The sequence below is a fragment of the Lontra canadensis genome, unplaced genomic scaffold, assembly GCF_010015895.1.
Source record: "Lontra canadensis isolate GAN:19392208 unplaced genomic scaffold, GSC_riverotter_1.0 scaffold1, whole genome shotgun sequence".
NCBI lineage: Eukaryota > Metazoa > Chordata > Mammalia > Carnivora > Mustelidae > Lontra > Lontra canadensis.
The window spans coordinates 2805406-2877494 of NW_022630995.1; the positions used below are offsets into that span (position 1 = coordinate 2805406).

At 42.0% G+C, this 72089-nt stretch overlaps 1 protein-coding gene across 3 annotated transcripts; it reads right to left on the bottom strand.

Annotated features, from left to right (window-relative positions):
• Window positions 1-27175: 27175 nt before the first annotated feature.
• On the bottom strand, window positions 27176-47201 carry FGF5 (fibroblast growth factor 5). Of its 3 annotated transcripts, none has more exons than XM_032861323.1 (3): window positions 46762-47201; window positions 38905-39008; window positions 27176-27523 (listed from the first exon to the last, which is right to left on the bottom strand). In XM_032861323.1, the coding sequence occupies exons 1-3, from the start codon at window positions 47120-47122 to the stop codon at window positions 27176-27178; spliced, it is 813 nt and encodes a 270-aa protein (XP_032717214.1). In that variant the 5' UTR covers window positions 47123-47201. The 3 variants fall into 3 exon arrangements, with proteins under 3 accessions (XP_032717214.1, XP_032717298.1, XP_032717341.1); XM_032861407.1 differs by lacking the exon at window positions 46762-47201 and adding an exon at window positions 45931-45992; XM_032861450.1 differs by lacking the exon at window positions 38905-39008 and having other exon boundaries at window positions 27401-27523.
• Window positions 47202-72089: the final 24888 nt, after the last annotated feature.

Here is a 72089-nt window from a genome sequence, read left to right on the forward strand (position 1 = left end):
GATAGGGATTGCATTGAATTTATAGATCAGTTTGTGGATTATTGCCATCTTAACAACAATTTTTCCAATTCATGAACATAAGATACCTTTCTGTTTACCTTAGATCATTAGTTTCTTTTTTAAATATTTTTCAGTTTTCAGAGTATTACTTTTGCACATATTTTGTTGAATTTATTCCTTATCATTTTATTCTTTTCGATACTATTTTGAATGAAATTGGTTTAAGAATTTTTTTTAAATGATTTTATTTACCCATATATAGAGAGAGCACGTACAGAGGGAGGGGCAGAGTGAGAGGGAGACAGAGAATTCCAAGCAGACGCCATGCTGAGCAGGGAGCCCATTGCAGGGCTCAATCCCCTGACATCCAGATCATGACCTGAGCTGAAATCAAGAGCTGTACGCCCAACCAACAAAGCCACCCAGGCACCCTGAAATTGTTTTCTTGATTTTATTTCTGAATTTATCATTGCAAAGTTATAGTAGAATATAAGCTCTCATATATACCCACAATATATTGATTTTTATATCTTTTTTTTAAGATTTTATTTATTTGACAGAGACACAATGAGAGAGGGAACACAAGCACGAGGAGTGGGAGAGAGAGAAGCAGGCTTCCCACTGAGCAGAGCCCAATGTGGGGCTCAATCCCGGGACCCTGGGATCAGGGCCCGAGCCAAAGGCAGACCCTTAACGACTGAGCCACCCAGGCGCCCCTGATTTTTATATCTTGATCTTGTTGCCATAACCTGGCTGAATTTGTTCATTAGTTCTGATAGTTTCTTAGTATTTTTACTTAGTATTTTTACTTATCTTCGTATTTTCTATATACAAAATCATGTCATCTCAAATAGAAATCATTTTACTTTTTGGGACTACTTTTTAAAAAATAATTTACAATACTTTAGCATTAAATGAAACAGCTGAATGTATTATGTCCAGGTGTATGTAAGAACTTACACAATTATCCAGATTTTTCATTTTTGTCAAAATCCACTTTTCACTAATGGATGATTATCTCTAATAAAACATTCCTTTTCTTCTCTTTTTGTTTTCTGTTCTTCAATATAAATTGCTTGAAAAGTTGTTTCTTCTGACCACTTCTTCACAGTAACACTACTGCCTTTCTGCAAAATCGAAATGTGATACCATTTATTTTGAAAGGATTATGTTGCTTAATCACAGGGTCAGAAGTCTTTGATTCAATAAAACAGGACAAATTTCTTTACAAAATGATTTTACACAGAAATCAAAAGTACAAAAGAGTGATGTCATATCACTGTGCAGTAAATTTGCACTAATATAAGTCAGGCAATAGAACATCTGTCCACAAAAGACCAATTAAATTTTTAATGTACGTACCCCCCATATTTCAAAATGTAAATACCTATCACTTTTCCCTTTACATGGGAAACTGCTCCCACAATCACTTTGCAACACATTGAGTAAAAAAAAAAAAAAAAAAAAAAAAAAAAAAAACACATCTGGCACAAGACCGATAACAAAGCAATAAAGATTAGTGAAAAATGAAATAAGGGATCCCGTGGACACGGAGACTTTCAACCTCTCTGTCTTTCTACAAATTCCATCTCTCACTCACGTGTGCCTGTCTTCACTAGGAGACACTCACTAAAGGAACTCAGCTGAAGGTTAGCCTGTGTTACCACAAAGGGGACTGAGTTCAGGGCAACCCACTGACCCCAGGATGTTGCCTCCAGAACCAAGGAATATTGCAGGGAGAACAACCATGAAGTTGCCCTAAGGAAATATCTCTTCTGAGGAGTTTTCTCTGGAAGTTGGGAGAGAGGATGCACTTAGGGCAAGTTTAAAATCCCTCATCAGGAAGAAGTTGATGAATCTGTGACATGTCAGCACTGTGGGGACATTGTTTGTCTTCTGTGCTTGTATAAAGGAAATACATACAATTGCAGGGAAAGTCGAAGCAAATAGTCTTCTCGTCTGGCTGGCTGTATTTCATATTTTTGACAATTACCCACTCACATATTTTTTTAAGACCGAGGTTTAACTGTTATAAAAACAGTTATTGGATGTATATGAAAATTTGGCAGAGCTGATAGCCTGCGTTATCATTAACTCATAATAAAGCATTCCACAGGAATGCTTACTTACAAGTGACTTGTCCAAACATGCCCCTATAAACTGCATTGAAATGCGGTTGATTTTAATCTCCATGAAGCACTGACGCACCCTTACCAGTACAGAGGTAGGAAAATCAATCTGGAATTGACTCCAGAGCCTTAGCTATTATCCAGAATGATCTGAGTTTTAATCTTAATTAGACTTTTAGATCAACGATTTTGTGACTATGGAATACTGGGCAAATCACAAAGTCTCTCTTAAGCCTGTTTTAATTTGTAATCTAAAAAGCAATAAAAAGTACTTAGTATGAAGTATTTTAAAGGATGAGATGATAAAATGCACATAGAAAAATTTAGCACAATGCTTGGCATATGGTTCTCAAAGAGACTTTGAATCTTTGGGGGGCAGGGGAGGGGCAGAGACAGACTCCCAAGCAGACTCCGTGCCCACCAGAGAGTCCTACAAGGAGCTTGATCTCATGACCCTGAGGTCAAGATCCTAACTGAAATCAAAAGTTGGACGCCCAACCTGCTGAGCCACCCAGGTGCCACGACTTTGAATCTTATTCCTGCTCTTAGCCTAACTATCTGAAAATCTCAATAATTTATATGTCTTATACTCATATTTAATCATAATTAAGAGCTGATAAGAATATACTACAGTTTCCTCATTTATAACATATGCATTGATTCTAATAGTAACATTAATGAAACACTTCAGATTTAAAAGATAAATATGTAATATAGATTATATTTTATATATACAATGTATGTCATATAGAAAGCATATATAAAACATATATTTCACATATGTGCTATATATTATATATACTATATAATATAGCATATGTATTTGATGCATATACCTTTTATGCATATATACATAAATGGAATTTCCCACTTTTATATATTAACTTTTAGTTTATTATCTCCTTTACTTCCAGGAGGACAGTATTACTGGGATAGAGGACCAGCAGGTAACCAACCACAGCCTACATTGAACCATATGCCCACATTAATTCAAAAGTCACTATTCTATCTAGTGTGTGTGTGTCTTTTTCAGAGGTAGTCGGCACACACTAGGTGAGATATGACAAGCCCAGTATATCACCTGGAGCTCTTAGCATAGTACCTAGAAAGTCATAGGAGGTCAAAAGACCAGATAAAAGATAGGGGAAGATGACAAAGTAAATTAAAAACCTGACTAATACAAGGAAAATGTCCCACTGGATATGCTGTAAATCAGTATAAAGTATTTTACTTTATTTTGGTACACATTATTGATAATTATATACTGATACAATAGTAATTTATGCAATTTATAAAGATCTAAAGTTAGGGATGTGAGATCAGATAAGTTTATTAATAGGATTGATTTCAAAGGGTATGGAGACTCTGGCTGGGGTGTTCAAGTATTTCTCACCCTATCTCTATACTTCTAAACACCTATTGATTCATCCATCTTTTTTTAGCTTGACATTTCTCCCACTTTAATTTGTTCATATCCAGATATGATAGAAAACAAGAGAACAGAGGATGATTGTCAGTGAGCATAAAATGGAATTTGAGGAGTCCCTTAGGTATCTAAATTCCCAAGGCTCATAGCAACCACACAAATTGTATCATAAAGGAACTCTACCTGTCAAACTCTTAATATGTATTTGAAATACTTCACAACTCATAGTTGGAGAACTCATCCTAGTATATACCCTTTGCATCTGTCTTGCTGAATTAGAGCAGTCACCTTATTAGTATTCAATAAGATTCATAAAGATTTCCGTTTGTTTCTTTTCAAAAAAAAAAAAAAAAAAAAAGGACCGTAACTTTCTTTGCTTGTGGATAAACCAAATAGCCTAGTTCATCTGCTTAGGATCTTTTTTGTTACAGTTTTTTGTCACAGATTGTCTCCTACATAAGTGGTCTTCCTTTAACAGCATGAAATATCAATAGATTTATATATGATAGATTATACATAACATACAATACATTATATATAATAGATTATGTAATACTTACATATAACATATACATATTATATAATATATAACATACATTACAAATATATATGAAATGGAGATCAAAAAGGAGATAAATTATAATTTTACAGGTGTTAAATAATATTTACCAGTACTTCAAATAATTTTGCTCTCCCTGATACTAATATTTTAACTGAGAGCAATAGGCTTTTTTTTTTAAGATTTTATTTATTTATTTGACAGAGAGAAATCACAAGTAGACAGAGAGGCAGGCAGAGAGAGAGAGGGGGGAAGCAGGCTCCCTGCTGAGCAGAGAGCCCGATGCGGGGCTCGGTCCCAGGATGCGGGGCTCGATTGCAGGACGCTGGGATCATGACCTGGGCCAAAAGCAGAGGCTTTAAGCCACTGAGCCACCCAGGCGCCCCAATAGGCTTTTTTTTAACTTAGTTTAACCCTTGGTGGTACAACAACTCAAGGCTATGGCTTTAAGTTCAGTGTGTTTCAGTATAGGATTTTATTTTTGTTTGTCGTTGTTTTTTTTTTTAAAGATTTCATTTATTTATTTGACAGAGAGAGAGGTCACAAGCAGGCAGAGTGGCAGGCAGAGAGAGAGGGGGAAGCAGGCTCCCTGCTGAACAGAGAGCCCGATGCGGGGCTCGATCCCAGAACCCTGGGATCGTGACCTGAGCTGAAGGCAGAGACTTAACCCACTGAGCCACCCAGGCGCCCCACCAGTATAGGATTTTAAATAGCTGTTATAACTGAAAAATATTCTTCACAAGCTGCGTAGACCCAAATGAGAGAGACGCAATGTAGGCTCTGCTTACTGAATCACAATATCATTTTTCAATCCCATCTGCCAATTATATAAGATTTTTTTGAAATCCAGCATTGTATCTTCATGCTCCTTGAGAACAATCAGTTACTCCTTCATGCTAGTGAGAACATACTGTGCGTCTTTAACTAGAGGAGGTCTTGTTTCATCCACTCCAATACTTCCTACTTCGTGTCTAGTCCTGACCCACCTGACTACCTCCAAGGCCATGTGTCAGTGAAAGAGAAGGGAGAAGGGGTGGGTTTTCTATTGAGGTTGCAAAGGTGTGTGTGTGGGGGTGGGGTATGTATATGTGCGCACATGTGGCATATGAATTGTACTGACACATATAGTATCAAGGTTGTTTAAAGCTGTGTCTCGACAAAAATAAAAGTTTACAGGAAACTCTCCAATGAGCTCTTCTGATGTAATAAGTCTTAGAGATATGTTAGAGTAAGAGGGAAAGAGGAAAGGTAGGAGGGAAGAGAGAGACAGGAAAAGAGAGGTCTTGTATCTACAGTGGAAGGACTATTTACAACATTGAAATGTAAAAAGGATAGAATACAAGAACAATAAAGGTAGAGGCCATATCTATCTCTTTCCTAAGTACTCCATTTAGAATCTGATCCTTGTATGGTCTCCAAACCCAGCAGCTGAAACCAACCGTGATGAATGGACCGCGATAATTGTGTGATATGCTTCCTATGGTACCGCTCAGCATTGCGTACGGTCTGGAGCATCATTTATGGGAAGAAAGGAATGTGCCCTTCTCAGCTTATACGTTGGCTCCATAATAAAAAAGAATCATAAAATCAAATGTAAGCACATCTAACAGTAGTCAAAAATAAATAAATAAATAAAAATTAAAAAGGCAGCCAGACAAGCTTCTAACTTTCTATGGCCAATTCCATTTCTTTCATCAAAACTTGATTTTAAAGGTAAGTTAATAGATGGCACCGGGTGTCATTGTGATTTTTTTCAGTTGAAAGAGGTAAAGTGGACATTCTCAGTTCATAGTGTAAGCATAATTCAGGCAATTTCTGCATTTCTCTTAGAGCATCCATCTTATTTATCGAAAAGGGAAAGGTTAACTTTAATAAATGAGAAAGTCAAGGGAAAAGGACTCAAGGATGGAGATCTATGGTCCATTGGATTATGTCTTCTCTTAATACTATATAAATGTACAGATGTCTATTTTTCATTTAACAAAAGAGACTACGAGTAAAGCTTTTACTTTAGAGTTGGAAGGAAGCTTGTTGGGTGGAGCAGATAAACAAGTGGCGAGCATTTAAGTTACCGACCTAGCTGCGGACCTTGTCATGGCAAGCCAGGCGCTCCAACGTGGATTTTCTCACTGGGACACCAAACTTTTTTCCATGACCTTCAGCACCTTCCTGCCACACAGAGGACACTTACAAAGGGGCAATGGGCTCGGTGGCAAGGCTGTACACCACTCCCTGTGTGTGGCCCAGCAAACTTATAAAGTCAAGTCTGCCAGCAGTTCCCGCTAAGAACGATGGCAGTGGCCTTGTGACACGTACAGTGTGTCTTAACGGTGACGGGTCAGATTACTTAGCTAAAGGGCAGCTCTTAACACCCAGTCCTTAATTACATTGCACTTTAAGAAAATATCATGAACTTTCCCTTGTGGTATTTTCAGTTGTGCAGTGTTCCAAACTTCGGGTCTCTACAACAATGGTTGTGAACCCAGGCCACCAAGGTAGAGTCATCTAAGGAACCATTAAATATAAGGGACCCTGGGTCCTCCCTCAGGACAATGAAAGAATGGGTGGGAGGTAAAGCAGAGTCGGGGGGCAGGTTGTTTGTTGTTTTAGGGGTTTGGGGGTTTTGTTGTTTTTTCTGTAGCATAAATCTCCTTGGAATGGCATTTTTAAGTGCCCCAGTAATCCCAGCATGGCCAGGGTTGAGAATTACCTGGACTTCTGCCCTCCTGTTGCTTTTCATCGTCCTCAGGAATGAGTATAGGGGCTGTGACAGACCGGTCGCAGCTAAAATCTCACGTCAATGTACCGTCCACCATTTTTGTTCCTTTCTTGAAAAAACGTGTTCCAGGCCAGGGTTGTCAAACTTTCTGGTTTACCAGAATCCCCTGGAACACTTGTTAATCACGCATTTCCCAGGGTTTCTGATTCAGGAGGTCTGGGGTGGGACCGGGGAGTAGGCATTCTGTCAAGACCTCGGGTGGTGCTGGTGGTGCTGGTCCAGGGATCTCACTGAGAACCACCCCTCTGAGCAGCTGGTGAAAACCCACCAGTTTCCTTCCTCCGTACGGATCTTTCTCTACCAAAGGCAGGATTCTCTGACAACTAGCTCTCCCAAGTCCGAACCTGCTTCCCTTCTGATGTGTGCTTAGCCCAACCTCCAGCAAACGTGTTTGCCTCTCACCAGCTATAGTAAGCTTCTAGCAGCTTGTATCTGCTGGACTGTGGCATTTGCTTTCAGTTTGTAAAGAGCAGCCCTCTTTTCCTCGAAACATCCCCAAAACATTTGAACGGAGTCGTTTTCTAATGAAAGTATGTTCTTCCCACAAATGATGCGCAACTGTGGTTACACTACGAAGTCTTTTGTGCGTGCCGCGCAGGCACCAGAGGACACAAGGATCTTAAATTTACCTTTTTTACACAGTACAAATAAAGGGGTAAACCCTCCCTGCAAGACTTTCTTCCCTCTGCACGAATTCAGAAACCTGCTGCCGTACATAGAAACTGGTGCCCAAGGCTGGGGGACAGTAGGGCAGACTTAAATCGGGAAAACGGGGGATCATTTACAAGTCAGAATGAAAAGGAAGACGTTCCGTGAATAACCATTAAGGGCCTGAGCATTACGCATTTGTAATTCACAAAACCGTCCAGTGATTCCTTTGCAGACTAACATTTTGAGAACCACTGACCTAAGGAAATAAATATTTGAAGGCTGGTATTGGGGAAGAAAGAAAGCATTTTGGGGGTCTTAACAGATCTGGGGGAGGTCTCCCCGGAAGAGAAACACTTGATGAGGGAAAAGAGGTTACCGGGAACTTGGAGCCCATAACCCTTCGGGGCGGGAGCAATGTACAGAGGAGAGCCAGGTTGTCACCTGCCTCAGGCAAGCCGTCCAGGTGCCTTATTGTCCTCTTTTGGGTTGTTCGGGCAGAATCTGCTAGGGGACCCCTTTTGCAGCGGAAGAAATGGGATGTTTTAGGCATAAGTCTTACTGGTGACTCCTGGGATGCCTGCTTACCTCTGGGATTCCACCATTCTGAATGCTTCCAGGACTGCCTCGCAAGTGACCAATGTGTAAATGACTTTGGAGCCAGAGTTAAGAATAAATCAGGTTTGTGGAAGAGGTGGGTGTGACGGAGCAGGGGATGGAGGGAGGTGCTGCCTGAGTCAGACAGATTCCGACTTCGTTCTGATAGTCACTTCCTAGCTGGTGATCTCAGGCAAATTACTTAATCTAACTCAGGTTTTGTCCTTATCTGTAAAAGGGGATAATCATACCTACCTCAGAGAATTGTTGCGAGGATTAAAAGAGATAATGACCTGCTTGGCACCCAGTAGGAACTCAATTGTCCAAAGGCAGCTGGCAGACCCAGCTCTCCCTGAGGCATAATGGAAGCAGTCCTACCTTTTCTCTTAAGTAGAAGCTTTTCTCCATGGGTTTTTGCTTTTCATTATTGGCTTTGTCTTGGGTGAATAGAAAGGACCAGAGAGAAAGAGCTGTCCTCCCAGAGAGTAGGTGGGAACTGGTTAGTATCAGCGTGTGCTCTCATCCTGCTCCCCAACCTTTCCAGTCTCTCCCCTCCAGCTCCTGTGTGGGTGGGGGAAGGGGTGGGGATGCTGCCCCAGGGGTGTTTAGAGACTCCTCAGCACTCAGCCAGCTCCACCTGGAGTCTTAATTACTCATTTACCTAGCATAACTCAGCAAATCTGTGTTTAAGTGCAACTGTCCTCTACAGGGCTTAATTTCTCTGTTTCCCATTTGACCTCCGCAAGGTGAAATGGATGATTCGGGAGAGAGGAGTTTGGTCTCATTTTTTTTTTTCTTCAATCCCGTTTTGGATTTGTGAATTTTAAAAGTAAATACTTATAATGCATGGATGAATTCTGCATGCCAGCTACCTGTCAAGTGTAGCAAGAACTCAGCCAGCTCCTGCATTAGGTTTTGGGTTAAAGCCACCCTAAATGATTTATTACTTTTAAATTATTTACGTGGCATTATTCCTTTCTTGTAAAATGCAGAAGTGCTGTCAGGAACAGCACAGCAGCAAGGTTATGAATGGTACTACAAGTAAATCAAGGTAATTAGAGGCTTCAAGTTGCAAATACTGACAAGTTCTCCACCAGCCACCACTTCACTGATGATAATAAAATTTGCATGATTTCCTGACATTATACTCACCACATATTTTCACTGCACGCTCACCGTAATTACTTAGGGCATGATCTCACACTCATGGCAAGCAGAACTCTCACTGAACGCAGCTGGGACTCTTACAGATGCTTCGCAATGAAGCGGACGGAATTAAGGGAAGAGCTCCCTACATAGCTTTAGGGATCTGTGATGTATCAGCTGAATTGTGACACTACGACAAAGGAAGATACTCTCAGCTACTCTTAAGTTAAAGTCAGGTCAAATCATAGTGAGACTCAACTAGCTCAAAGGCAGGATTTTGTTTTTTGTGACTACTGATTTCTACAATTGATTTCTACAATTGGTTTTCTGTTTCTTTGCTGTAATAAAAAGAAGTCAAAGGTTATTTTAATCCCTGATGAAAATCCTGAATGGACACCTACACATTACTCTCGCTGTAATGATGGAAAGAAAACTGTGTTATTCATCAAGGGTCAGTAAGGGATTTGATACACTGAGGATCCCATGTGTGCCTTAAAAAGTATAGGGTGATTAAAGCAGGTCAATTCAGTATCTCAAATCCGTATTTAACCTCTCATTTTGCCAAGTTATTCCTTGGTGCATCTTTCATAAATGCCAGCGAACGAATTCATACACTCTGCCTGCCTCGGCTCAGAGAAGCAAATGTACATCTGACCATTCCCTCTTCTCTAAACTCTGTAGCACCCCCATAGCTGTCTCAATAGAGAAGGGAACAATTAGGTTTTGAACTATGTCGTACATAACAGAGTCTCAAGGACGAAAATACTGGGTAAACGAAAGCTGGCAATATGGGAAAGAAACAAACCCGATCTCGTTCCGAGGAGACTGACTGATATTGTCCCTGGGTGTCAATTTCATCTGCCCTCCAAGGGGCCAATTCCTCATCCATGTGAAATGGTTGTGGGGCCTGCAGAGGTCAAAGAAGTAGGCCTGTAAAAAGTAATGGTCAATTATGAAAGTAGAGATAAAATTAATTATCCAGAAGTGTCCTATCCTATTGCATAGAATTTTTCAGTCCACATAGAATAGAAAGCCCTACTATGGAAAGTTAGTGTCTGAGTTAAAAGAAAACTAGGAAATAGACAGAAAAGGAACTTTATTTTCTCAATTTTAGTAGCACTGTCTCAGACCTGAAAAGGAGAATTTTAGGAATGAACCGGCTCTCCCTGCACCATGGAAAGTAGCTAACGGCGTAACAATAAAAGCAGGCTTAGTTGAGATGATCAGATCTTAGACTTTGGAAGTTACGGATCCAAATCACAGTACTCTGAAACCCAAACGTATCTACCCGTAAATCCTTAAAGTGGTGAAAGTCGTGATGGATTCCTGTATCTTCGCCTGGATTGGGTCAAATTTACAACCATAGTTACTGATGTCCCCTCCCGTAGGACAGTTACCATGCAGGTATCTCCTTTCTTCGCACGACTGTGTTAGAGAGGGGGTCACTTTTGTAATGGTAAGCTATATGAACTTGCAGTAACATATATGCAATCTTTAGAAACGTAGAATAAAAGTCCATTGTAAATACTTTTGTTAATTACCCTAAAAGATTACATCAAACTCTGCGGTAGGTTTACTCATCTTTAATTATATCCATTTTTAGACCAGTAGTAACTTACGAGATTTCTGGAATGTGTTTAGTAATCCACTGAGCAGACTGACTCAGAGTCACAGAAGAAAGATATTCAGTACGTCCAATTGGCGTGACCGTTGACTTCTACCCTTTGTTACCCAGACTTTCACATGAATAGGGAGTGCATCAGAACACAGTGCAGTTAGTACAATGGCAAACATGACGCTATTATGGAGATGTGACATATTTTATGTTGAATCACATGAGTGGTCATAACTTTTGCTAAAAATATGCATGTCCTTTTTCTTAAAGTGCCCTTTCCTTTGCCCCCTGCTGTGTTTTGAAGACAAAACAGACCATCTTTTGTAGAATTCAGCCGTTTGCTCACTTGGTTGTTGTCGTTGATAACAATAGTGTTCTCATTTCTTCAGCTCAAGACATGTGGACAATGAATCCTACCAGCTCTCCCGGAGACAAGATCTTGACCTTTCTGAGTGCGTGGCTCAGCACAGGCATACTGAGGCACATCTCAAGGTCAGGTCCTGGGAGGGCTGTTACCACGGTTTTCCACTTCCGGGAGATTTTGAACAAATGACATAAATTCTAATTTACAGTGTAGCAGCTGCTCAACTGACGTGTTTACGTCTAGTAAGTTTTATGAACTTTGTAAAAGCTTAGATCTGGACAGTGCCTTAGAAGCAACTTAACACAACCTGCTGTATCTTACTGTGTGCATTTATTTATTTACCTTGGTTTTTGTCATGTTTGTGTATGTAGCTGTTAGGTTTTTTTCTCCCTTTCTTTTCAGTTGGAAAGAATTCACTCTCAGAAGGAATAAAGGAGTCTTGAAAGAGAAACGAGCTTATATACCAGTCACTGATGGGAGCTACACTAGGATGTGTGATCTCTTCTGACAGAGTCATATTGAAAACAAGATTTAAATCTAGTGGGAGTTTAAAGGTTTTGCTTATCTGTACACTGGAAAAATCTCATCGGCTCCATTTACTCCAGAATGGAATAATGTTAAAAGAATATTTGACAGCTGGCCTAGAGCAGCAAAGTAAAGAAATGTGTGTTAATTTTTGCATTCACTCAATTAACTGTACTGATTAAAGCAGCTGGGTCTTACTGGCATCCTCTCTTCCCCTCAGTAGTGTGCAACTGTTAGATTGTTGATTCCTGGGTACACCGTTTCAAAAGTTATCAGAAACTACGTGTTCTTAGAAAAGACTTTTCCTTATTCTCTTTACCCAGTGGGGTAGCTTGTTTCGGTAGAAGAACAGAGCCCTCCATGAGACCAGTCACATCTGAACCGAGAGCGGCTCCGAAAGCAGCCAACTTGGAAAGTGGGCTGAGGGGAAGCCGCAGAAGACCAGCGACGACGGTTAGTGTTATCTGTAAAACCGACTGCGAAGGGATGTCCAGATGACCGGTAAAACATTATTTCTGAGAGTGTCTGTGCGAGGGTTTCTGGACGAGAGCAGCATTTGAGTCGGTAGACTGAGGAGAGCAGCGAGCATCCATCACACAATCCACTGAGGGCCCGAACCGAGCAAGGGACAGTGCAGATTCCATCTTTCGGAGCTGGGGCATCCGCCTCTACAGGTGGCAGATTATGGGACTTCCCAGCCTTCATAACTACATGAGCCAATTCCTATCATAAATCTCTTAGATAGAGATATAAATCTGTAGCTATCGATATAAATACCCTGTGGTTCTGTTTCTCTGGAGAACCCTGACTAGTAGACCCGCTCACTTTGCTGAGGAACTTGACAAATCAGCAAGTTAAGCTCCACGAACATGTCCAAGCCCTTCCAGTTAATTCATGGCAAGGCTGATGTGAGGACACAGACTCCTGCTGGCCGGTCTCTGTTCTTCCATTACAGTGCAGGGCACTCAGATGCCTGTCTGCAGCTCAGGTCATGATCCCGGGGTCCAGGGATGGAGCCGCACATGGGGCTCCTTGCTCAGTGGGGAACCTGCTTCTCCCTCTCCCTCTGCCTGCCACTCCCCCTGTTTGAGCTCTCTCTGTCAAATAAATAAATAAAATCTTTAAAATAAATAAAATAAAAAGATCATTGTCATTTTTACGTATCAGCGCACAGTACCTGTTTGAAAAATAGTATCTAACCATAAAGTGCATGGCTTCTTAAAACAAGAATAAAGTGGTTTTTAGATATTAATCTACTTTATTTTTATTTGCAAGGGACCTGTACGATTTGAAACAGATATTATTTAATAATGAGTGTTTATCTGACCGACAAAATAAGATAATGCATGGAGGTCAGGCTATTGTTACTTCAGTGTATTGAGTCCAGTAATAAGGGTAGACACCACTGAAAATTTCAATCCTTACTATGTTGTTGGTGGTAGGCATTGCACCTAAATTATCTAAGTCATATCCTTATTTCTTTTTGCCAAGGCAATTGTCAACACAAAAAGACAACTTCCTTTGAGCATGATCAGATTAAAGATGGTTGCCAGGACTAAAACTAAGGATTAATATCAAAGCTTCAGGACAGAAGCGTGCCTGGCACAGCAAATGAGAACACATTGTGACTTACACAAAGTGCTTCAATCTTTTGCTTCATCTGTGAGAGAAACTTTTCTAACTCTAATTTTCTGTGAGGATAAGAGAGTCATTTCTGATGTAACCCAACATACATAATTCTAGAAATCACAGCAGTATGCAGAATTGTGCCGTCAGAAGCATAGGACCCATGAGAAACTCGGACTAGGAGCACAACACTCCAAGCTTCATGAGGAACACATGAAAGGGGTTAGAAACCTAACAGAAATGACAGCGCAGTTCCCACACGGTACGTGGTTAAGAAACATGAATGCTATAATAAATGCAGCATTTTACCTTTAAAAAGGTCTTATATTTTTGCTTGCACTTAAGCGCCCACTGTATTCCGTATAACAGAGAAAGAGAAGAAAGAAATGAGACAAAACTTTGATCCTAAAAGAGATGAAGAGAAAAGAACAGAGAACAGAGGGCAAGGGCAGATGAAGGCAGAAGAAGCAGGAGGACGTTGAAGGGAGGGAGGGTGGGTGCTGGCTGTGGGAAGAGTTATGGCTTGTGAGTTATCGTCAAGTGGTTCGTGTTCTCGGGCTCGGGCTGCCATCATCGGTGGCTAAAACAACAGAAATTTGGTTTCTCACAGATCTAGAAGCTGGACATACTAGATGGAGGCTCTGGCAGATTTGGTTTCTGGAAAACTGTCTTCCTGGCTTACCTGTTGTCAGAAACTGACCTCTGCCCCTGGGAGCCCACCTGTGCAGCTGGGAGGCCGAGTTCCTGGGTCAAGGAGGAAGCTAGTTTCTTGCTTTGCTAGGCCAAGGAGGCTGCAGCAGGCTAAAGCCTTCCAAAAAACCTGCAAGCCCGCCCCAGGGCAGGGGCTGGGGGGTTTATAGGGAAGTACAGGATCCAGCCAGTTCCGACAGGAATGGCGTAGGTGCTGCCAGCCTCCTTAGTCATTTTCTGCGCAGCAGGGGTTCCTGAAACAAAAGGCTGGGAAGGGAGGAAGGGAGGTTTGCGGAAGAGAGGAGAAAGTTTACTTAGTTTAAAATCAAACCCGGGGGAGGCATCAGTGCCGCCATGTTGATTTTGTTCAACCTGATGCTTGTAAGCAGTCTCCTACAGACCAGTGCCTTCTCACGTTGTCCTCACATGGCCGTTTCGTCTGTGAATGCGTGAGGAGAGAGAGTGAGCTCTGGCGGCTCTGCCTCTTCTTCTGAGGAAGACCAGTCCTATCAGATTAGGGCCCCACTCTTAGGACCTCATTTAACCTTAATTATCTCCTTGAAGGCTCTGTCTCCAAATGCAGCCACACTGGGAGTTAGGGCTTTGACATACGAATTTGGGAGGGAGACACAATTCAGTCCTTGGAAGAGGGTTAACTGGAGTCCGGTGGAAAGTTCTAAAGCCAGATGAGGACTGGTGTGGCTCGCTGATTTGGGGATGTATGTGTTGTGTACTCCGGTGCAGCCCGGCTCACCTGAAAGGCCTAGTATTTTTCACAGATGAAGTCGTATGGGAGCAAACCCAAAATTCACATCATCCTCGGTTATTCTCTTTTATAGGAATCAAGTTGGAACCAATTCGTGCTTTTCAAAACAAGCAGTAGAGCAAAACTGACTGTTTTCATTCATTCAGTCAGGCTTGAGGGCCTGCTATGGGCCAGGCACACTGCCTGATACCAAAGAAACTACAGTGAATAAGTCAAATAAAGTGGTTTCCCTGAGGTGCCTACCTTCGACAGGGGGAACATTTCAATACTGTGAGCTATAAGAAAAAAATATATTATATATAGAATAAGATTCATAAGAAGTATTTATATTTATATAAATTTATACATTTATAACAAAGGTTTATAAGAGATAAGATATGTATCTTGGGCATGGTTCCTGGCTCACAGCCCCCGCCCCCCCAAACCCTGGGATTTTCCTGAGCAATGAGAGCGATGGGAGCATCTTTTGTTATAACATTTGATCTGTTGTGCTCAGTTTTCTGAAATCACTCTGGAGCCATAAAGGTGAAAGGAATGTCTTGTTGTTCACAACAGTTTATATTAATGAGGTGACTTTCAGAAAGCACCTACAGATGGGACCTGGTTATGAGAAGAACCAACCATGTCTAGAGGGTGGGAACTTTCGGTTCCACACCATGATTTCCAAGGAGGGGAAAGGGACTAGAGGTTCAAACAATCCCCAATGGCCAAGGAGTTAACTAATAATGCCTGTGTAATGACGCCTCCATAAAAAACCCAGAATGAAGAGGTTTGGTTGGCTTCCATTTTGGTGAACCAGAACGCTTCCTCAAGCGTTCTGCTGGGCCTCAAAAACCATAAGGACAGAAGTTCCATTGTTTGGGACCTCACCTATGTATCTCTTCATCTGGTGGTTGATTCATAGCCTTTAAAATCCTTTGCAAGAAATCAATTATCTAGTGATTTAACTGGTTTCTATGTCTAACAAATTAAGCCAACCCGAGGGAAGGAGGCATAGGAACCTTGGATTTTTGGTCAGAGGGCCAGGTAACAAACTGGGCTCATGATTAGCATCAGAAGTGGAGGGCGTCTTGTGGGACTGAGCTCTTACTTGTGGGATCTGATGCTATCTCTCGGTAGACAGTATCAAAATGGAGTTGAGTTGTAGGATAGCCTCGCTAGTGTCAGAGAATTGCTTGTTGGTGGGAAAAACTCCACCCCTACACACAAACATGGTGGAATTGTTGATTCTAGAAATTTCACATGTAGTATATATCTGAAAATCAGATATATTTGAAAGTCGTCAAACCTGATGAGGACAGGCGCAGCTCACAGACCTCATGAAGCACGTGTTGTGTGTGTTGTGTGTGTTGTGTGTGTTGTGTATGTTGTGTTGTGTATTCCTTCGCAGGTAGCACAGCTGAAATGCCTCGTATTTCTGACAGAGGAAATTGCATCTAAGCAAGCCCAAAATTCACATCATGCTCACATTGTCCCCTCATATATGAACCAAGTGAGAACCAATTAATATTTTCAAAACAAATGCTGTTACAGATGTGGCTGTATTCATTCCTTTGGTCAGTAAGTGTGAGTATTCAAGGAGCTTGCGTTCTACTGTAGTGAGGCAGGCTACTCACATCCCCCTGCGGAAACCGGCGAACACAGAGCTAGGCGAGGTCGTTAAGGAGTGTGAAAAATGAGTTAAAGAAAATAAGACGGGGACAGGACAGCATAACATGGGGAAGAGACTTTACACAGTCGTAGGGAAGGCATCTCTGAGGAGAGAGAGAGGGGTCCGTGAAGAACTGCAGGGAAGGTGGTTCTAGTCCATTGTGTTAGAACAGAGCCTGAGGTAGATGGAGAGCAGGAGATGTGAGAGGAGAGAGAAGGAGGGACTAGATCCAGTCTTGTGGGCTGGGAAGCTAATGGAGGGTGGGTTCGAAGCCAGAAAATGGCATGATTTCCGTTTTAAAAATTTCACTCTGACTTCTCTGTAAACTCCACACCGGTGGGAAGAAGGGATACCGGTGAGGAGGATATGGCAGGGGACCGGGGTAGAGACGAGGGTAGCTTGGACTAGAGTATAGAACAGAAACAGCAAGAAGGGGTGAGATTCAGCATTTATTCTGAAGGTTGAGGCCAAGGAGCTACTGGTGGACTGGATGTGGTTTATGAGGAGAAGAGAAGGCACAAGAACGATTCCTAGGTTTTGGCTCAAGGCACTGATTAATAAATCATCATGCTCTTTATTAACCTGTGGCAGCCAGGAAGCTTAACCGGTTTGGGAGCGAGAGCGGAGCTCTGGACGTGCTGGGTTTGAGATTCCCGTCAGGTGTGCAGGTAGCGTGGGGGGCAGGCAGTGATCGTGACCGGGAGCTCTGGGAGAGGCTGGGGCTGGGGTTGAAATTTGGGAGTCATTAGCTGACAGACGGCACTTGGAGCACAGGTGCGGTCGCAGCGGGAGTGAGTTTAGAGAGAGAGGAGAGAAAAGAGCCCGAGCAGCACTGGAATCCCGCACGGTGTAGAGGCCAGGCAGCAGCAGCAGGATTGGCCACGGAAGGAGCAGCCGCTGAGCTGCCAGAGAGGCCAGGAGCCTGGGGCACTTTGGAAAAATGTGTAGAAAATATGTTCCACGAAGGAGGGCGTGATCAACTTTTAAAGAGACTTCCAGAAGTGTGGGTGATGAGTCACAAACTGATCACATTCCCCGTCTGATTTTACTCAGTACATCCCTGTGCTTTGGCATCACACACACAAACACACAGACCCAGAGCCACTGTCCTGTGGGGTAGGGCAGAGTCAGAGCCTCAAGGTCACCCTCGGGATAAATAACCCCAGGGGTCCGCATGGCTACTGAAACTTCTCAGTTTGTCACTGCTTGTAAGTATAAAGCTCTTCCGTACCCATGAGAATGTTGAGAAATGTCGCCCCAAATATGAAAGGTCTTCCTAGATTCTCGTCTTGTTCCCTCTTAGTTTTCCCTTTGGTTCAGGGTTCTCCTGGTTGCTTACGGACTATAAACCTCTTCCTAGTGAACGCATTTCCTAAAAAACAATCTGTGGTTGAGAGTGGCACACGGGCAAGTTACTGGGGAGCGCCCGGGAGAGTTCCACCCGTACATGGGGCCGCCTGACTTGACAAACAAACATAGAGGATGTGCATCAAATAGTCAAATATGCTAATACCAAAACATGTGCACTCTTCACTGGGAATTCAGCGTTAACTGAGTGCACTGTGTTTTTTCGGCATCCTTACCTCGAAGGAAGTAAAGAAAGCAGGGTAGAAGGAGAAGGTGGTCCTCTGTACGGTGACAACAGAGGCCTCAGAGGATCCTAGTGCTTTGAAGCTAGCATGGCCCTATATTAATGACAAATTGTAGCAAGGGGGCCAGGCCACTGTATTGGCATCAGCCAGTCATTGGCCTCAGGGTGCCTCTGGGAGTGGGAGTAACCCGGGATAAGGCAGGGTGTTCCCCAAGGTGCAGGGACACAGCCCTGAGCCGCTGCATCTCCAATAGCTGGGAATGAGTGTCCCAAGAACGAAGGGGAAATTTGCACAGAGCACCACAATATCCAAGGTTTAACACCTGGGAAGCCGTTCACTTCTTTTTAGATGATTTCCTTCCATATCTAATTAGATAAGGCAGTTAAATAGACCCGCCAACTAAGAATGCTGAACTAAACCGTGCTGCTCCAACGTAAGGGGGTAGTAGTAATTATCGTAGTCAGGTTACTACTACTAACACGATTACCTTCCGAGCCCAGCCCCTCCAAAACAGGAGGAAAGGGGCTTATTTGTTTAATTGCCCATCTTTCCATCTAGACTTTCAGCAGCTCAGCTGCTGCTTCTTTTTTTTCTTTTTTAAGTCGGCCCCACGCCCAACGTGGAGCTTGAACTCACCACCCTGAGATTATGAGTCACGTGCTCTATCAACGGAGCCAGCCAGGCATGCCTGGACTTTACGCTTCTTGAAGAAAGAAACCATGCCTTCTTTATCTCTGATTACACAATGCTCAGTACTATATTAGGCATACAGTAGGTACTCAACCAATGTCTGTAAAAAACAAACAAGCAAGCCATCCGAATTATAATGATAAGACCCAGACGCACCCTCCATTAGGTGAGCCGTGATGTTCATTCTCCCTTCATTTTCTTTAGTGACAGAAAACTGGCTCTACTTTCTCTGGCCTTTGAGTCTCTGTATCAGTTAGAAACTTGACCAAACCCTGAATCATTCAGTTCATTAAATACTTGGTGCTTTACTGTTCTGAGGCTCCGCTCATGATGTGTTTTACAGAGTTAAGGAGACACGGATCCCTTCCCACTTGGGTCCCTGGCTTTTGGGAATTTTGAGTGTCCTTCCCAAACAGGAGATGACCTTGTAGTTGCCTCAACCGTAAAAGCCTGGTGAGAAGTACCAGAGGCCTTTCTTTCTCCCTTAACCTGCAACCTCACCTCTCATGAATGCTTCCTTCCATTAACCCTTGAGTGAGTCACGATGATGCTTGATGATAATCCTCTGGTGGACATGCTTCTCCTCCCAGAATGAGTGTTGACATGAAGAAGTCTCCAGATCCCCTACAGCCAGACCAGTGATCCCAAATTTTAACCACACTGGATCCTGCCTCAACATCCTGCCTCTGGCTCAACACCCACCTTTACGCCCACAGCGTGAAGCTGTGGCCACAGAGGCTGACGCTTGCAGGGTGGTCCTCTGAGCACACCCTCGGGGCAAGAGACATGAAATATTTATTGACTGCAGGCCAATGTTACAGGCACGCTTTCCGAAAGCACGGCGAGGGTGCCTCTGTAACGCAGAAGGTAGACAGAGCAACATTGGCCCACCCCCCTCATTTGTCCTGGGGGCGGTTCGTTTGCACTAATCCTAGCAGCCCCAAAAGCAGCAGCTGTTCTCAAAGGGAGTCTGATATAGTCCTTTGTTTAAGGAGAACAGTGGGAGGTAGTGTTTTATTTATTTATTTTTTTAAGTGTTAAATTGTTAATAGTCTTCCAGCTTCCTGCAAACAGGTAGAAAGACAGCTGAAAAGTTAGGGGGAGACTCGGGACCACATTCGCACTTTCATTTTTTAATCCACAGACAAAATTGTTTCTATCCTGTGTACATCTTTTGTCCTGGAGAAGAAATCAGAATTTCACAAGCGCAAGTCAGTTTTCACCATTTTTGAGCAATCCTGGGATGAGATGATCACTGAGCTTCCAAGCCCAGCTATCAGGCTAGGCTTGGTTACAATTGATGGGATTTGACGTCTTCCTAGAACAGCCTACATACAGTCCATTTTCTTATGTTCTATCAGACTCTTAATTATCTCATAATGAACATAGAATTATCTTGCATCTTGTCAATAACCAGTGGAAATCATGCTATAAATTCTCAAAGGGAGAGCCAAAGAAACTGGTAAAATACTTCTGAAGTACATAATGTAACCTATGGCTTAAGATTTTGAGTCAGTTGTGGTACGTAGTATCCTAACATATTGAATTCCTTTAACAGGAATAAGAGTCATCCTTAACTCACGGAGAACTGGGTGTAACACACAAAATATATGATCCATTGCCCTGATAATACAAGCAAGAAAGTAAGCAACCCCCCCCAATATGCAGACAAGTTCTTTATTTTAGTTTTACCCCCAGAATCCAGAACAATGCTAGTGTACTGTAAGGAGTTAAATGAACATTGAATGCTTTTTATTAGAAATGTATTAGAGATTTGTGCCATAAATTATTAGCAACTAAGAAATCATTATTGCTTTAGTTCGAGGAGGCTCCTTTGGACTGAGTCTGCTAGACAGAGTTGATTTTGCATCATTAAACATTAAACTCCCTTGACTGGTAGAGAGAGCTTGTGGTTTGAGCTCTGGGCCAGCAAGCTGGGACGTGTGTCTCTTTCTCATTTGCGCTCTTGCTCTCCAGATGGGGAAGGCTGAGGATCTCAGACGACATGATTTCTAAGGTGGAAACGGACTCTCTCGTAGCTGACCCAATTTTACGATCCAGCGATACAACTAACGTGGCAACGCCAATGGGCATGACTTTCCTTCCTAATCGTAATTGACAAGAACGGCAGGTCTCAGAGGGGATCAGCGCGGTCACTGAGATGACTGCTGTTCTGCTTTTCTGCCATTAGTTCAACAGAAAACACATTTTCACCTCTTTGTAGAGCATCCTTCATGCACAGAAAAGCACAGGCTGAGAACATACAACTTCTTTGCAGCTTTTTGTTCCTAAAATTTAAACTTACTCTCTCCCATGTTCCATTAGGATGTGACTGTTAGGAAGGCCTTTGTGTACCTTCTGGTCCATTTAATAGGCTAGTCTGCAGTTTTGCTTACTCTCAGGGGCCCGTTGCTGAGGAGGATGTAGGACAACCAGCGAACTTTAAAAAATGTGAACATATCACCTGTGTTGAAGTATGGAAACAGGTTATAAAGACACATCCTACAAAGAGAGCCCTATGGTAAAATGAATCACTGCTGGGAAAGCAGAGACATAATTGCACTCCAGAGAGTAAAAGACATTGTGTGGCCTCCTCAGCAGAAATTCAGCACCCTTTTGGAAAATCTGATAAATTTCCCAGTTTCCCACAGAGAAAACGACAGAGAATTTAATGAGAAACACATTGGAACCAGACCTGTCACTGATTGATTACGTATTCACTAATCTCTCTGTAGGGTACAGAGAAAGTTGGTCTTCTCTGAGAGAGTTTATCTGAGTTAAAGGAAGGAACAAATTACCAGAAAGAAATGTCTTCACTCTCCCACTGATACCTGCTGACATCCCACTGGACTGCTTGTTTGAATTCCAAATAGTGAGAGCATCAGGGTTTGTGTAGTAAGCTATTGTTTTGATGACCAATTACATTGAAGTTTCATACAGTGGGTGATTTATTGGTACTTAAATGCAGCTTTCAAGTGCCTGATATTTTTAGTTTGGACTCGGGATTTGTGTTTGAGAAGTCCAAGTATAGTGAGGGGTAGCATGTGTTCTTATTCTTGCAGGATTCTGTGCCACTTCGTATGTGGCATGAACTTCTGTCATCATTACCTTCATTAAATCCATTCTATAAGCATTTTTGAACACTTAACATACGCCAGGAAGCTATAGGTAAATACAATTACATACCAAGTTCTGGAGTAAGTAGAATATCCCATAGGCTTCACAGAGTCTTTAAGTCAGAGGGACATGCCATTCAAAATTGCTATCAGCTAAGAGCATTTCTTAAGTTCTTTTGATTAGCCGGAACTTGGATTGGGCAATGTACAAGGACAGATGTATTCCCTCCAGTATTCAAACTCTGAGTGTCCACTGAAGTTAGCATTCACGAAGAGTGCACTGAACAAGTATGGAGCAAATAAAGGAATATTTCACTAGTTGGATGCCTTGTGCAAAGCAGGATCTCAGAAAACACAGAATAATCGGGAAATAAGGCCATGATGAGGGAACGCATGTCATGAGCTGTACGGATTTGCAGGAGTGGTGTCAAGATCAGATTACTCATATTTGTGACTTTCTAGAAGGCTTCATGGGGAAAGTGGGATTTCATTCAAAACAGATATGTTCAAGAATTACATGTTTAATAAGGTCTTAGAACTACTGATTATCAACAATGATACTACTCTTACCATTCCCTCTGGATTAATTCAAATTTGCAAAGTCCTTTGTAAAATGCTAAGCCCAGAGTTGATGCCATTTTGTAAATCTCTGGATCCAATCTCACACTTGGTTGTTTTTTTTTTTTGTTTTGTTTTGTTTTTCTTTTTCTTTTTTAATCCCAGACAAGGCCTTTAAAAAATATCTCTGTATGGGGCACCTGGGTGGCTCAGTCAGTTGAGCATCTCCTTATGGTTCAGGTCATGTTCCCAGGGTCTTGGGACCAGGCCCCACATTGGGTTCCCTGTTCAGCGGGGAGCCTGCTTCTTCCTCTCCCTCTGTCTCTCCCACATCCACTCATGCTCCTTCTTTCTCTCTCTCTCAAACAAAATCTTAAAAGATACAAATATCTATGTTGATCACTTCATTGAACATCTTTTTCATGTGATTACCCACTATAATCTGGACACTGATTTTTAGTTTTATCTGAAAAGGAACCATGTCCTTTTTTTGGTACCTCAACGTTTTAAGACTCAACAATCCATGACAAAGCTGAAAAATATGTTAAAGACCATATGGTGGACAATGAAATGAGGCAGAATGACTTGCAAATATATGGCAGAGTCAGAAAAACAATAATTTAATAAAATAAAAAGTATGCAAGAGCTCTTGATTTCTAATCACTATTTTTATTACATAAAATTGCTTAAAAACTGATGGATGATTTGTAGCTAAGTTGTCTCGTGGTGTATCTGAATGTTGTTTGTGATTCTCAGATGTAAAAGTGCCAACACCAGTTCAGCTCAGGCTGGTTTTTCCTCCCCCTCTCTCCTGAGACTTTCCAACACGCAAAGTGAGATGGAGGGGCTAACTCTTTTCTTTGACTAATAAATTATATGACAATCTTATCTCAAAAAGTAGCTCACAATTGGACTTATTGCTAAAAGACAAAAACTGATGAGTCCTGTTCTTTTATTTAAAGTTTCCTTCTCTCAAAACTTTTTATTTTAAAGATTTTTTAAAATTTATTTGACAGAGAGAGCTCAAGCAGGGGGAGTGGTAGGCAGAGGGAGAGGGAGAAGCAGGTTCCCCGTTGATCGAGGAGCCCCATGTGGGGCTCCATCCCAGGACCCTGGGATCATGACCTGAGCTGAAGGCAGACACTTAACTGACTGAACCACCCAGATGTCCCAAACCAATGATCTTTTTTAAAAGTTTTGAGAAAGGGTGCCTGGGTGGTTCAGTTAGGTAAGTGCCTGCCTTCAGCTCAGGTCATGATCCCGGGGTCCAGGGATGGAGCCCCACATGGGGCTCCTCGATCAACGGGGAGCCTGCTTCTCCCTCTCCCTCTGCCTACCACTCCCCCTGCTTGAGCTCTCTCTGTCGATTCAATAAATAAGATCTTTAAAATAAATAAAATAAAAAGATCATTGGCTTAAAAATAGATTTCACATGATCAAAATTGAGATGTAGCAATGAAAAAATCTTAAAGGACATGTAGAATTCCTTTGACAAATTATTTTTGGTTGTTTCTCAGTGCAGCCATGCCTGCAATACTCTTTTAATTAAAAAATTAACTGTACAATTATTTTCTACAACTGTAAAAATGGTGCCAGGATTCAAGGTTTTGGTTTGTGTAATATTTTCATTTTGTTGTTGAAAATGTGGGAAGTCCTAGCTTAGTTCCTCTGTCCTTTGGAAGGGTAAAAAATGTTAATGTAAGAAAATTATTTAGTTTTCTATTTCAAGATCAATTTTATAGAAAATTCATCTACCAGATATATGGTGTTTTATTTTCAGGGATAAGAGGAAAAAGCATCTAAAACAATATAATTATTATATTCAGAAATAAATTTTGGCATTATCCTTTATTGTCATCACATGACTTTGAACTGCTGGCCCACTATAACTCAGTAAAAGAATGCAGATAATTTATATACACCCACACTCTCAAATTAGTTTCTTTAGAAGGAAGTGACAGTATCATTTGTGAAATAAAAATCAGTGTTATTACATCTTATTGGAAACCTATACTTAACTTCTATAGATGTTCCAAATAAAGACTTTCTTAAATTAAACATAATATAACTAATAATACTGAATTGTCAATCAGAAGGTATTTGCCATCTCTCTTCTAGGCAAATTAGGTTCTAAATTTTAGCGCCAAATGCATAGAATTTTTTAGATAAATATAACCGTGATTAAACAACTTCATTTGATGTTAGATGGGCCAAGTTACTTGAAAATTATCAAAACAACGTAAGCAAAGACCCCTCCCATCAAAAGTTATAGGTATTAGTAAGGAGTTCTATTTATGCATGTTTTCTGTACATGAGTTCATTTAATTAATTAATTTGGGTAACTTTAAGCTTCAGCGAGCATTAATTAAATGTAATTGTGTATGGCCAGAAAACTGAAGATAAGTGTAATTTAAATTTTTTTCAAATTTTAGCTTGCCTTTAAATTTTGAAATTAATGAGTCCTGACTTGCATAATATATATTTAGTAACTATCCTATTTTAATTTTCATATACTGATCAAATCAAGCTATTATTTTATGGCTAACATAAACTACCAGCAGCATTAGCCTAATATAATATATGTGTCAATTCAGCATGTTGTTAATCATCATTAATATCATCTCTTCCTTGCCCGTTTAGGAATACGTGTCTACAGTTCTGTTTTACAACTTTAATTCTTCATGTGTACTAAGAACTTAATACACAGTGCACAATTCTTAACAATGTATTAGAATAAACCAAAGAGTTATTTTCAGTTTTCTACTGGGCATATAAGGTGATATGACAGTTGGATAAGAGTTAGACATATTTTGTCTCCAAAGTCTTGTTTCATTTAATTCAAGAGAATTAAAATGTATAAATTAAAGAAAATTTTTGTAGTATTTCATTTTGTATTTTTTAAAATCATGTATTGGATGCAAACAATATTTAGTCAGATTATTGGATTTATAATAAAACACAATACTAGAGTACAGGCATGATATTTTTGTCAATGGGTGATTTCATCTATTAATATGTGTATACTTTGTTTCCATTAAAAAAAAAAGCAAACTGCTTAAGTAGTAGTAAGTTCAATTGTGATAAATTTCAACTTTGCATTTGTGCACCAAAATAAACCATACCTTAAAAAAATTCGCCAGCATCCTTTAAAAGAAAAGAAGCATGTTTAACTATCAGACACAGGTTTTCTGTGAACTCTTTTGCTCTTCCTATGAAAGACATACTTCTAAGCTTTAGCTGTACGTTTTTTATTGGCACATTTCTGAGTATAAACACATTTTATAGACCTCCATAGAAATGATTGCCCAAAAAAACATATAAATTATGTAAATTCTCTTAAGTTAAATTTTCTGTGATTCATGCCCAGCATTCAGTGTCCGGGTTGAGAGTCAAGTGCCATTGTCAATTACCAAGTTCCCAGCCCTGAATTTCCCACAGGGCATGGCCAGTTTTCTAAAAATCTACATCAGAAAGTATCTATTGTAGAGGGCCATCTATTCACTGGAATGGTTACCTTCAAGAGAGCAAACTCAAAGGGCGTTAGGCTGAGTAATAAGAATATTTTTGACAGCGGCACTCGACATGCATGACTGTTACACGATTCATCTCCTTCTGGTCTCCATGTTCTTCTGCTAAGTGGGCTGCTCCCTGTGGCTCTGTACAGTGGGGATAGCAGAGGGTCATACAAGAGGTATTTTAAAGCGCTCTGGTATCATAGTGTGTGCTTGACGGACAGAATAAAATGTATTCCTCCAGCTGTTCAAGAATGAGGGCAGGAGGGGTAGATAGGGAAATGAAGGCAGAATGAGATCCTAGTAAATCCTGCAAACGTAGTGTACCCGGGCCTTGAATTCTCTTCCTTATCTCCAACTTATAACTCCATCCAAAAATCCTTATATTTTCTCCTTAGTCCCAGCCCACGATAGCCCAGCCACCTACAGGGCAGGATTCCACATACTGCCACAAATTTACACACACGCACACACACATGCGCACACACACACAGATCTAAGCTGAATCTTTGGTACCGTTGAAGAGAATTGAAGCATTTTAAGACGAAGAACTAAACTTACATTATCTGAGGTATGGTAAAAAAAAGAAAATAACAATAATAACAAAAATTAAAAGTGCAATGAATAAGAAAAATGAAAAAAATCCACGTTACAAATGGGCTATAAACACATTTATATTCATAAACTGCATTCAAATGGTTATGTCATATTAATTAAAATAAAAAAGTAAGAAAATATGCTCAATGCAGAGGTACTTTTTAAAAAAAAAACCAAAAAAACAAAAACAAAAGTTAATAAAAATATTTCATCTGCATCAAAATATTCTTTGGAAACCAAAAATAAAAATGTATCATGTGTGTTCTTTCAGGTTGATCTGTAAAAGCCGGAAGAGTACGTAGTCCGCGCTGTTGAACTTCCAGAACATACTGGGTGCCAGTAAGCACAGAGCAGAAGGCTTTCCCGTCTTGGGCGCTGAAGCCGTGTGCTCCCCACTTTGCACGAAGAATTCCGGTTCAGCTCCTCTCAGAAAACATCTTTGTTTCGGTGGCACTGAAACCCGTGACCTGACTTCGAGACGGTGCAGGAGAGCTGGAGCTGGACCCAATATTCTTCTTTCTCAGAGTCGTCAGCACAGCCCTGGAAGCTCCCGAGGGAAGGCCTGGTTTTTCCAAGGCCAAGAAGAAGGTTACCCGAAGCGGAACTTGAGTCTGTATTTCACGGTGTTGGGACTCTTCCGAGGGGCAGACACGGGCACCTTCGGCTTGACAGGACTGGGTGGCTTTTTCTTCTCAGGAATGGTGACCGTGAAAGAAAGTTCTGGCTGCTCTAGCTGCTTGAACCTGGGCAGGAAGTGAGTGGAGACGTGCTGGGGTTTGACCCGCGGGCTGCAGCCCCGCTTAGCCTTCCCTCTCTTGTTGAGGGCCACGTACCACTCCCGGCCCGCAGGCTCAGTTCTGTGTATCGCCGAAGCGTAGGTGTTATAGCTGTTTTCTTGAAATCGCTCCCTGAACTTGCAGTCATCTGTAAATCTGGCCTAGGGAGAGAAAAGAAGAAACTGAAGCAGTAATACTATTTTCAGCACGCAAGAAAACGAGGCCTTACACTGTGAAGAAAACCGAGAATTCCGGATGGAAGGCCTCCTCCTCCATCCATTCTCGTAAAGGCCCATCGCTTCTTTTAAAAGGTTGCTTTAAACTACTACTTTTCGTTTCTACCTCCCTACTTGATTCATTTTTGGAATGCTGCTTTCAGTTTACTATGTTCTTAGCGCAATAATATCAATGCATATAAAAAGGCTAACAGGAACTCTTAGTATATTGAAACTCTGTTACGGTTTTTAAACTACTTTGAGATTGGCAGTGAAAGAATTAGCTTCTAAAATTTTAAGTTATTTTTCCCCCTCTTAAGCCATTAAGAAAATAAATAGAACTGAATTACTAAGGAACAATTGCCTGGTAAAACATGAATTCATGTTCAGAGAAATGGGGTCATATTATTCCTTTGAAACAAGGATACATTTTTCAGTGTTGTCAGTGTGATTCATGGTGCTGAGAGAGGGGTAGCATATGGCCCTATTAATATTGCATGTGTTCGAGTTCTTCAGGAAAAAATATATCTTCACACAGTGACTCAGGAGAGAATATTCGATGCCAAGAAGAAAAAGTTACTTTTGGAGTCATTAGCAATACTTCATCCAGATCTCTCTCTCCCTCTCCAGACACAGACACACTGACACACACACACACACACAATGTCTGCCCTTGAAATGTTCCCAGAATAGCGGAAAAAGCAGACAAGTAAGTGTCCATCACGGTGAGGCTTGATAGCGGACTTATGATCACAGTCTGCAGAGGGTACAATGACAGCACAGAGGAAGGGATCCAGGAGGCTGGAGGTGGCCGGGCAGAGGGCCGAGAAGTCTTCTAGAAAAGATGACATTTGAGCTGAGTCTTCAAGCACAACAAGATATTAGTAACGCAGGTGACATGAGAAAGGGTTCTCAGAGGTGAAACAGTGTGTCCACAGGTCAGCAAGACACTACTATAGGTAGCAACTTCCACAGGTAGTAGCAAGTAATGGAGGTAGTAATCCCACAGGATGTGTGGTAGAAGAAGAGGAGGTCAGGCTGACACAGTTGGCCAGGGAGAGCTCTGAAGATGCATCGTTTGCCATGCTTGTCCTGCTGATGGTTTTCTCTTTACTGTGTACTTAGTGAAATAATACCAATATTTATAAAAACGACAGGAGGGGCGCCTGGGTGGCTCAGTGGGTTAAAGCCTCTGCCTTCGGCTCAGGTCATGATCCCAGGGACGTGGGATCGAGCCCCGCATCGGGCTCTCTGCTCAGCAGGGAGCCTGCTTCCTCCTCTCTCTCTCTCTGCCTGCCTCTCTGCCTACTTGTGATCTCTGTCTGTCAAATAAATAAATAAAATCTTTAAAAAGTAAAAAAAAAAAAATAAAAATGACAGGAACTCTTAATATATTTAAATTCTGTTACTGTTTTTAAATTACTTTGAAATTTTCACGTAAACAATTCACTGTTAGCAGAAGATTCTGTTGAGGAATTAAAGGAAAATGTATGGGGCAAAAGCATGAACACAGAGACAGATATGCAATCAAATGTCAATCTTGCCCATCGAGGGCAAGCTTTAGGCTCCTTATCCACAATCCTTATCCATAGGGCTATTGGGAGCACCAAAATATTTTTCTAGGGAAAAGATGGGTGGCTTTCCTCAAATGCGAAAGAGGCTAAAAGTCCCAAAGAATAAGGATTCCTATCCTAGACCAGACCACCAGGTTTCACAGTGGCGGGGAGCCCCATTATCTAGAGTTCCTGGGTTTGTGAGCACCAAATATGCTGATGTCTGTAGAGAAAAACACAAAATATATATGAGATATCCTTTTCATACCAGACCAAGAAGTACTACACTGGAATTAAGAGTTCTTTTTTTTTTTTTTCTTGCTTTTTCTAATAATGCCATGCTTTTCTCTCAGCATCTGAAAGTCAGAACACGGCAAGGCAATCTACGTAGATCCACTCTTGGTGGTCACATGAATTTGTTGGCTTGTGCAAAGCACTGATGATACTGGAAGACAAGCGATTTCAGGGTGCTTCCGACAGCTCCCAGCAGCATGCCGACGTTCTGTACGACACTTTGCCCAAGTTATTTACATTCAAGCATAGTTCAGTCAATAAGGCTCTTTATTGGAAGGCCAGGAACTTACAGCCGCGGGACGCGGGTGTTTTCAAGAACCACCACCTATGGCGTTCCTCGAATCCTGACGTCCCTACCAGCCTATGTCTAGGTCAAGGGCACAGTGCTGATGTCTCTGTACAACAGGACGCACTTACTGTTCCTATTTTTTATTAAAAAGACTTTCTTACAAGTCAATGTAGATTTTTTTTAATAGCTTGGCTTTTAAAAGGGCGTAAATGCTGTCGCATTTCATTTGATAATCCTAAAGTCTTATTTTAAAATAAAAGCTATAGCCATCTGTAATGTTTTCTGCTGCATAGAAGGACACACATTTTAGAAAGGCATATGGGGCTTCATCAAAGAGAGTAGCGGGTATATTTACCCTGCCTCATATTTTTTTTTTCAAATGTGCTTGAAAACATTTTTAAAAATTTATACATTATACCTTGACCTGACTTTACTCATGTTTGACAAAAATCCATTTTCCTGAAAAAGGATAGCAGTGATTGCTTTGTTCAATGTTGACTTTTTTTTTAAAGTGTACTGCAGTATTTAACCTTTCCTTTGCCGACACACACACACACACACACACACACACACACACACACCCGCGCTGAATTTAACTTACAGCAATCCCGTCTTAGAGCCTTCATATGGGTGGAAGCCCCCCAGTTCCACCCGCTCAAATTATTCTGTCTAAAACCTTCTTCTTTCCCTCCTTAGGATTCATGTTCTTCAGCTCTTAAGAGGAAAGAAGCCTCTTTGGGCTCTAGATTTTCCAAGGGTCACTGACTGTCACCGGGGGCAGAGGTGCCCTGAATCCGAGGACCCACACACTACGGGATACCCCACTACCTTTCCGGCCCCCACATGAGAGTAGGAGTGAAGGCACTCAGACTGTTTTGGCTTTCTCAATGGACTTCTAAATTCGTGTTTTGTCTGAAAAAGTCTTCCAGCTGCGATGGAACAGAACCATCTGAAACAAACCCTTCTGTGAATTTTTTCATCAGGAGATCTAGTTTCTTCTTGAGGAGCACGACTCCTGGCCTTGTTCAGAAACGACGGTGGCCCTAACCCTAACTTCTGTCCCTCATGTCATGCACGAACCGTTTATATGGCAGAGACTCAGTAAGCAATACGGGTCTTAGCTACAGGTGTTCAAATATACATATGCGTTTACCGTCACACAGTTTCGGATGGTCAGTTTTCCAGGCGGTTTTTAATTTTTTAAATCTCCTTTGAATTATAAGAAGTCCTTTGGCAAAACACATATTTTTTTCAATAATAGAACTACATTATTTTCCTAGATAAAGTGAAGCTGCCAGAAAGACTTTTTCTATAGCGCGGGTGTGAAGTGGAGAGGTGAATGAGATTTCAGGTAAGCTACTGAACTCAGGAGCCCCATGGCCGCAATGAGCTAGCACCAGCGGCCATCGCAAAACCGAACACTAAAATGGTCCTAAAGAACCCATATCTATGAAAAAATTCATTTTTACGGGTCTACTCAACAGATGCTTCCCGGCTATGTATCACATGTCAGGCACTCTGCTAGTTGCCACTTTTCCAATGAAAAACAAAACAGACACAGTCCTGTCCACACTCTTTGTTGAATTAAATGATGCGTTTTTCTCCTTAATTTCTCCCTGATCTTGCAAGTGTAAAAACACGTTACATTCAACAGATCATAATTGTAAAATTAAAATGAAATGTTCGGCTAATTTTTATGTAACTTGGTACAGTCCTAATGCAATTTAATATAGTCCTAATGGACAAAACAAATGAAACTTGAACAAATGAAGCTATTTTTTGCTTGTATAGCCTAATTCTTCAGAGGAAGAGAAAGAGTGCCATTAAGGAAAACAAGAAATTTTGGATTAGAAGGACTCTGTGCCTTGTTTCTACTCATCTCTTCCCACAGCGAGAACATACAATGGATGTTTAGAAGAAAGGTCAAATTCAGTTCAAAGAAAGTAAAACTTTGATTAACTGGATATTTTAGAAAAGACTAATTCCGCTTAATTGAAATCTGAGGGTCAAATAAGCCAAACAGAAAATTCTTTCTGAAACATTATTTTTTAAAAGCTTTCTAAAACCTCTTAACATAGTTTCATTCCTTCGTAAATACCCTGGTGTGTGATGATGGAGGATGTCGCCGGGAACGAGCTGCTGTTCTCACTTCATGCAGCAGAAACACGTATGTAGCATGCAGAAAGGGACGGAGAAGAGTGAATCTGGACCTACACCAGTATAGTCCTTGCAGTTTGTGGGGTATTTAATCAATTTTAGTTCTTTTTTTTTAAAGATTTTATTTATTTATTTGACAGACAGAGATCACAAGTAGGCAGAGAGGCAGGCGGCGGGGGTTGGGGGGGAAGCAGGCTACCTGCTGAGCAGAGAGCCCGATGCGGGGTTCGATCCCAGGACTCTGAGACCATGACCTGAGCCGAAAGCAGAGGCTTAACCCACTGAGCCACACAGGCGCCCTTCAATTTTAGTTCTTTATTTTGCTTTGTTTTCTTTGATTTGCCTCCCTCTTTTGAAAAACCTTGTGAAGGAATAATTAACCAAATACAAATAATTACAATGTTATTGTGGGCTACAGCCAATTTATATTATTAAATAATTAAAACATTATTATAGACTGTAATAAAAACAATTATAAACCAAATTGTACTTTAAGCAAAGTTCCCTTACTGCTTGCATCCCTGCGTCTGGTTCCCCTGTCTCCTGTCAGTGCTTCTTGGGTCCCACCCCTGTTCCCACTGATGGGGCTACCCCGGCCAGGTGCCCTTAGCCTAGGCTGTCTTGTGTGGTTGTGCTGAATGTTCCCTGACCAAAGGCGCCCCACCTTTGGTGGTGATTAAAGGCTAAAAGGCAGACCCTGTTCCAACTACTTCCAGAGTACCCCAGCACAGGGCGGCATTCCCCCATAGGGCCGTCTTTTACTCTTGACTACAAAGGTTTCCCAGAGGTCAGTTGCAGCCACACTATGCTATCTCCAGGGCATAGCCTGCTTCCTGCTTTGCACTGACCATCTGTCCATTCTATATCTCTGTTCTTCATCCTGAGTGACCAAGGGAATATATAAGTTGGATTTAATAATAAACCAATGTGGGGCGCCTGGGTGGCTCAGTCGTTAAGCATATGCCTTTGGCTCAGGTCATGATCTCAGGGTCCTAGGATCGAGCCCCACATCGGGCTCTCTGCTTAACAGGGAGCCTGCTTCCCCCCACCACCACCTGCCTCTCTGCCTACTTGTGATCTCTCTGTCAAATAAATAAATAAAAACTAAAACAAAAATAATAATAAACCAGCCTGACATAATGTAATGAAGAAAAACGACCACCGGATTTCTCCCCCTCCAAATTTTACGAATTGAACTAAAATTATTCCGGGAGCCAGTTCAAAATGCAGATTCCCCAGGCCCTATCTGCAGAGGTCGTTTTTAGTAAGTCTAAGGTGAGACCCTGGAATTACGTCATTAACCAGCATCCCGTGTGACCTGATGCAGGGGAGGTAAGAATTTTCTCTCTGATGCTCTTAATAACTCAAAAAGCTGGCCTACTGAGGGCTCCTATGTGCCGGGGAATTTATGTCTCCTGTTTCTCCCTCACAATCATCCCAAGACAAGCAGGATGCTATTATCTAATTCTCTGGTCAGAGAAGGAAAGAAAACAATTCTGTAAAGCCCCATGTTTACCAAGCGCGGAGGTAGGCACCTGTGACTTCAAGCTCCCATCTCCCAACGCCTCAGTGCCAGCTCCTTCACACCACACAAACCCAAGGGCATCTCCTAGACTTCCGTCTAGTCCTACCTGTCTGGAAGTTGCTCCGTGTTAAAATACTGATGAGAAACAATGCCATTCTCCACACCATTGGTGAAACAGAGCACCGTCTCCAGCTTTCGGCTGAAATGGAACTCTGGAGCTGTAAGTCCACTCATCACACCCAGATTTCCTCAATAAAACAGGCTCTCTAGCTAGTTTCACGTAGTGTGAATTTGAGGGAAAACTGGCATTTACTGCAAAGGCCCAGCCCTGAGCCCGTTTTTGAGCCTGAACTAATGGACATTTGGTTTTACTATGTAAGATGAAAGTCCTTAGAGGGCAAGGGGAGTTTCTAGTCAAATGCCTTTGGAGAGCTCAAGGTCTGGACTGGGAGAGTGTAGTGCTTAATGTGTCATTTTTTTTTATGATGATGGTAACTATTGCTCAAGCCTCCATTCCCCCTTTCAGTAAACACGCAGAGCTCTTGGGGCTGCTGACTCCTCCTCACACTGCCCCCAGCGCAGGAAGTCCACTCCAGACTCCCATCCCGGGCCAGCCAGCTGGCACTCTCCGCAACCAGGAAAGGAAGACGTTCTAGTCCTTGCTCAGGGCTGATCAAGCACACATTCCATGCCTGTTTCGTAAACTCTGCAATTAGCTTTCCTTCCAAACATGATCCCCTAAAACCCTGAGAAACAAAAATAATTCTACCACATGCTTCTCTCTGGACCTTTAAAATAAGCTAAAATGTTTTTTCTCCAATAGACAACATGCTATCTTGCATATTTTATGAAAAGGCTGAAAAAAAAACCATGATAACCATCTCTTCCAGGATTTCCGTTTTCTTTAGGGAAAAAACAAGATGCAACAGGGCTCTAAAAGAATTATGAGATTATGATCATAAGAAATCCTTGTCTCGTAAGAGCTTGAGCCTGAGAATTTTGCTTTTGAATTAGGTTCTTTGAAAAAAAGGAAAACTCTGGAGATAAGGGGCTCCTGTGGACACAAAAAATCTGGACCTAAAGGAAAAAAGTGTCCGTGATAAATAGGATTGAGGCTGATCTAAATATCTGAAGGGTCACAGCTGCCTGACCCCGAAATCAGGAAGTCTTCTCCTGAGAAAGGAGACAGGATCATCACACAGCTGTCTCAGAGCAAATTAAGGAGGATCTTTCTTAAATTAAATGGTGAACACTGGGCACCTGAGTGGCTCTGTCGGTTAAGTGTCTGCCTTTGGCTCAGGTCATGATCCCAGGGTCCTGGGATGGAGCCTGCTTGGGCGTCCCTGCTCAACACAGAGTCTGCTTCTCCCTCTAACTCTCCCCCCTTCCCCTGCTAGTGTACCCGCATTCTCTCTCACTCTTAAATTTTAAAAAGTCTTTAAAAAATAAATGCTGAATTTATTTCCTCCCACCCCCAGGCGCTATTCTAGATCTTTCATATGTATTATCTCATTTAAACTGCTCAACTATCACAATAGATGGTTACTTTAGTTTTCCTCTGCTTACAGCTGATAAAACCAAGGAAGAAAAAGATTAGGTAAAAGACTAGGTTTAATTTAACTAGAATGACACAATCTGTGTCGGTAACCCCTGCACTCAAGGTTTCTCACTCCTACATCTGGACCCACCTCAGACAAACCCAGAAGGGCTCTCCGTGGGGATTTCAACAGAGATAAGGAAGCTGAGGAGAGAGCAGGAACAGAGTGAGGAAGGAACAGGAACAGAAAGCAGGCAGAGAGAGACAGCAAGAGAAGCGAGCTCATTTCCACAAGTACCTCAGCCTGGAATGAGTTGAGGAGGGGAGTGGAGTCCCAGCGAAGGCTCTGTCTGACTAACCCTCATGGCTCTTGGGAGGCAGACATCGGCTCCCACCGCAATGATTCCCAGCACACCTTGACAAGGGGAAGACCAGACGCCTTCATCCTTGCACAGAACGCTGAGAACACCTGCACGGTGGTAGGAAGCGGGCTGCACTCGTGCTTGGAATATTCTAGTGAAATTTTGTTTGAACTTCAGTCATCTCCGTGTGCACGTCTTTGTGCACTCGTTCACCTGCATACTTGGTGCCAAGAGAAAATTTCTCTTACTGAATTAAACTTAGCACAAGAAGAACATGAGCACAAATGTTGCCGAGGGGTGACCCATTCCGGGCTCTCTTTCCTGTCTGCCATCTTTGTGTCGCTGATACGGAAGCATTTTCCAAATGAAACACTTCAACGAACAAAGCAGAGCTCACTCCTGCTTTGAAAATTCATCTTGAGAGGCGTCCCCTATGCAACACATCATCATACTGAGTGACCAGCAGGTGTGAAATTCTGTGGTAAGTTCTGCGGGGACCACATCCCCTCTGCTTCTCTAGACTTTAGTCGAGTACTAGAGACACAGAAATAGATGGGGGAAAAGAATCCAAACAGAATTGGGGAAGGGGGTGCAAAGCACAAGCAAAATATTGTAAGGATGCACCACGATATTTATTCTTTGTCATGTAATATGAAAATATTATTATACCTATAAAACAATATGGGGAAAACAATGAAATTGTTTCCAAATAAAACTCAGCATCTTCTTTCAACTAGCTTTTACCTACAAAGCATTATAGCATTTATAGAGAAACAGAGTTCTAGAAGGATGGTTCTGGTTCAACCACTTGTTAACTTGGGAAAAGATTTAACATCTCTAAGACTGCTTCCTCCCCAAATCATGTAATGAGGTAATGTGAATGAAAGAGTTTTTAAAGAACTGTGCAAATACATTGTCTGTGCCTGCAACTCATTCTTAATATTCTAATTGTTACTGTAAAAAATAAGTTGAAAATCTACAATTATTCATGAATATTTCTCAATACAATACGGGAATTACTTTCTCCAGAATTATATGAATGTTTTACATTTTTGGTTCATATTTACTTTATAGATAAAACCCTGAAAGTACCCTATTAATTTTAAATTTTTTCCAGTTTTGTTGAGATATAATTGACATAACATTATGTAAGTTTAAGGTGTGCAACATGACTTTCATATATATGCGTATATACATAGCAAAATGATTATAAAGTTCTCTTTAAATGTCTCTGGGCAGTTATTAATTTAAAGCAGCTCACAAATTACACATTTAATCTTAAAATGTAAAGGTTTTTAGCTTTTTCTGTGATAATGCAATTTTGTGCAAATCAAAACTAAATCAAATAATTATATATAAAGTTACAAGAACAATTTTTCAATGTGTTTAACTAGAAGAAAACAAGAAAGAAACCATCTGGGCATAAAACTGGTAATTGCTAGGATTAATACTATTTCTGAATTCAACTTCCTTAAAAATAAATCACTTTATAATTTAATTAGGTTTCCATCTAAAGAAAAAGCGCTAATAAAAGCTCAGATAAGAGAAAGTGGGCTTGGACAATTGATTTAAAAAAGAATCCACATAATCGTAGGGCTTAGTTTTTCATCTACAGCTCCCCTCAAAGTCATCAGAATGACTTTTATATCAAAGAGCTTCCATGAGTGACAGGAGCAAGACTTGCTTTGTACTGTTTAAAAGTCACTATTCCATGAAATAACTTCAGCCTGCCAAGATGAGGAAGAATAACAGATGCTGTTTTTGCGTTATCTGCATTATTCCAGCCAGCCGTCCTCAGACATTTGGGTCATATTTCTGGAAATTTGGTACTTGCATTTGACAGGGGAATCATGTAACCTCACCTTTTGGCGTGACCTTTCTAACTGGCACAGAGGAGTTCTGTGGCAATTATCCTTAAGCTGGCCCAAGTTTAGCTATTTTTTGCATGTACTAGAGCATAAATCGAATAATTTAAAAGTTAAGATGCTCACCCAAAACAAACCAGTATGAGAAAGTTTCTTTACACGCCCTGCACTTTATTAAGATGTTTAGATTCTGAAAGTGTTCCAATTATTTACAACCTTAAAGTAGCCTGGGGAAAAAGTTCCTGTGTTCAGATGTGTCTGATCACTGTTTTCAATATTCTGCATGTGGATTTTTAAAAATCAAATTTTTTTCATAAAATGGCATGCCCTGCTTGTGCACACTGATGCAGAACTTTGCCCCTGTAAATAAATAATCAAAGTGCGATTACTTTGTGAAAACTGTATTAAAGCTTTCTCACCTCACAAGATGAAGTAGGTAAATCTTTTTATAATTCTTATAATCAGTGATTAAAGAAGTTAGCAAGGGTTTTTGTTTATCTCAATCAACAGGTTTCAGTATCTATTATATTTAGATTACTGTATACAATTAGTATTTACTGAGCACTTACAATGTACCAAATGCTGTTTAAGTTTTAAATGTATTATCTCATTTAATCTTCAAATAAGTATAGAGATAGCTTGAATTCTGCTACCCCCTTGTATTAAGTCACCTTTAGAAAAAGGAAAATTGAAATTTTTACACATTGAAACAAATGAAACTCTCAATGAATTTTTTAAAGATCTGTAAGTAAAAATGAAAAATCGTAAGTTTCAATTGAATACACTCTTAGTTAAAAGTTTCTACATACTTCAAAAACCAGAAAAGCAATATTTCTCCAATTCATTTCGTAAAAATTAGAGAGAATAAGAAGTAAAGGACTAACATTAAATAATAATTGCTTTATAAAAATGATATAATGTGACAAATCTTAGTACACTACAGAAAAAGCATAAATCACTTTTAAGTGCTGTACATAGGGACGAAAACAAGTAAATCAAATCTGTGAGTAGAAAAACCAAGCTAGACATAGTTATTATCTTTACAATGTTTTAATGCTTCCCAAGTAGTGAGTATTTTCAGAAAACATAGAAATCTATAACTTATAAATTGATTACAAAATATATAAGTAGCCTGAAAAACTTTTTCAGTGCAAAATTAGTCTTCATAATTTTAACTATTATTTTTGATGCAACAAAATTATAAAATGAGAGTCCTCAAATGGATAAATTGAATTTCTCTAAGCATGATCAAAATCTTCTCATTATTGATTCCTCTCCACACTTAATGATGTGAAAATATGTTATATTACTTAGACCTAATTTCTGACATCATGAATAGCTTATAAAATTGAATAAGAGTCTGATCTAGTAAATGTGCACACACAATCACCACAAATATGTACATTTTAGTTGTTATATAATATTATCACTTCCATAATATTTCCCTTCAGTTGGACAAATTTTAAGAAATAAATAGTAGCAATCACTTTGAGAGTGCTATTTTCAAATACATTCATCCTTAAAAACTTTTTGTGGACTCTATATTATCTTTTCAAGTGACTAAAATATAAAAATGATTACTTATAAGAACATCTTGGTTAAATGTACATATAATTTAAAAAAAACAAAACATTATGTCCTCTGAGCAAATTGTTCCTCTACCAATGTGGGAAATCACTTTGTTCCATTCTACAAATGTAGAAACTCCGTAACACCTTTAACAAGTATAAAGTGGTTCTACTTACACTTGCGTGGAGTTTTCCTTTTTTTGACATCGCTAAAAATTTGTTGCTGAAAACTCCTCGTATTCCTACAATCCCCTGAGACACAGCAAATATTTCCAAAATACCTAGGATGACAGAAATCCCAAAATAAAACACAGACTCCTCTATATATCATTGTGTAGAATTAAATTTCTACATAGATTCTTTTCATTCTTTATAGCTGTGATTTAAAAAAAAAAAACAGTATTTAACATCCATATCTTTCATGACATTCATTATGTTCAAAAAAAAGTCTAGCATGCAAGTGTTCTCTTAAAATAGCAAATTTTAATATTCAAAAACTTAGTTCTGGTTCATTAATAATTTTTTTTTCCTTACAAATAGGTCACTTTTAGTAAACAGTGTTTACCAACAGAATCTTCTCAATCTTAGTCTTAAATTTTTTCAAACTAATTCTCATCCATTGTTTTCTATCAGAGAAAATACACTGCTTTTAATATTAAATCTCATAAAGTCTGGCCCAAGACTGATATAAACACTGAAAGCCAGAGACAAATTCTACTTATTTACATGAAATAAATCCCTCTCCTCAAATTATAATAACTATACAAATCAATATATACCATATTCAATCATTCAGTGAATAGTTTGTTTAAAGACCACACATAAAAAGATGTTGAAAGCATTATAAATAATTTAGGATTATTGGCTCAAGGAATGTTAAAGCATTATGGTTTGGGACATCCTGCATTTTAAACGGTTTTTCTGGCAAAAAATTTAATGAGGTATTTTATTACATTACTGTTTATATTTAGTATTTCATAGTTAGCATTATCAAGTCCATGTTCCTCTGTCTCCTATAATAATTTGAAAGTCCACATCAACTGTGTCAAGAGAATCACATAGAACAGTTCACACAGTATTTTAAGATAAAATTCATAGTCTGTATATAATTAGAATTCCTGCCTGTTTATCATAAACTCATATATAGTTTATATGAACATGAGAAAAGCATAGTGCTTTTTTGTTAACTGCCCACCTCAAATTGCCAAAAAATTGGTAGGGGAGGACAAAATCTTATAGTTCACTAGAGCTAAGAAGAGACCTAGCCTAGGAAGAAAGAAAGGAAAGAAGAAAGGATGGGAGAAGGGAAGAAAATCTCAACCTTTTAACCTAAATTATTCTGAATATACATACTAAGTAAGATATCTCAATAATATTCTGCTGAATAGAGAAATTCACCGGAAATTTTGAAAAACAGTAACCTCCACCTGCAGTATTTGAAATACATATAAAATTATTCAATTTACCAAAAAGGCAATATTGTGGATACACATATAAATGACATACAGAAATACATATATATGAATACCTTCATTAGGCACTTTTTGCACAATGTGAGTTAGTACCTATAATTGTAGCAAATATTGCTGCTTATTTATTCAACTTGATTTCTTAAAAACACTTGATCAGAAAGTTCATGGGGGGAAAGGGGTAGCCAAAGAACTATTGTCTTTGTTATAAGCATATTTAGTCCAGAGTAAACAAAACACTTCTAGGAAACTGCCACTACCCCTTTATTAGTGGATATTTCTTGAAAACAAAACAAAAACAAAAAACCAAAAAACTACTTGAAAGGGACTACTTTCACTTTTAAGAAGAAATTCCTAAAGAAACTGTCATCTCATTATTTTCTTCAAAACATTTTCAAGATGCTCTCTTCAATAGGTTTGCTGTACAAATTATTTGACTGATGCACACTCAAGGATTTAGAAGCATTACCATTTTATCACATAGTGACGAAGCACACAGAATGCTTTGTAAGGTTAGATACAAGATATGATGTAATACATTGTGATGATGTTATTAGTAAAGCTTTAATAGAACATGATACAAAGTTATATTTCTATCACACTTACAGAATATTAAAAACAGCTTAAGGATTTTAGATATTTGGAAGATGGGGGAAATGTTGTGAATGTTGCTTAAATGTGTTAAAAAATGAGACACCGAAACATGAGAAATTGGCTACGTGTGGAGCAAGAGAAACAAAAGGGCCAATATGGATTGGTAAAAAGGAGAGTTAGTTGGATGTTTCCCCCAATTTACTTATGGTTCTACATTGTTAGTGTTTTTATTCATTCTTTGGAAAATTACTTGGTTTTGTAAATACAAACCTGTGTTTTAATGAAAAAAAATACATGGTAGCGTAAGTGATAGAATTCTTATTGAATGTATCGTTTACAGGCTAACATTTCAGAGGTCAAGACAAAGCCTCCGGAAGTATTTGTTTAAAGCTTCGCCTATGTAAACTATAGCTTCTGACAAGTAATGTATTCTATTTTGAGAAAAACCCACTTTGAGTCACTTGTTTCCTGATACACTCTATGTACATTCTGTGTGTATATGCTATGTAAAATTTACATCATAACAAATTACACAGGGAAGATGAAATAATATATGTAAAGGGTTATTATTTTATTATATATACTGCTTGGTTTCTTTTCTTGCAAGTGCCAGTGTAAAAATGATATATTGCCTGGGAATGAATGGATTTTATAATTTTTTATTTTTTTATTTTTTTAAAGATTTTATTTATTTATTTGACAGAGAGAGATCACAAGTAGGCAGAGAGGCAGGCGGGGGGTGGGGGAAGCAGGCTCCCCGCTGAGCAGAGAGCCCGACGTGGGGCCCTGGGGCTCTATTCCAGGACCCTGGGATCATGACCTAAGCCGAAGGCAGAGGCTTTAACCCACTGAGCCACCCAGGCACCTCTGGATTTTGTAATTTTTTAAAAATTATATTTAATTGAAAGCTTAAAATATACTTTTGCATATATTCTATTTAAAATTATGAAGAATGCAGGAAAGATAAAGATGAGATCAGATGCAATAATTATTTTTTCACATAGGTAACTTTGGTATGATCTTCTAAATCTTAATGTAATTATGATGTAATATTGAGAACGGTATTAAGATCATAATTTCCAACGTAATTTCAACAGTAATTTCACAAGATCTCTTTTATGAGAATGTTGGAGCAAATTCTGCAGTTCAACTCCCTGACCCCACCTCCAAGAGATCACACAATTATTGATTTTACTATACCAAATCTCAGGAAGGCACTAAAGAATTCTATATAATATTTTAAACCCTCATGCATTAAATCACACATATATAAATCCCAGAAAACATTTCTCTAAAACTAAATTTTTCTCAACTTCAGTAATTTCCTGACTCTTTTTAGAGCCAGTAATAATAAATTTTATGAGAATTTACAATTCCCATTATGGATGCCAAGATAGTATCCCTAAGCAAAATTGTGGAAGGCCAAGTATATCTCATAGATCAGATAGTCAATGAATGTTCACTAAACTGAATTTGACCTTCTCACAACCTCTGTTTCCTTTTTCAGGACACCCCATGTGCACACACGTATGGACACACATTTTACTCTCCTGCAATTCTGGCCTTCTGCTTGGGGAGTCAAGCAGGGTAATTACTTCCCATTAGAGTGCTAGTGACAATGTGTTATCTTTCTTAGGGTGTTAACGTGTAAGAGAATCAAAAGAAAAAAGCAGTACTTAATAGAAAAACACTACTTTCTCTTGGTGGAATTTGAGGGTTGACATCTAGATTGAAGGAGGCAAGAACTTATCCACACATTGTCTAATCCACTACTTACAAGCATAGACATGCATTACAAAGTAAGTTTATTTCACCAAGAGAATATATGTCTAGATTTTTTTTAACCTTTGTCCTCTCCAGATTTTTTTTAATACTACAGGACTCTATTAATGATGGTTGATAAAGTCATGTACACTTTTCCCTTTTCTCTTTTCTTAGTGAATGGCATACAAGACACAGATACCTGTATTCAGAAGCTTTCAACAGCTCATCTGAAAATCCTCAAAGAAAATAATTCAAAACTGAAGTTTCTCTACTTGCATTCACACAGCAACAGATATGCTGTACCATTATCAAATCTGAGTCTTGAAATACCCAACTTAGCAGTTTTCAGTGATTAAATTAGTAACAGAAATCTTTCATTTGAGTTTTTCTGCTCAGTAGATATAGCTATAGATTTAGCTAGGCTTGGGGGACTACTTAAAAGGTTGACTCTACATGACCCCAAAATTGATAGTGAATTTAGATTTTCAAAAATTAATAAAACCAAGGGTTCAGTTCAGTCAGAATATATGATTGGAATTTTCATATTTTATGTGAACACTTTGGCTTTGTGCAACCATGGTCTTCAACTTTAGCTGCCTGAATGGATAATTACTTGACTGCCTGTTCGTCAATGGCCCAGCATAAGTCAAGAGAAGCATTGAAACTGAACTTGGAAGTGTATAAATTAAAGCAAAACCTTTGTTTCTATTCAACAGCGGGATTTTATCATCTGCCTTGTTTGTCCATCTTTCTTAATCCTTCCCTAGTATTTCTTCATACTAAGAGTATGAAGACTGACTTATTTTTCTGTCTCCAAAACCTAGAATAAATACTGTGTAAGAGAAGCTAAGAATATATTAAGTGGTGTGCCTTAACTAAATAAATTGTGTTTCCAAATCTATGGTCAGAGTATACTTCTGATGGTAAAACTAGAAGATATTCAGTTTTCAGAAATGTTAGTATCAAATGATAGTTATATGCATCTCTTCTGACAAACATTACAGAAAATTACTGAGTTTAAAAGAACCTGTTAGAAGGCAGTTTGACTAAAAAAAGAAGAAGAAGGCGGTTCGATGGCAAGGTTTTGACTGTTTTCTGAAGTAGCACATATTATGCTGTAACCAAAGGAATGTAAGTTTTCTATCATTGCTAACTCACAGACAGTAAAATGAGATGGTGAGGTAAAACTCTGGTGTGTCCTCTGTGGTCCTCTTTGGTCCCAGCTCTGTGTCTCCTGTGAGACTTAAACAACAAATGTTTCCTTATGTACTCTACCCAACAGTCCATGACCAATGCCTTAGTTCTATGTACGTGTCAGGAAACCGTCAAGTGTTGCTTTCAAAGAAGTGTATGTCCACAATTAGCAGGTTTCTGTTTCTCTTTCACAGTTCTTTGGGGCAGAGGCTTATCTTAGATTTCCAAAGTACATGCTTTCCCACTAAACATGACATATTTCATAAATTCTCCATCCAGCTGTGGTAGCGAAATCATAGTTAGTAGTATTGGACACCAGACATCACAAAGCAGAAAACCACCAGGACTTAAATATTCAAGTTATGGTTTTCTCTGTGAGAAAAATCTATGGAAGGCAAAAACAAACTAAAAAATCCCCCAACTCCCAGAAGTAATCAAAATATTAAGGCTAATGATGTAGGCAGCCTTTTAAGGACGCACACATGAATGAATGAGTGAATGAATGATGTCGGCCATCGGAAAGACAGATCACACTCTGAAAGGCTATTCTAAACAGGAATGAATGGGGGCACGTGTTAAATTAAGGAAGTTTTATTTAGGTGTTTTTTAGTGAATGTCACTGTTCCTTTCTAGGTATCTTTTTAAAGTGGATTTTAAAATAAAATGTACCTTGGGGCGCCTGGGTGGCTCAGTGGGTTAAAGCCTCTGCCTTCAGCTCAGGTCTCAATCCTGGAGTGCCAGGATCCAGACTCACAACCGGCTCTCTGCTCAGCAGGGAGCCTGCTTCCGATTCTCTCTCTGCCTGCCTCTCTGCCCACTTGTGATCTGTTTCTGTCAAATAAATAAAATCTTTAATAAAATAAAATAAAATGAACCTTGTTAATAGCAATATCGGTCAACGCCTCCTTTAGGTGAATGTATTCTTTGTTGAACTGCTCTCATGTTCCTTCCTGTGCTTTTCTAGAACCTCCCTTCTGGCAAGGCCTAAGTTTCAAAAATCTCTGTCTTTTCCAAGAGAGGAGGGTGAGTATATTGGGAAGGAGTTTGGATTTCAGAGACCACTAGTACATCCAAACCCACCCTAGAGACGTGCTTTTCCCCCCTGAGATCCAACCAGTAGCCTGTTAAATGCTAACTTTGGGTCCTCCCTTGGGAACACAGAAGTTATCTTGTGCTGGTGCTAATTTCCTGGATAAAACTACAAGAACGGAACAGGAAAAGTTTTCCTGTAAAAGAAAGGTGGAAAGATCAGAGTGGGAAGTTGGGTGGGGGGAAATGAGAAAGACAAGTGGAAATACTGAAGTACATGGCGACTCTCGCTGCCCCTGAAATCTCGGGAAGGTCCCCTTCGCCCTAACACGCCTGCCCTTTATGACCCAAGACGGTGAGTTGGTTGATAAGTGTGCGGAGAACCTTAAAACGTAGAAACAGCCTCCTCCACGGAGCGAGTGGTAGGCCCCGGGGCTCGCGGGGGCACACTCGGAAGAGCGCTCTCTGGTTCGGGGCTCCAGGACCGCGAAACAGGCGCACCGCGGGCCGCTCAGCTCGCAGGAGGCGGGGCAGGGGCTGGCGTGGACGCGCACCGCCAGGTCTCCCGCACCCTGCCTCCCGAACCCCCGGGGGCAGCCGTGCCCGCCCGCACCGCTCCCCCGACGTGCACACCTCCAGCCCTGCTTGGCAGGCGGCAGCCAGATTGCCAGCCCCGCCGAGGCGCCCGCGCTCCTCCGGGGGTTAGAGAAGCTCAGTGGCCCGTGGGGTCGTGGATTTGAAACGAAGCAGGTGCCACACACCTGGGAACGAGCTCCCGGGCTGACACTCGACAGCCAGGGGACCGGATGCCGCGCAGCCTTCTGGCCACGCTCCCGCTCCTCCTGGGTATCTCGCAGGCCCCGGCTGTGGGTCTGTCTGTTGGGCTGACCCCTGCCGGATGAGCGATCTGGCCCTACCGAGGAGAAGCCTCGGAGAGATCGTCCCAGTCTCGTGCACACCCCGAGTCTCATCTCTCCAGCAGCTCTGGAGGCAGCGAGAGGAACCCGAGGAGCAGCAGTGACGGGCTGCAAACGCCCGCGGACGGAAGGGAAGAGGGAAGGGAAGAGATGCAGCTAGAGAGAGAACTCAGAAAGAAAATGTCAAACTTTGCTTTAAAAAAAAAAACAAAAAAAAAAACAAAAAAAAACTTAACACACTGTGCACCTGTAAGGAATTGAACCTCCTCTGAGTTTCTTCCAAAATAAGGAACTTTTCCTTAACCGTCCTGGGGAACCAAAGGCTGGCCACTTCCTCACAAGGTGCTGTCACGGTCTCAACGCACTGAACGTTGCTAAACCCAACTTTGAAGTCAGTCACTCCAATGCCCACCACTATCTTTCTCTAAACGTGTCCAGCTTTCCAGACGCCTGTCTTCTTCCCGGCAGCGGCTGTCTTGGTCTCCCCCGCGATACAGTACACATTGCGTATGTATGTAACGTGCAGGTGTGTATATGCCGTGGATATCAATCGGGACACGTGCATGTACAATACATACTGCTCTGGGCTTCCTGGTGGCCGTTGGAGGGGCGGCCTGTGAATGGGATTCTTCTAAAAAAAAAAAGTAACTTCAGTTTTGGGCAAGGAGAAGGGATGCGCTTTGACGCCTCTTGAAAAATGCTAGCCCGGCAAGCAGAAGCGGGAGGTAAACAGAAACCAAACAAGCAGAAGGACTTGTTACTTCTCCAGGCACAGGCTGGGGCTCCTCTGGGACCCCCCCAAGCGGAAACGAGGTCGCCTGTCCGGAGAGCCCAGCCGCTGGCCGCCTGCGCCGCAGGAATCGCCATTTCTCTAATCCGGAAAGGGGCGCGCGAGCGCGGCCACAGGGACGCATCCGCACCCCGAGCCGCCGGCCGCCCCGGGGCCGCCGGGTCCCGCAGCCCGCGTTCCCTAAGGTGCCCCCGCGGGCCGGGGCAAAACCGCGGTCCCGCCCGAGCCCCCCGCTGCCCGCTCAGGACGCGCTTGGCCGGGCGAGGGAGCAACTTACTTAACATGTTGGCTTCATGGGAGCCGTTGACTTTGCCATCCGGGTAGATCTGCAGATGGAAGCCGATGCCCACTCTGCAGTACAGGCTGCCGGTCCGGCGCCCCGAGGGGCTCCACTGGAAGCTGCTCTGCTCCAAGCCGCCGCCTCGGTTGCCCGGAGAAGCGCCGGGGGAGGGGGAGGCGGAGGACGAGGAGGAAGACGTCGTGCCCCTGCCGCTCCGGCTGCTGCGGGCGCCTCCCGGGCTCCGACCGGCGGCAGCGGGTCCGGGTTGCCCTTTGGCGGCGACGTGCTTCTCCCCGCGAGCCCAGGCGCTGAGGACGAGGTGGCTGAGGAAGAGGAGGAGGAGGAAGGACAAGCTCATTCTTCCAGCCGCCGGGTGTCTAAGTGCATCTTGTAGGGCTGCTTCTGGGCTCCGTGGCCCCCGCGCGGCTGCGAGCCTCTGGCGCTGCCCCCCTCGCCGCCGCGGGTGGACATAGCCTCGGGGACGAGAGGGAGGGCGGGCGAGAGGCCACGCGAGCGGATCCCGGCGCCGCGGCGGGGATATTTATAACGCCGGTGATCTCACCGCGCGGCGCACGCCCGCGAAGCCTCCCCTCACCCGCCGCTTTGCGCGCTCTCCGGCCGGTGCGGGCAGGGAGCCGCGCGGCCCCGGGGGCGGGGGTGTGCAGGAGGGAGGAGATGGGAGACGGCGAGTGGGAGGGGAAGCCGGGAGGAGAGGAGCTGCGCCCCGACGCTGGGCACGCGCAGACCAGGGCCACGCACCCCAGCAGTTCTCACGCGCCGCCGGCCCCCCTCGCGCTGGAGCGGGTGCCGCGCGGCGTTCGGCTGCGGGCGAGCGTCTGAGTCCTCCGGGGGCAGCAACCGAGATGGGGGGGGCTCTAAGCGTGGAAGTGGGTTCGCGTCCTCGCCCACCTCCGCCGCACGCCTGCGCCCCAGCAACGCACTCTTGCCCACCCGGACCCAGTTTCCAGGCTCCCTTCCCGTCCGCCGGCACAGCCCCCGTGCTGGGAAGCCCCGGGGAACCGAGTCCGGCCGAGAGCCTCCCGGCGCTGCCCAGGGCGCGCAGCGGGGGACCACGCCGGGATTCGCAGCCCAACTTGGGAAGCCTCTGGGCCGCGCGGCAGGAGGAGAAGGCTGGTCTTCTTGCTGCTGTTGTCTCTGATTTATTAAACATCTAAGGCGCGGGTTTATTTGGCATTTAGAGAGCCACCGTGAGCCATCAGGCCACGATTCGAGCTACTCTTCTGTTGGAAACTCTGGATTGCGCTAAACGTTATGCCCGATTTGCATTTCCCTATGGGAAGCTTTCGGTCTGCGTCCGGAGGGGGAGCGGACGCGCACACCGCGCTCGGAGAGGGGCAGGGGGGATTGGGTCTGGGCACCCGCACATGTGGCTGCCTGTCCAGTTGTCCTCTCTCACCCCAAGATCGCCTTGGCAGCAAGGATTAGCTAATGGCTCGCTTCGGCGTCCTCAGAGCTGCCGTTGACGGAAGGACCGACCCCAATGAATGATTGATGACGCGCGCGCTGGGTTTCAGGAAACCTGAGAACCGAGAATTTCCGTGTATGCGATGCCCCTACTGTCATTTATCTGAGAAATATACCTTACTTGCATTCTTGGAATATTTGTCTGAACACATATTTGGAGCTTTAAATTACACTCTGATAAATTATTCATTGGTCATTTTAATGAAAAAGTGGTAATTTTGCCCGATAAGGTCAAGTCACAAAAGCTAACCTGACGTTAAGTTACAGCTTTATCCATTACTGGTTACCCGCTTAAGAGTTCCTGTCTCAATAATGAAAAGCTTATAAGGCTCTTGTCGATTTTTCAGGATTGGAAATATTCCGTGACTACCATACTTAACATCAAGACAGCTATAAAACAGAGAAGTCACTGTGGGGAGAGAGATCATATCGCACATGGATGTGGACGGCTTGGACACGTGCCCCTGATACACTATTGAGATTCTCTCCTGGGCTGAACACCCCTCTCTTTACACTGTTCGAGCCTCAAGCTCTGTACTTCCTGCGTTAACTGGTGTGGGCAGGCAGACCCTCCAAGGCCGTCCTGCAAGCAGACATTGTGAACAGACAGCAGTCCCTCAGAAGAGTGTACCTGACCGAAGTTGTCTCTCTCCTGAGTGAGTGACTGTGGGAAGCTAACCTGGGCAATGTGCCCTCGGCAGGTGATGCCCATGGGGCAAAGCTGTCAGAGTTAAAGGCCCATAGGTAGGTGCTGCTGGATGCCGTCATTAAGTCCCCTTTCCTGTCACACAGTCTATCCCATGCCTCACGGGGCAAAGATTTTCCAAACAAATCCAGTTCCCCCTCCGTAGGGGTCTGCTCAAAGAGGAGTAGCTCTTGCCCCAGACGATCAGCCTCTTTCCAGAACCTGGGAAGCCAAAGACCATTTGGCTGAGCCTCTGGAGGCTGAGATTGGGCCTCCTGTTTTTTTTTTTTTTTTTTAAGATTTTATTTATTTGACAGAGACACAGTGAGAGAGGGAACACAAGCAGGGGGAGTGGGAGAGAGAGAAGCAGGCCTCCAACTCAGCCCGATGTGGGGCTCGATCCCAGGACCCTGAGATCACGACCTGAGCCCAAGGCAGACGCCTAGCAACTGAGCCACCCAGGTGTCCCCTGGGCCTCTTGTCTTTTTCCTTTCTTTCAGGTCCTCAAGTCACACCCCCATTGAAACAGCCGGTTTTTTTGTTTTGTTTTGTTTGTATCCCTCTTTTCCGCTGCAAGAGTCCAGTAGAGGACCAAACTTTTGTCTAGAGGTGACCTAGGAAGGCCTAGACGTCAGCCTGGGCTTTAAGTCCACCTCAGCTGAAGGCCGGCCAGTGCACTTACGCTTTCTCTGGGGTCCGAGGGGCGGACTTCAGGAAGGGCCTAGTGTTCACTAAGACAAGAGACGTGACCAGCTCTGGTGGGAAGGGATTGAATTTGGCAAACCAGACCCCAGGTTCCTTTCCAGCTCTCTCGGAGACTCGGGCGGAGGTGGGGTAGGGAGTAGTCCTCCGGGTGTGTTCGAGAAAGTAGGGTGGGGCTCACCAAACTTTTAAGATCTATGACAAGAGAGTTAAACACGTATTTGTTCATTAAAAACACGGTGGCCCTGCGGTCCCCGGCTGCACCCGCCCCGCCCGCGCCCTGCCCCGCGCCCTGCCCCGCGCCCTGCGCGGCGGGTCCCGCTGAGCCCGGCTTCCCGCGGACGCGCGGCCAGAAGGCGTCTCGCGGCACCATCTCGGCTCACCCACGCCTTGCGTCCCCTGAACCCCCTCCAGGAGAGCGCGAGCCACTTTTCTCTGGTTACTTCGGGGACCATCGACCCCTCCCCCACGCCCGCCGTCCACCCGCCAGCCGCCGGGCCGGGTCGGGGTCAAGTCACAGAAGCGCACGCGCGGCCGGGGCGCGGGGCTGCTCTCCCCGCCGCACTTTCCCAGCCCCGACGCGCGGCCCGGGAGAAGGCGCACGCCGCCCGCTGCTCGCAGGGGCAGAGCAAACGGTCCTCGAACCGAGTGCCCACTCCCCGACACCCGCTCCCCGACAAGGAACCGAAAAACGAATCCGCAGGTGAGGGGGTCCCCCCGCCCCCAGTCACCCGGGCGCCAGGCTCCGAGTGCGCGCGCGCCGGCTCGGTCCCCCCACTCTTGGAGGTCACCCGCCGCCGCGCGCCTCCCCGACGGCCCTACAGCAGCTCTGCAGCCCCCCGGCCTCGGCCCCTCTCCCAGCCCCAGCCCCCGAGCTGTCCTTCCGGACCTTTCCCGGTTCCGTCTGAGAAACCCGATGGCGAATCTCTCTTACGTCCTCCGTGGCTCGCGCGGGCGCCCAGACGCCTGAGGAGAAAGAATTCGGGGTGGGGGTCCGTGCCCGAGCCTCCCGCACTGCGGGGAGACGCTCGCTGTTCACACCCTTGCGCCGGTGGTACCTGGAGGCCGGTTTCCAGAGACCCCCGCTCCGGAGCGAAGGCACGGCCTGGTCCATCCTCCCTGCGTCGCGCCAGGACGGAGCAAGGGCAGGAGGTCCCCAGTGGGGTGGAGGAGCAGCCCTGGGCGGCCGCACGCCCGAGTCCGGACAGGCTCTGCACCCTGGACACCCGCTGCTCCTGCACCGGCCCGTCTTGCTCAAGCGTTTGTTCCAAGAGCCTCGGTGGCGCCCAATCTTTGTTCCGGGCCGAACCGCACTCCGTGAGAGTCGCCTGGCCTGAGGTTCCCTGCGGGAAGGCAGGGACCGGTCGTCTCTGATCCAAGCACACAGGAGCCGGAGGTTCTCGGCACGCTTTCCTGAGCCAGCGGCTTGAACCTGGGCCTAGAGGGCCCTGCGGCCCTCCCTGTCGGTTCCCGACACCCTTCCCCACAGCGAGAGGCTGTATCCGCATGGCGGGACCCCTTTTCGCTAACCAGGTCCCTGATGACTTGCCGGTGTGGGCGTCCTCCGTTCAGTTGGTAATGGAGGCGCAGCTGTACTGTGGGGGAGGTCAGGACCTGGCCGTGAGGGGCCTTCAGGCCATGCTCTGGCCAGGACCCTCTGTTTCCGGCCTTGCTTGCAGCAACGACAGAATAGTGGCGGAAGGAGGGCTTAGAAGGGCGGGGAGGGATGTGCGAGAAGGACACGAAGCCAGGGTGCCCAAGCAGGGTGGGTGGCAGCAGCAGGTGACCCGAACTTCTCCAGGTCCTGAGGCGAGAGGTCGTCATGGGTGTCCAGACTCCATGACTTGTTCTGACATGGCTGCAGGCCTCTGGCCTTCTCTGCTGCCTGTGGAGTCAGAAAGCAAAGCAACTTCTGCTCGTAGGAGTGGGTCTGCCGTGACCTGGATTGACTTCAGTGAAATCAGTTCTTTTCTTTAAAAAGTAGCTCAAAGCTCAACTGAAGCTCAACTCTACAGCTCGATCCGGGGGCTCGCCAACTAACCTCGTGACCATTTTGGTTTTAGTGTCTGATAAATCCAGCCACTGAGTCCACAGCACGACAGGCCTCTAGACACCTGAACCTGCAGTGTCCAATTCCAGACAAGTCACTGCTCTTCAAGTATAAAGCCCCTTGTCCTGTCTGCGGCAAGTCACAGAAGGTGAAGGAGGTGCTTCCCAGTGCCTCTTAAACATGAGTACAAACCAAAGATCATGTGCCTAAATATGATCTTCCCCAAACAGAGTCTAGCCTGACCCTTTAAAAAAATATTTTATTTATTATTTACTTGACAGAAAGAGACACAGAGAGGGAGCACAGGCAGGGGGAGGGGGAGAGGGAGAAGCAGGCTTCCCGCTGAGCAGGGAGCCCAATGCAATGTGGGGCTGGATCCCAAGACTCTGGGATCATGACCTGAGCCTGGGGCTGGTTCCCAAGACTCTGGGATCATGACCTGAGCCGAAGGCAAACACTTAACCAACTGAGGCACCCAGGCGCCTGACCAGTCTGCCTTTTGTAACAGGTTTTGTGCCTGGCACATTCTGCATCCAATAATGTTTAGAGAGGTCATTCTGAGCATATGTGGAGAGACGTAGGTCCTTCCAGTCTTAATTCCCCATACCAAGTGTGTCCAGTGGTAAGAGTGGGGAATCAGAGACTTTCCTTATCTATGAGAGGGGAAAAAAAGGTTGAATTAGAATTACCACTATTGCAATAGCTCTAGCATTCTGAATGTTTGGTTTGTATCCAGAGAGACAGGCCATGAGCAAATGGGCACTCATTCAAGAAAAATGAGGGCGGGGGATAGAGAGAAAGAAGGCACAGTGTCCTCTTCTAGGACATCCTTCTTGTGCCAAATGAGACAGGAGGGAAGAGAACAGAAGTGAGACCAAGCCTAGTACCAGTGATAAACAGACAGGAAGCTGCTGAAACCAGGGTACACGGGCTGTCCACTCACCAAGCCAGTCAAAGGCCATTTGTTCAGAAAGTAATTTGATCAAGCTGATTTCTCAGACTAATTCTGAAAGCCAGTCCACACAGACTAAGTTTTTTCCCTCCAATAATAAGATGCTTATTTTTTTTCAGTGTTAAAGGGATGCGGGATCAAAATTGGAGAGGCAGCTGTTGGCAGGGAAGTCACAAAACTAAAGATATCTTCAGCAATAGCAAGTGGATGCTGTGCTTTTGTTTCCGTTTTTTCCCAAGAAAAATGTAGGTATCATATTCTAGACAAATACTCCTTGCATACTTTTTCTAAAATTTGGAATTTTCTGAGAAGCTCAAAAGTGATCTCTGCTTAACCAAAAGCTGTAAAGCAAGGGGCACCTGGATGGCCCAGTGGGTTAAGTGTCTGCCTTTGGTTCAGGTCATGATCCCAGGGTCTGCTCAGTGGGGAGTCTTCTTCTTCCTCTGCCCTTCCCACAACTCCTACTCTCTCTCTCAAATAAATAAGTAAATAAATAATTAAAATCTTTTAAAAAACCCAAAGCAAATAAAGAAATAAATATGAATAAAAATTAAAAAGACAAAGCAAAGACAATGACAAATAAGTGCAAAAAAATGTATCTCATTCCTGTGAACTCTACAGGAATTATTTGTGATCAGTCGTTTTTGTTTCTTCCTTTATTCCCCCCCCCCCCCACTGCTAGCTCAAAAATCCTGGACCATTATTTTGGTAATCACAGTATAAAAGCATTTAATAATCACAGTATATCACAGATAAAATTGAACTACCCACATGACTACCCTCTCAGCTGCCATGTAAACATATACAAATGGGATTTAAAATGAAGCAGAAGGACAAAAAAAAGAAGCAGAAGGACCTAACATGCATAATTTATTTTGAGTATTGTGACTGTATATACATAATATAAAAATCATGTTGATAAAGCCCATGACTTTTTCCAGCCTATGTCTTTGCCATTGGCCCATACCAGATTAGAGCAGTGACAGAATCTTAAGCTCCTGGAAAAAAAAAAAAGACTAATTCATATTCACAGGTATTTTGATTTTATTTTTTATTTATTATTTATTTATTTTTAAGATTTTATTTATTTATTTGACAGAGGGAGAGAGACTGAGCACAAGCAGGGGGAGCTGCAGAGGGAGAAGCAGGCTCCCCACTGAACAGGGATCCTGGGATCCTGACCTGAGCTGAAGGCAGACACTTAACCACTGAACTGATTGAGCCACCCAGGTGCCCGTTCACAGATTTTTTTTAAAAGAAGAGTTTATGCAAGCTACTCTGCTCTTTGCCCTGTCTTTGAAGCTCCTGCATGACCCTTAAGTCAGGGGTTGAGGAGCGTACACTGTATTATTATCAGGGCTTTTCTTGGTTGTAGATGAGGCAGTTTCTTGCTGGGACCCAGAGGGACACACAGTGGAACTCGGGGCTGTGATGAAGGCCACAACCAAACGTACTGTGGTTCAGATTTTGCTCAGCTGTTTCGTTTTTCTTCTGGATAGAAATAGTCTCCAGTCAATTATAGGCTCCCAAAGGCAGCCTCCTTCCAGCATACACTGCCTTGTAATCCCCCAAATACACAATAATGTGAATCCTAAATGAGGATCCTTACCAGGGCTGGTTTCAGAAGATGGCTTACCAATCATTGCCACTTATCACCAAAAGAGGTAAGAACATTGGCATTTGAAAGTACATTGTACGTTCATTTGTTGTGTTTTTCTTAGATTCCGCATGTAGGTGAAATCATGTGGTATTGGTCTTTCCTTGTGTGGCCTATTTCGTTTAGTTTCATAACCTCCGGATCCATCCATGTGGTTGTGAATGGCACGATTTCATCCTTTTTTGTGGCTGAGTAATATTCCAATGAGCATATATGCCATCTTTTCTTTTTTAAGATTTCATTTATTTATCTATTTTGGAGAAAGAGGGAGTATGAGCAGAGAGAGAAGCCGAGAGAGGGGGAGAAGCAGACTCCAAGCCAAGTGCGGAGCCCGACTCAAGTTCTGTCCCATCACCCCGAGATCATGACCCGAGCTGAAACCAAGCGTTCAATGCTCAGCTGACTGAGCCACCCAGGCACCCCACACCACATTTTCTTTATCCAGTCATTGATCAGGGGGCACTTTGAGGTCGCTTCCATATCTTGGCTATTGTAGATAACACTGTAGTAAATATAGGGGTGCATTTATCTTTCCTGATGGGTGTATTCATTTTATTCATTCATTTGGATAAATACCCAGAAGTGGAATTACTAGATTGTATGGTGTTTTTATTTTTAGCTTACTATGGAACCTCCATTCTGTTTTCAGCACTATCTGCACCAGTTCGCGTTCCCACCAACAGTGCATGGGGGGTCCCTTTTCTCCACATCCTTGCCAACAACTGTTGTTTCTTATCTTGATACCAGCCATTCTTACTGGCTTTAGATATGCCATTTGCAAGTATTTTCTCCCATTCAGTAGGTTGTTTTGTTTTGTTGGTGGTTTCCTTCACAGTACAAAAGTTTTTTATTTCTATGTAGTCTCAATTATTCATTTTTACTCTTGTTTCCTGTGTCTGGAGAGATAGATCCAGAAAAATATTGCCAATGTTGATGTCCAAGAAATTACTTACTGCCTATGTTTTCTTTGAAGAGTTTTATGCTTTCAAACAAAGAAACAAATAACAACAAAGAGAGAAACGGATTCATAAATATGGAGAACAAATTCATGGCTGCGAAAGAGGAGAGAGGTAGGGGGTGGGCAAAATGGGTGAGGCGGTTTAAGAGAACAAATTTCCAATTACAAAATAAATAAGTTACGGGATGAAGAGTACAGCCTAGGGAATACGGTTGATAATATTGTAATACATTTATTGTGGTGTGCATTTCAGGATGTATATCATTGTTCACCACTGAGTTGTACACCTGAAACTAACTGGATATTGTTTGTCAACTATACATCAATGACAAATTTTTAATGAAAGGAAAAGCATCAGAGAAGGAATAAATGACGCTTAAAAAGTTTTTTAAAGTACACTGTAATGCTGGGAGATGTGTAGTCTGTGATTTCCGCTGTCAAGGGCATGGAGGACTCTGGAGAGCGTGAGTGTGGATGTGTGTGTGTTCTCATCGTTTGCTTCACCATAGTTCTTAATTACAGTAATCATTTTCACAAATGGGCTTTGTTTTCTACTCTGGCTCCTTGGCTTTTGGCAGGCGGCACCAGGCAAACACCTGTTGTCTGGTTATACAGAGAAGCACCTGTCAGTGGAGCCTCTAAGTACTAACATAGGAGCTATCATCTGGAGTCTTGGAAACCTTTGCAACTGTGGGCAGAAAGGAAGGAAGGAGCACCTGCTTAGGGCCCAAGAGGACAGAATGATTGCTCACTGACTTGTGACAGGAGATGTCGATGAATCCAGTCCCCTTGCTCTCCCTACTCCCAAGAAATGCAGCCTGTGGCCACAACATCTATTAATTTGTAAATGAACGTGATCAGATTCAAGGAAAATTCCTTTTTAAGAGGAAGTGTAGTTTAACAGAGATGAAGGCTTTGAGGCACCAAACTCTAAATGGCTTCCATGGGTGCATATCTGGGTGATAAGAATGGCGGAAGGGAAGCAAGAAGAAAAGAGAGATGATTGAAGAAATGGGACAAAGAAGATTTTTTTTCCATATGATAATCTCCTTCAGAAAATCACCATTTTAAGGGGCACTTGAGTGGCTCAGCTGGATAAGTGTCTGACTCTTAGTTTGGCTCAGGTCATGATCTCAGGGTCATGAGATCATGTGTTGGGCTCCCTGCTCAGCGCAGAGTCTGCCTAAGATTCTCTCTCTTTCTTCCTCTGCCCCCTCCCCTGCTCTCTCTCTTTCTCACTCTCTCTCAAATAAATAAACAACATCTTAAAAAAAAATAAAGAAAGAAAATCACCATTTGGAGTGCATTGGGGGTATGAACCTGTACAGACGGGTGTATCTTGTCTGATAGACATCATTGGAAAAAGTCAGTGTCCGCTCGTGAAGTAATTAATTCTTCTTTGACAGTTTAGATATTCGGATATGGCTTATGCCCATACATGGAGAAGGAAGAGAAAACAAGTGATGAAAAAGTCTGGGAAGAGGAGATAGGAGATAAAAATCCTACATTTTTCAAAGATAGATTTTTAGCACCAGTATTTTTTTTTAAATTTCTTTACCTTCTGTTTCCCCATGTCCAAGATGTATAGAAATCCATACCAGCTCAGAGAGATGTTTTGAACCTGACTCATCCCGTGGCAGATAACCCACAGAGCTGGGCATTCTAAGGGTGGGGCCGTGGAGCCTCTCCCTTTACACCTCTTTCCAGCTGGGACTGGTCTCCAGGATACTCTGTGTAGGAGCTGCGAGCCGGAATTCCTCCTCCAGATGGAGTTTGCTTCTCTCTTCTACCCCATTATCTCTCACAAAGCCACTCTTCTTCCCTTACATTATGATTTTTCCTAGACTTCGGAACTGTCTCGGCACGAGAGAAATAATGTCAAAGAGAAAAACAGAGGACAGGACAGAAACAACGGTCGGCAGGAAGGAGGGCAGGTGGGAGAAGTGCTTAAAAGGACTTTCAATCTTGGATTCATTCTTGATTTTTCTTTGTCCTACACCCACTAGACAGGACCCACTAGCAGGATTTCTGTGGGCTTCGTCTTCCGAATGTGTACAGAATCCCAGCATCTCCTGGGACCACCATTGCCCCTCCCCACCCAGGTTTCAGCCCTCATCACCTCTCGTCTGGATGACCGGTGTCCCTGCTTCCGGCCTCGCCTCCCTACACATCATTTCCAGTGCAGCACTGTAATCCTCCTAAAGAAAAAGTCAGTATCTGCCATTCTTCTTACGACTACCAATCACTTCTCATTTCTCACTTAAAATAACACTCAAAACCTCCCAGTGGGCTCCGAGCTCCTACCTGATCTCCAGGTTCACTGTTTTGGGACCCTCCTGGCTTCTTTGCGGTTCTGCCAACGCAGCAGCCCCGCAGTCAGCCTAGGACACTCACAAAGATTACTCCCTCCCTCGGGCTTGGTTCCCCAGGGTATTTGGCCGACTAACTCCTCCAAGGTTTTGCTCGTATATTTTCTTCTCGAATGTCACCTGAGCGACGTATGTAAAACTACAGCCTCTACAGAGTCCCTGCCACCCACGCGGCTTTTCTTCTCAGTGTTTTTCATTGCAACCATCGATCTCATGAACAGAGAGCTCTTCCCGTGTCAGGCATTCTTGCCGGGTATTAATTTATCTAACGCCCACAGCAGCCTAAGGGAGCAGGCACTATTGTCTCGTCTGTCTTAGGTCGTAAGAAAACAGGCCCAGAGTGGGGAAGTACCAAGTCACACAGCTAGGCCATGGCAGGGCCGAGGTTTGAACTCGGGTTCTGGGAGCCATACATCGACAACCGTGCTCTCTGTACTCACAGCTCTCAGATGTACCCTGTATTCTGTGTCCTGCTTCCCGTTCGCTGTCTCTCTCACCTCGCCAGGCTGTAAGCTGCATGAGGGGAACGATCTTTCTTCTCTTCACAGATACTTACCGAACATCGAGAATGACACTTGACATACCGTGGGTGAGCAGTAAATGTTCGAATGAATAAATGAACTTGATGATTAAGAGTCTGGCCTCAGCTTGAGATACTTTATTTCAGTCTCATTACCAAAATATCCGCTTTCCAGGCACCTCACTTTATCTTCTATGAGAATGAGGAGAAAAGGCATTCTAGTTCAGAAAACTTACTTCACTCTACAGTTTGTGAATGAGCGAAACTGCCTCAGGGATGCTACTTTGATTTCCCTCTGAACACTTTTCCACCGTAAGTTCCCCTTACAATTCCATGTCCCCTCTCCACCCCATATTTTTTTTTTTTAAGATTTTATTTTGATTTTGGCTCAGGTCCTAAGCCTAGGGTTGTGAGACCCAGCCTCGCTATCCTTGCTCCTGGCTGGGAGGGACGTGAAGCCTGCTTAAGATTCTCTTGTTCCCTCTCCCTATCCTCCTCGATCTAAAACAAATAAATAAGTCTTTTTAAAAATATTTTATCAGGGGCACCTGGGTGGCTCCGTTGAGCCTCTCCCTTTGGCTCAGGTCATGATCTTGGGGCTCTGGGATCAGATCCATCATCAGGCTCCCTGATCAGCAGGGAGCCTGCTTCTCCCCCCCCCCCACTCCCCTCCCCCTGCTTGTGTTCTCTCTCTCTCAAATAAATAATAAATAAAATCTTTAAAAAAATTGTGATCAGTTCAACTTGACTTTGAAAATGCAGATAGTAAAATAAATAAAATTAATGTTTGTGTATGTCATACTTTGTGGCAGAAGACCTCTGTTCTGTCTGTGTTTACAGGTTGGATTATGACTGCCTACTGGTGTCTCAGCAACTGAAAGGCAATTCCAGTGACCATTTGTGAATTATAGAAAGAATGAGATTTATCTGCCTTATTCTGAAGAACACTAAAGGAACGGAAGATAAAGTCAAGAAGCGCATTTGCATTTTCAGCTATCTTCTTCAAATAATAGCGATCCTTTTTAGTGCTAGAATTGCACGAAGGCAGTAAGAGTCCCTGGTGGGTCATCTTCTTGCGTCTGAGCCCTCCAGCAGGTGTGGCACGGTTTGCAGGGTATAAGGATCTGTTCAGATAACTTGTGCCCCCGCAACAAGAAAGCAATTTTGCTTCAGACTTTCACATCAGAATACCTTTGCAGCAGCCACCTGATGCCACAGCAGTTAAAGCTCCGTGTCTTAAAATCAAGCAGATAATTTCACACTGACTGACTCGAATAACCTCACAGTCGCTGAGGGGCTAGAGAAAATTTAGAACAAACTCGAACCTATTTTCATCTATTTTTCCCCATTAGTAAAACTAAGATAAAAAACTTGTCAGCTTTAAGAGTGTTTCTCATACATGATTATATATTAAAGTTAAAAAAAAAATTTAGGGCCTCTTAACACCATAAAGTTTCATCTATAACGTGCTTTAATTTGTTTGGAGAAAGATGAGCGACAAAATCGTATGTTTAAGATAACAAAGCAGTAGGATGGAAGTCTTGGGACATGTCTAAGATTAAACATTTTAAATGTATTGTAAGGAAATGTCCATGGATTGTAAGGAAAACAGAATCATAAAGGAATCATCTACTTAACAGCAAGGGGGTGCTGCTTTGTTACCAAAGTAAAGGATTTTGAAACATTTGAGATGGTAGTTAAAAATATTGGCTCTGCATGAATTAATAAGGAGGAAGGAAACCTGCGCGTCCAACTGCAGTTGTTTCACACCTAATCTTACTGCCACTGAAGGCGAGATTGGTAAGGAACCAAAACCCCCGGAGAGTCTTATAGCTTCTTAAAGGGAAACTACCGTCTGTGTAAACGCCGGGAACCAGGTGCGAGGTTTCAGTAAGAATTGAGACAAGCCACAGTAAGAACACATCCAACAGTCAGAACCTGGCACGGACCTAAACGCCAAAATCAGAAGATGCTCGGTAGTTACTCAGCATTACTCCTCTCCACAAGCACACCTGCCCTGGCACATAAAGCACACAGTCAGCCCTCCACAACAGGACAAGGCTCAGAGCACTTCCTAGCTGGAGCCAGTTTCTAACCCTCTCTGGGCCTCACTCTCCTCATTGGTACTATAGAGTCAGTAATAACCTCTTCTGCTTTGATGATTGCTGTGAAAACCAAGGAGCCAATCCGTATAAATGGAACAGTATTGTCCTTTCCTGTCACATCTCAGTGCCAATAACCATCAAAATGCAATCCCTTTCTTTCCCCTTACGAATTTGGAGAAAAATCATTTTGGAGGAGAGGAGGACTTACATTTTGATGCAAGTCAACAAATGCACCTGAGAAAGACTTCTTCGATTCTGTAAAAGGTAGAGAAAATGCTGTTTCACCTGAGTGGTAAAGATCACAAGAGATTTCCTTTGTCATAAATATCAGAGACAATGTCATCAGATGACACATGGAGAAATGACAGGCCTCCGATTTAACAACAGCGGAACACAAGTGTTGCAGACTATGAGATAATGATCTCTCGTGTCTTCCCATTACTGGAGTGATGACATTCAGACACCTATATCATGTGTTTAACCACTGAGTACAGCCATATCTCTTCTAGATAACAAAGACACCTGTCATGCAACGCCAGAATAAAGCCTTCAGATGACACTCTGTTTGTCAGATTGGTATGTTACAAAACATATTTTTCTTCTAGGGATTTTTCTAGCCTGTCTAAATAATAAAGCCATAGTAAAGGACGCTTCTTGTGTTAGAAACATAAAATATTCAGACAAAGGCCAAAAACAAGAGCAAACATTCCATTCACAAGAGGAAGATTAGAATTTCCAGGAAGCACGCATAAGCCTGTGCACGCTTTTATGTTACTTTCGCTTTTCAGTGTGAAGCCAAAGAAGCGATTGGACCACAGTAGCTAATGCCCTATATAATTTATATTTTGTTTTTACTTCTTTTAAAAAATTTATATACGGTAGAATTTATTCATTTTGGTGTACAGATCTGAGTTTTGACCAATGAACAGACATATAACTACCATCACAGTCAAGATCTTAATTGGGTTTTAAGTGGCTCTAAGATATATGAATGTAATGGCGTATAAATGACAAGGTGTAAGTGATTCTGTCCTTTAAATGGAAAACATGAAGAAGGGAGGGGGGATGTTCCCTCCACTTCCTACTGTTTTCCTTAACTAACTTCTTCTTTCTTATTCCCTTATTTATTTTTAAAAATATCTCCACTTCAAAGCTGCTTCCTCCACAAGAGCCTTCCCTGACATCTCCCACCCCAAACCCAGATTAGGCCCTTCCGTGATATCCCATTCTTGTTAAAGTATCCCTACTCACCACAACTGTGTCTATGCAGCTTTTTTTCTACATAGCTTTTTATGAGATAGTTAATCTGTCTGTCTCCTACACCGGGGAAGATAAAAAGGACTTGAATGTGTGGCTGGTCCTGCTAGTCTCTCCAAAAAGAACATTCGTTTTATAAATGTTTTCAGACGCTAGGTGAAAGTAAGCCCAATTCTTTGATCAAAGTCTAAACTATACTGTACGAACCGTCCTCTAGGGGCTAGATCTGCATGAAAGTAAAGATCGGTGTGTACAACTGGAAGTCAGCAGTGTGATTTATAAAGTACATAAGTAAGGTTAAATGAGGAAGCTTTCTGGTATGAACTTGTTTCCAACCAGCTAATGGCATGATGAACGGCCACCTGTTTCCCTCCTCCTGGGATTGGACTCTATAGTTAGCTACACTTGGGAGTAGCTTTCACTGGCCTATAAACGGTCAACCAGGTTGGTCCACAAAGGTCGACCTGGTTCAACTACTGGCAATAAAGCCAATCTAGACGCTAACAAAGGCTGCTGTCGCTTTGTTTTACTACAGATCAAACAATCGAGGGGAGTAGAGGTTACCCACCACAGGAGTTTACAAGGGGCTGCATGCACTGATCATTTCTTCTTAGTTCCTCATGCTGGTGTGTGCAAAGTGGCTGTTTTTTTCAGTCCCTTAAGAACCAACCAGGCAAGAGGACCCCCAAAACCATAAGCCTCCCGCCTTTTATACTTTGAGGCTGAGGGGAATAGGCCACCTGGACAGCCAAGAGCCTATCAACTGGGAATTCTCGTTGTTCCACAGCTAAATGTTCCCAGGCTCTCCTTCGTACGTCCTCATCAGATGTATGGCCACCCAGCCACAGACTACCAGGAGCTCCAGGAGAGCAGGCCGTTTATGTTAGTCACTATTTGAATTTGCATTGCCTAGCATGGTGCCTGCAACGGAGAATGCACTCAGGAAATGTGTGTTGCATGATAAAAGAAATGAATGAATGAATGGATGAGTGAGTGAGTTCTGATTCTAGCTCTGACATTGATTAACCACGTGGTTAGCGAAATTACTTAATCAATGTATCAGGCTTTCTGCAGCTGTGAGATGTAAAATCTGTCAAAGCAAGTAGAAGAGATCATCACTAGGATTCCTTCAGAAACAAGACAGATGTCATAAACAAGATCAACAGCAAGAAGTCACTTACTGCACGGGCTTTACTGACCACGTTGGAGCTCATTTCAACTAAATTACATTAAAGCACAAAAGAGTATGTTTTAGTCCTGACAATGCTGATTGTTGGACTGGCTCTGAACGTGTCACTTAAACTTCATGGGCCTTCATTTTCTTATACATAAACTTATATATAAGAAGAAAGAAATTATTTCTGACCTTTTTTTAAATCATCAACATTTGATTACTCTAGTTTGTTTTGTTTAAAGTCATTCTTTTTTGTGTGACAATCCTTAAATTAATGTGTTTTGAATGCCCAGTTTCCAATGATTTTATTTAAACTTAAGTCAAATTAACAAGTCCTCTAAACCTTACGAAGAGGTTAAATATCATGGGAAAAAAGTTACTTCTGGGAAAGACAATAGGGAGCACGTATAAAAGTGGGAGAAAACAAAGCAGGGGGTAAAACGATACCCTAAGAGATGGGCATCCTTTTGCCTGCGTGAGGATTAGGGTAAGGAAACGTGATCAGAGCATCCTTGCAACAGGAAGAGGAAAATTGCTCTCACTTACAAGAGTGGATTAATCCTCATTTCATCTCCCAAACTTTCCATTTTTTTGTTCTCTTTGTGACAACAATTTTGATTCAAGCAGAACAATTTTACTTTTCCTAAGACAAATAGCTTTTATTTCTGCAAAGATTTCTTTTAGTCTTTGGAAAAGTGCCAAAAATCCTGGATTTCTCCAGATTTCAACCACATTTCTGACGCTGCACCTCCAATAAGATATGAACACATGGACATAATGGGTTCCTAGAGGTATTTTTTTTTAAAGGAAGAAAATGAAACATCTTTGTTACAGCTCTTGGAGACTGACAAAATCAGGCAGGATCAAAATGTCATTGTGTATCTTTCACAGTCTTTTCAAACAATGCTATTTTACATTTGCTGAAAAGAAGGCGCAGAGAAGGTAAAAGAACATACCCTTACCCAATAAGGCCTAAAGGCTAGAAACCCAAGAGGGACAGAGATTCTCTGAAGAGAAACTAGACCTGTATATAGTCACATATAATCCATTTGAGGAAGAAAACGGTGAAGCATTTTCTTTAATTTTTAAAGATTTTATTCATTTATTTGACAGAGAGAAAGGGAAAGTACAAGCAGAGGGAGAAGCAGGCAGAGGGAGAAGGACAAGCAGGCTCCCCGCTGAGCAGAGGGCCCAATGTGGGGCTTTACCCCAGGACCCTGGGATCATGACCTGAACCAAAGGCAGTGCTTAACCAGCTGAGCCACCCAGGTGCCCCAAGATAAAGCTTTTTAAATGAACCTTCTCTTCCACGAACTTTTTTTAAGATCTCAGGCTTCAAAAAAACAACGACAGTAGAATCGGAGAAGAAGCACAGAACAGCACAAAATGTAAGTGAGTGACGGAAAGAACAATTTTTGGAAAGAAGGAGAGCTAAGTAGATCAAGACAATAAACAATGTTATTTTTGAAATGACACTCATTTCTAGCTTTCTAAGGGACATCTTCAACTAATCTTTATGCTTTAATCTTTAAGCTTTGCTTGTTTTAAATATCATTCAATATCTCTTTTTTCTTCTTCATTTTTTTAGAGAAGGAGGCAGAGAATCTTAAGCAGGCTCCATGGCTGATTCGGGGCCCAATCTCATGACACTGAGATCATGACCTGAGCCCAAGTCAAGAGTTGGATGCTTAACCAATGGAGCCACCCAGGTGCCCCTGATTCAATACCTGTACCTTAGATTTGATCAGAACCTGAGACAAGAATTGGGTCTCGATAGTTTATCTGGAAGATGACCCTAGAAAGCAAAAAGGAGAGAGTCAAGGGAATGAAACCAGAAATACAGAAAAGCCCAAGAAAAGGGTTGGGGGGATAGATTACTGAACTGATTACCAGCATCAGGGGCTGGGGTTCAGACCCACTGGGGACATGCTGTGCACCCTTTGAAACCTGGAACAAAATTGTCTCACGAAAGATGGGTGAGACGGAGCAATTATTCACTGACTCCTCTTCTTCTTCCTTCCAGGCTGCACCTGTGCCCTGGCTGGGGGTGCCCATGCCTTAGAAGAAAGCCTGGAGGTAGAAAAAGAGAGAGATACAAGAGTTCTCATTTGAGATGCGACCCTGGCAATGCTGAAATCATTTGGGCAAAGAAAAGATGGTGCGAAACATCTTTTCTATTAGTCGTTTCACTCCAAGTTGCTCCTCCTCCTATATGCTCACTTTTTCCATTAAATGCAATCACCTTCCACTTAGTTATTCAAGGCGGGATGCTTTAAGTAATAACATACTTCCGCAACTGCTGTACTTGGTATTGAGAAGTTTTGTTCTTTCCATACTTCAAAGAAAAGTCTGATAGAGCACACATAACATGAAACTTACCATCTTAACCGTTTTAAAGTAATGTTAATTCAGTAGTGTTACGTATAGTCACATTGTTGTGAAACAGACTCCATGAAATTTTTAATCTTACAAACTGAAACTTAATACCCATAAAACAACAACCTTTGCTTTTATACCGAAAGTGGAGTAACAGGTCACATCAGTATCCAAGATCCTCTCAGCGAGAAATTCTTGCTACTCCACAATTAACTGTTTCTAAATTCTCTTTCTTATATCATCATTGGATACATAGCAGTTTGTTCAAACAAACAAGATTGAAGGTCATCTTAATTTTTTTCCAGTTTTATTGAGAAATAATTGACATACCTCATTGAATAAGTTTAATGCATACAGCATGATAGTTTGATTTACATATATTGCGAAATGTTTACTATAATCAGTGAAGCTAGCATACATCTTTTCATATAGATATGAAATGAAGACAGGAAAACAGTCTTCTTGTGATGAGAGACGTAGAATTTAACAACTTTCTTGTATAATTCATTGCAATAAATTGCTGTATAATACAACAGTGTCAGTTATTATCAAGTTTTACAGTACATTCCTGGTGCTTATTTGTAAGTGTAAGCGTGTACCTTTTGATGACCTTCCTCCAATGCCTCCACCCCCCACTCTCACCCCTCACGCTTCCACCTCTGATAACAACAGTCTGATCTCTCTTTCTATGAATTTGGTTTTCTTTTTTTTTAAGATTGTACATCTAAGTGAGACAACCAAGTATTTGTTTTTCTCCACCAGACTTATTTTACCTACGATAATGCCTTCAAAGTACTTCCATGTTGTCACTAAGAAGAGGATTCCATTGTCTATGGCTGAATACTATTCTGTTGTACATGTGCACCACGACTTCTTCATCCATCCAGACACTGATGGATGCCTCGGTTGTTTCTATGTCTTGGCTATTGTGAGCAATGCTGCTGAAAAGATGGAAGTACAGTTATTTTTTTGAGTTAGTGTTTTTCCGACCTTTGGATATATTCCCAGAAGTAGAATTTCTGGATCGTATGGTAGTTCTATTTCCATGTTGTTTTCCATAGTGGCTATACCAATTTACAATCCCAGGGGTGAATTCCACTTGATCATGATGAATAATCCTTTTAATGTGCTGCTAAATTTGGTTTGCTGGTATTTAATGAGAATTTTTACATCTATCAGTCAGTGATATTGGCCTATGATTTTCTCTTCTAATAGTGTCCTTTTCTGGTTTTGGTATCACAATAATTCCAGCCTCATAGGGTGAGTTTGGGAGTGTTTCCTATTCCTTGATTTTATAGAAGGATTTGAGAAGAATTGCTGTTAATTCTTTAAATGTTCGGTAAAATTCACCAGTGAAGCCATCTGGTCCTGGGCTTTTCCTTGTTGGAGGATTTTTTTTTTTTTTTTTTTTTTACTGATTCAATCTCCTTACTGGTAATTTCTCGATTCAGATTTTCTATTTCTTCCTGGTTTAGTCTTGATAAGTTGTATGTTTTGATAGTTTTTCCATTTCTTCTAAGTTGTCCAGTTTTTTGGCAATATAGTTGTTCATAGTAGTCCTTTACAATCCTGAATTTCTGTGGTGTCAATTTTAATATCTCCTTTTTCATTGACAATTTTGTTGATTAGGTACTTTCTCTTTTTTACTTGGTTGTTCTAGCTAAGGGTTTATCAGTTTTGTTTATCTTTTCAAAGAACCAACTCTGAGTTTGGTTAATCTTTTCTCTGGTTTTCCTGTTCTCTATGGCATTTACATCTGCCCTAACTTTTATTTGTTTCTTTTGTTGCACTCGCTTTGATCTCAATTTAGTCTTCGTTTTCTAGTTCCTGGCGCTAGAGTTATGTTGTTTATTTGGGATCCTTTTTACTTCTTAATGTAGGTGTTTGTTGCAGTGAACTTCCCTCTTAGAACTGCTTTTGCAGCATCCCACGAGTTCTGGCATGCTGTGCTTTCATTTTTGTCTCAGAAATCATATTTACTTCTCCTTTGATTTCTTCCATGTGTTCATGAATTTTCCACAGTTTCCCCTCTTGTCATTGACTTCAGTTACATACCCTTGTGGTCAGAAAAGGTACTGGATTTCAATTATTTTGGTCTCCTTACATTTGCTAATACTTGCTTTGTGGCCTAACATGTGGTCTGTCCTAGAAAAAGTTCCATGTGCGTTTGAGAAGAATGTGTATTCTGCTTTTGTTGGGTAGGATGTTCTATCCATGTCTATTAGGTTCATTTGGTCTATAGTGTAGTTCAAATTCACTGTTTCCTTATTGATCCTTTGCCTAGATGATCTACCCATTGTTGAGGTATTAAAGGTACTGTTGGGCTATTGAAGTCTCTAAAAATTGCTCTATTTCTGTTTGTTTCTCCTTTTATCTCTGTCAGTTTTTGCTTTATAGAGTTAGGTGCTCCAAGGTTGAGTTCATAAATATTTACAATTATTATAACTTCTTGATGAATCGACCCCTTTAACACTATATAATAACTTTTTTTGTTTCTTTTTACCATTTTTAAAGTCTATCTTGTCTGATAAAAGTATAACTACCCTTGCTTGTTTGGGGTTACCATTTGCTTGAAAGGTCTTTTTCCATCCCTTTATTTTCAGTCTATTTGTGTCTTTAAGGCTAAAATGAGTCTTTTAGAGACAGCATATTGTTGAGTTTTGTTTTTTATTCATTCAATCATCCTGTCTTTTCATTGGTGAATTAAATCTGTTTTAGTTTAAAGTAATTATTGGTAAGTAAGAACTTACTATGGCCACTTTGTTAATTACTCTCTGTTTGTTTGGTAGATCCATTGTCCCTTGTTTCTCATACTGTTTTCTTTTTTCATGTTCTGATGTCTTTTGATATCAGTATGCTTCAACTTCGTTATCATGTTCTTTTGGACAGTTACTGCAAGATTTATCCTTATGGTTACCACTAAGCTTACATAAAATACCTTAAACTTATAACAACTCATATTTAATAGAATTAATTTACTTTACACTTTTACTTCTTCTCCCCCAACATTTTAGGTTTTGCTGTTACATTTTTTAATTTTTTATTTAAAAAAATTTTTTAAAATAATTTCTAAAGCATGGCTTGAACTCACAACCCTGAGATCAAGACTTGAACTGAGATCAAGAGTTGGATACTTAACTGACCGAGCCTCCCAGGTGCCCCTACATGTATTTATAGTGTGTAATTAATAACAGATTATTATATTTTTGGTTATTTCTGCTATGTTCTTTTTTTTTTAAACTTTTCAACTAGTTTATGAGTTATGTACCACTGTTACCATATTACAGAGTCTATGGCTGTATATTTACCATTACTAGTGATATTTACACTATTTTTTTGTTTTTTATGATGTTATTTAGCATTCTTTTACTTCCACTCAAAGGACTTCATTTAGCATTTCTTGTAAAGTGGGTCTGGTAATGAACTCCCTCAGCTTCTGTTTGCTGGGGAAGTCTTTACTCCTTTTTTTTTTTTTTTTTTTCTGAAGAACAGCTTTGCTGGGTATAGAGTTCTTGGTTGACAGTTATATTATTTATTTCAATATTTTGAATATGTCATTTCATTCTCTCCTGGCCTGAAAATTTTCCGTTGATGAGCCTGCTGCTAGCTTTCCAGGGATTCTCTTGTATATAACCTTTCTTTTCTCTTGATGCTCTTAAAATTCTTTCTTTGTCTTTGACTTTTGACAATTTAATTAAAATGTACTTCATTGTAGCTCTACTAGGGTTCAACTTGTTTGGGGTCCTTTGGGACTCCTGGATCTGGAAATTCATTTCTTTCCCTGGGTTCAGAAAATTTCAGCCATTATTGTGCTAAATATACTTTCTTTCTCATTCTGTATTTCTTCTTCTAAAATTTTCATAATGTGAATATTATCTCTTTTTGTTGTGTCCCATAATTCCTATAAGCTTTCCCAAGGCTTTCTTCCCTCTTTTTCATTCCTCTTTCCTTTTGTTATTCCAACTGGTAATTTTCAATATCCTATCCTCCACATCACTGATTCTTTCTTCTGCATGGTGTAGCCTAATTTCTGAAGTCTCTATTGGATTCTTCAGTGCAGTTATTGTATTTTACAACTCCAATATGGTTGCTATTTCCTTGTCACACATCTTGTTTTATTCATGTATTGCTTTCCTATTTTCATTTTGTTGTTGTTGGTTTTCTTGTAGCTCACTGAACTTTCTTAAGAGCATCATTCTGAATTCTTTGTCTGATAATTCATAGATCTCCATTTCTTTATGGTCAGGTATTGGAGCTTTATTATTTTCTTTCAGTCGTGTCCTATTTACCTGCTTTTTCATGATCCTTGATTCCTTACATTGGTAGCTGCATTTGAATAACCGGGCTTCTCTTCCAGTCTCATACATCTGCTTTGCCAGAGGCAGTTCTTCCGCAGCCAGCTCAGTTTCAGTTTCTGGGTATGTCCACTGGTAATGTCATTGGGTAGGTGGGGCCTGCTATGGTGGTCTGTTTTAGGTGACGTAACTGCTTGAGATCTGAGGACAGGGGTGGAGGGGATATGCCACTGGCTGACTAGGACTGCTAGCTTGGTTCTCTACCAAATGAAGCTGTAGGAGGGGCTCCACACTTGCCTGGGTTCTCTAGTCAGGCTTGCTAAATGGTCAGGACTCAGTACTATATTCAGTAGTAGGTGGGACTATGAATTAGCTTTCTTACTTGGCAGTGTCCAGGGCCTGCACACCTCATTGTTTTGGGGCTGAAATCAGGCTTAAGTGTGCACTGAATTCCTGGTCAGGTAAGGCCACCAATTTTGTTCTACAGATGGAAGAAGCCATGAATAATGTTCTCTGTTCAAGTTCCACTGTAGTTACAGCTGCTGAATGGGCTCCAAAGCTTCCTATGTGCTCTGGTTAGGTTCCCTGGTCAGATAGGCTAAAGGTTTCATTCAGTGACAAGAGGGGCTATGATTAGATTTCCTTCCTGGGTGCAGTGGGAGAAGCAGCTCTAAAACTGTAAAGCTCTTTGCTGTCTTAACTCATGCTGATCCACACCCTAAATTCTCTGCCAGAGTCACTGGCTTTGTTCTACAAACTATCACTCTGTCTACCCTCCTCTTGACTTGAATGCTGCTGGGCTACACAGCTTCTGGGAGCTGTCAAATGAGGCTGTAATCTTTCTCCATAGCAGGTGAAGTATGTCTCAGCCCCTTGCCTGGGGACGTGGTGGAGGGGATGAAGGACTAGTCTCAATTTCCCCAACAGGCTATCTATTTGGAAGGGGCTAGGAGTGGCTAGGAGCTACCCTAGCCTTGGCTATGAACTAATCCCCCTGCCTGTGCCTAGCATGGGAAATCTCCATGCTAGTACTAGATATTAGAGGATCTGCATAGTTTCTATTAAAACATTCACAAACACAACACACAAGTAAAAACTCTGGGACTGTTAGTTTGCCACAACCTCAATGTGAGTTCTATTGAAATAAGCCTTCTAATATCAATTGCAATATTGGGGTACTTCAAGAAATATACGGATAAGTGTCTCTGAGGCAGGATAACATAGTTTAAAATAGAAATAGAAAGAAAGGAAGGAAGGAAGGAAGGAGGGAAGGAAGGGAGTGAGTTACAGCCAATATGTTGTAAAAGATCTTATAATATTATCATTTGATCAAAACATCTGGGGATGTCTAGCATAGAAAATAGAATTGGAGGACTATATCATTTTTTGGAGTTAAAACTTTTTAACAACATTTATTTGGTTGTATTTCCAATTTCAATTCAAATATAAAAGTGAGTACTTAAAAAAAGAACAGTGGCTTTATTGCCATAACTTTGTTAGAGTTGAGCAACTCATCAATATTTTTAATGATTCTTATATGAAAACCAGGGGTCCCTTAGGTACGTTTGTCACTGACTGATTTTCCATCAGCGCATCATTGTGAAACCAATGAAATCCTAGAAGCACATACAATTAAAATGCAGATTGAACTTTATAAAAAAATATGTTTTGTGTTTTTGGATACTGGATCACTTAAGTTAAAAGAGGAATGCAAGCCTATTCAAGCAAAAGATATATATATATATATATATATATATATATATATATATATATATATTTAAATCTATAATTAATGTCAATATGTATTATGTTCTTCCATGCTTTTTTAATGTTATTTCAAACATTTATCTTCACATCTATATTTGGGTTGTTTCATGTTCGTTTTAAGAAGTGAGATCTTAGGGCACCTGCGTGGTGCAGTTGGTTAAGCATCTGACTCTTGGTTTTGGCTCAGGTTGTGATCTTGAGTAATGAGATAGAGCCCCATGTGGGGCTCCAAGCTCAGACCGAGTCTGCTTAAAACTCTCTTTCCCTCTTCCTCTGCCCCTCCCCACCCCATGTTTGCATGCTCTCTCGCTCTTTCTCTCCCAAATAAATAAATCTTAAAAAAGAAAGAAATGAGACCTTATAATACACATGGTTGTGCTTCCCTCACATGAAAATATACCAAGAGTAGCCCTCTTGGACTACATACAGATCAATATGTACAGACATAGTTCACTCTCTTAAATATTCGCTTTATGTTCCATGGAATCATATATAATTAATATATATTTTCATGGTTATTTGTTTCCAGTATTTTTTTTACCATAACTAATCAAAATACAAAATATTCAAGCGTTCCTCTGACTATATTTCTATGAGGCAGATACCCAAAACTGGTATTGCTTTAGATCATATGTTAAGTGCAATTTTTTTTGAATAAATATCACTTTTCAAAAAGCAGTATAGCTCCCCAGAGACCCCTCTAATAATGCATGAAACTCTTGACTCCAATTCTACAGGAACATGGATATTCTGGGTTTTATATTTTTGTAAAGTCATCTTCAATTATTCAAAGGGATTTGCTAATGAGATAGAAGTATTTTGTATAATTCTAGAGCACAGAACTAGTATAAGTGAAATTAGCTTTTAGCTTGGTATAATTTTCTAGCAATTAGAGCTGTTCATAAATGAAATAGATTGCTTTATTAAGAAATCAGTTTACTATTTCTGGAAGCTGTGCTTTAGAAATAACCTG

Bases quoted from the DNA above. Each gene is read 5' to 3' on its own strand.
- FGF5 (XM_032861323.1), bottom strand. From the start codon at position 47,122: ATGAGCTTGTCCTTCCTCCTCCTCCTCTTCCTCAGCCACCTCGTCCTC. The intron at 39,009-46,761 runs GTAAGTTGCTCC...CTGTCATCCTAG, and splicing joins CCATGAAGCCAACATGTTAA to GTATTTTGGAAATATTTGCT. The intron at 27,524-38,904 runs GTAAGTAGAACC...TTCTCTCCCTAG, and splicing joins AAGGAAAACTCCACGCAAGT to GCCAGATTTACAGATGACTG.